This window comes from Cervus elaphus, chromosome 11, assembly GCF_910594005.1.
Source record: "Cervus elaphus chromosome 11, mCerEla1.1, whole genome shotgun sequence".
NCBI classification, from domain to species: Eukaryota; Metazoa; Chordata; class Mammalia; order Artiodactyla; family Cervidae; genus Cervus; species Cervus elaphus.
The window spans coordinates 58,169,018-58,241,106 of record NC_057825.1 but is presented as its reverse complement, the minus strand read 5'-3'; the positions used below and the strand labels follow the sequence as shown (position 1 = coordinate 58,241,106).

The 72,089-nt window shown below is 43.6% G+C and overlaps 1 protein-coding gene across 2 annotated transcripts; it reads right to left on the bottom strand.

The window, feature by feature from the left end:
• Positions 1 to 22,401: 22,401 nt before the first annotated feature.
• Positions 22,402 to 59,197, bottom strand: IL1B (interleukin 1 beta). 2 transcript variants are annotated; one of them, XM_043917861.1, is made up of 8 exons: positions 59,172 to 59,197; positions 31,471 to 31,573; positions 30,799 to 30,860; positions 29,990 to 30,038; positions 27,065 to 27,263; positions 26,117 to 26,278; positions 24,145 to 24,275; positions 22,402 to 23,198 (listed from the first exon to the last, which is right to left on the bottom strand). In XM_043917861.1, exons 3-8 carry the CDS (start codon positions 30,843 to 30,845, stop codon positions 22,986 to 22,988), a joined length of 801 nt encoding a protein of 266 aa, XP_043773796.1. In that variant the 5' UTR covers positions 30,846 to 30,860; positions 31,471 to 31,573; positions 59,172 to 59,197; the 3' UTR covers positions 22,402 to 22,985. The 2 variants fall into 2 exon arrangements, with proteins under 2 accessions (XP_043773796.1, XP_043773797.1); XM_043917862.1 differs by lacking the exon at positions 59,172 to 59,197 and adding an exon at positions 59,139 to 59,156.
• Positions 59,198 to 72,089: the final 12,892 nt, after the last annotated feature.

Below are 72,089 nucleotides of genomic sequence, written 5' to 3'. Positions count from 1 at the left end.
ATTTCTGTTGATGAAAAAAAAAATAGCTGTGGGTGAAATAATTTATTTTTCAGGCATGGGCCTCCACCCCTGCTTGGCCTGGAGGCCTGGTTCCCCTTTGTCTGGGATGGCAGAGGAAGAAGGCCCTGGTGTCATTATTGAGGAAAGGGAAATGGGTGGGTATCCAGGCCCGAGTTCCATTCACTTGTAACAGTAAGCAGAGCTGAGTGTCAGCTGTGTAGACATTCTACAGGTTGTATTTGAATCCCCATCTGCCACTTCCGAGGTATTGGCAAGGACTGTGAATGGTTCTGGGACATCCCTCCCCTCTTTGGGGCAGATAACCCAAAGCTCACTTTCTATGGATGGAGGGTGGGAGGTTAAATGTAAGTAATGCAGCTGTACTGCAGGCCAGAGAGTTACATGCCAGAGTCTCATATGTCATTCATCATTTGTGAATAGCTGTGGTATCAGGTTCAAGGTTAAAGCCTTCCTACCAGCTCTGGAGAACAAAATTTCCCTATTAGGCTGAGATACTTCTGAATAGAGAAGCATTTGGAGGGTTGAGGGACTAATATGTTATTTCCAGATGCTTTGCTTTAAAAATGTAGATTTCTTGGACTTCCCTCTTGGCACAGTGGATAAGAATCTGTCTGCCAATTCAGGGGACACAGGTTCTATCCCTGGCCCAGGAAGATTTCACATGCCTCAGAGTAACTAAGCCCATACATCGCAACCACTGAGCCTGCACTCTAGAGCCCACAAGCCATGACTATTGAAGCCCATGTGCTGCAACTACTGAAGCCAGAGGGCCCTGAGCCTGGGCTCTGCAACAAGAGAACCCACCGCAATGAGAAGCCCACACACTGCAAGGAAGAGTAGCCCTTGCTTGCAGCAGCTAGAGAAAGCCCATGCAAAGCAACGAGGGCCCAGCACAGCCAAAAATAATAAATAAATAAAAATTTTAAAAATGTATACTTCTTACTCAGGAGAGAGAGCATAGTGAGTCAGAGCAGAACCAGAAGTACAAGGGCAAAAGGAGGAGGGAAGAATTCAGGGTATCGAGTATAACGGTGTGTATTAGATTGGTACAAAAGTAATTCGGTTTCAGACCGTGAATTTTAAATTGTTATAACTAGGTTCAAACACATCTTTATTAATCAAAATAGGAACCATTACAATCAACCCCTTTTTGCCAATGAGAAATGAGTTTATTTATTCCTGTAGCATAAAAAATCCATGCTTTTGGATTCCACGAACTCATGGAAAGCATTTTCTGCCTCCTGCAGCTTGTGGAAGTGCTTTCCCTGCAAAAAGTTGTCAAGATGCTTGAAGAAGTGGTAGTCAGTTGGCAAGAGATCAGGTGAATATGGCAGATGAGGCAAAACTTCACAGCCCAATGTGTTCAACTTTTGAAGCATTCGTTGTGCCATGTGCAGTTGGGCATCATCATGGAGAAGAATTGGGGTCATATTGTTGATCAATGCTGGCTACAGACAGCAGTTTTTGGGGCATCTTATCAATTCACTGAGCGTACTTCTCAGGTGTAATGATTTTGCCAGGATTCAGAAGGCTGTAGTGGATCAGATGGGCAGCAGACCACCAAACAGTGACCATGACCTTTCTTTTTTTGGCTCAATTTTGGCTTTGAGAAAGTGCTTTGGAGCTTCTTCTTGGTCCAACCACTGAGCTGGTCATCACCAGTTGTTGTATAAAATCCACTTTTTGTCACATGTCCCAATCCAATTGAGAAATTGTTCTTTGTTGTGTAGAGTAAGAAAAGACAATGCTTCAAAATGATGATTTTTTTGATTTTTGGTCAGTTCATGAGGCACCCACTTGTTGAGCTTTTTCACCTTTCCAGTTTGCTTCAGATGCCCAATGACCATAGAATGGTCGACATTTTTCTTTGGCAACTTCATGTAGTTATAAGAAGCTCAGCTTCATTGATTGCTCTCAATTGGTCATTGTCAACTTCTGATGTCTGGTCACTAAGGTCCTCATCTTCAAGGCTCTCATCTCGTTTGAAAAACTTCTTGAACCACCACTGCACTGTATGTTAGCAGTTCCTGGACCAAATATGTTGTGTATGTTGCCAGCTATCTTTGCTGCTTTATGATCCATTTTGAACTTGAATAAAGAAGAATCCCTCAAATTTGCTTTTTGTCTAACATCATTTCTATAGTCTAAAACAAATATAAAATAAACAGAAAATAATAATTGTTAGAAAAAAAAGCAAGAAATGAGCATTAAAATGATGTATAACATAACCACATTTATTTAAGAATGTGTTCCAATCAGTTCAGTTCAGTTCAGTCACTCAGTCGTGTCTGACTCTTTGTGACCCCATGAATGACAGCATGCCAGGCCTCCCTGTCCATCACAAACTCCTGGAGTTTACTTAAACTCATGTCCATCGAGTCAGTGATGCCATCCATCCATCTCATCCTCTGTCGTCCCCTTCTCCTCCTGCCCCCAATCTCTCCCAGCATCAGGGTCTTTCCCAATGAGTCAACTCTTCGTATGAGGTGGCCAAAGTATTGCAGTAAAGAGCAAATTTCAACAATGCAAAACTGCAATTACTGTTGCACCAAACTGATAGTAGGGTAAAGGGGAGGTGGCTGAATAGAGGGAGAAATGCTTCCACATTTGTCCACCCCCATGCCCAACTGATAATAGTAATTTTGTACTTCATTGAAACAACAAAGACAGTAGGGCAGGAATTCTCTTATTGTCCACCTGAAACACTGAGTTCACCTGTCTCTGCTTCTATTACGGTGGAAGAAGTGTCCCTAGGGACAATGGTCATCTCGAACTATGGCTTCTACATCTCCCCTTGCACCCCAGCCCACGGTCTGTTCAGGACCCTTTTCTCAGCTCCATCATCCATTCCTCCTTCTTTGCCAGGTCTCTGCCTGGGTTCTGACCTTGTGAATAAGTCCTCTTTGACCCCACATCCCTCTTCAGCCACCACCTCACTTCTTTGTGTTTCTTCCTGGAGGGCTGCAATTCTGCCCTTTCTTCATTCTACTCCAGTGTGATTTCTGTGGCCACCACTCCCCTGTTGCCAAAGCCAATCATTGACCACCATCTTGTGGGTGGTTCTCTGTCCTCATCTGCCCCAACCTATCAGCAGCACTGGAAACAGGTGGCCACTCCCTGGTTTTTGAAGTGCTCCCTTGCTTTGGTTTGTGTGACACTTAATTTTCCTGGTTTCCCTCTTACTTTTCCTCTGCCCCTGGTTGCGCTCTTCATTCACCTTTGCTGGCTCTTCCTCTCCTATTTGTTAATATTGGCATGTCCTAGGCTCAGTTTTGTGTCTGTCTTCTTCTCGGGAGGTGTAATTTAGTCCCAGGCTTCGTTTACCCTCTGTTTGTCTGATCCTAAGTTTACATCTCCAGCCTGTGTTTATTTTCTCTGAGCTTCAGACTTGTACATCTATCCAACTCTTTGTCATCATCACTTGAGTATCTAATTGATATCTCAAACTAAACATGCCCGAATGAGAATCTTTGACTCATCACCTACTTTAAGCCTCTTCCTCTCTTGGTCTTCCTCAGTAAATAGCACCAAGATTTACCTAGTTAATCTTAAGAACTTCTTTTTACAAAAAACTTTTTATTGGAGCATAGTTTATTTATAAGGTTGCGTTAGTTTCTGCTGTTCAGCAAAGTGAATCAATTATACATACATGTGTATTCACACTTTTTTAAGATTCTATTTACAGGTCATTATAGAATAGAGTAGAATTCCCTGTGCTATAATTAGGCCCTTATTAGTTATCTATTTTATGTATATTAGTGAATATATGTCAATCCCAATCTGAAACTATTTTTTTTTAAAAGAAGCTATCTGATTTATTAATTTTCCTCATTCCCATATCCAATCCACTTGGATGACCATTACTTCTACCTCTGAATTGTATCCAAAATCATTTTTTTCTTTCTTTGTTTTCCTCTAGAGAAATTTGGATGCAACATATTCTGAGCCACCATGTTCCTTGGATGGTGCAGTAACTTCCTAATTGATCTCTCAGCTTCCACTTCTACTCCTGGCCAGTCCATTTTTCATACAATGGTTACAATAATGCTTAAAAAATGTAAATCTGGCAATGTTACATTTTACTTATCATCTTAAAAACAATGGTTTCCCAATAATTTATAATAGCTCCAAATTCCTCAGAATGATTTATAAAACCTGATGATGGTGGTCCTTATCAGTTTGATTTCATACCACTCTCAGTGATGTGCTGAAGCCACTTACATCTGCTTCTGAGATGACTCAGTGCATGGCTTTCCAACTTTGCATTTATTGATACCATGTTGGTAGCTTGAAGTTGCCCATGATGGAAATATTGACACCTTGGAAATTGGTAAATGACAAAACCCAAGAATTTTTGTTTTCTCTCAGACGGTCTCCTCTTTCTCATGATGCCTCAACCACACTGGCCTTCTAACTTTAACTTGAACTTATCCATCAGGTTGTTGCCTTAGGCTCTTTATGCTTATGAAAACTTATAGTTCTCTCTGTCTGGATTATTCTTCCTTTCCATGGTTGGCTTTTTCTTATCATTTAGAGCTTAGTTCAGAGTCATTTCCTGGGAGAGGTCTTCCTTGATGAGCTTCCTTGATGAACCTCCTTAATTCTACTGTGCCACTCTGTTTTATTGCTGACACAGCATTTACCTCTAACTGAAATAATTAATTTTAAAATTTATTTATTTATTTTATTTTTGGCTGCACTGGGTCTTCATTGCTCTGTGTGGGCTTCCTCTAATTGCAGCGAGTGTGGGTCACTCTTCTTTGTGGTGCATGGGCTTCTCATCGTGGTGGCTTCCCTTGTTGCAGAGCTCAGGCTCCAGGCACTGGGGCTTCAGTAGTTGCAGCTGGTGGGTTCTAGTGTGCAGGTAGTTGTGCAGGTTCTAGTTCTGTAGTTGTGGTGTGCAGGCTTAGTTGCCCCAAAGCATGTGGAATCTTCCTGGACCCGGGATCGAACCCGTGTCCCCTGCATTGGTAGGCAGATTCTTATCCACTGCACCACCAGGGAATGCCTAAATAATTTTTTTTTACATGGTTACTCTTGTCTCTTCACTTTAAAATGTTGCCTCCTGTTGCTTCCTAGTACCTAGAACAGGGTCTGGCACATGGTTGGCGCTCACTAAACATTACTGAATGAATATGTGAACTTCTTATTGTTCTTTATCCTCCTGGGCATCAATTTCCTCATCTAAAACAGGATCACTGAGGTGATGTCACAAGATGGTGATAGGAGACCCCATTCTCTGTCCCCCAACAAGGATCAACAATTAGACAGCTATCTATGAATGAAAACATCTTCAAGAGAGCTCTGGAATCCACTTACAAAATATCAGCAAGAAGGTGGAAGAGAAAAAGAGAGGAAGAGAAAATCTGAGAATAACTGCACAAAATGGGAAGGAAGAATAGTTCCATTTTGCCTACATCATCCCATCCCTCGAGTGAGTGTTGCTCAGCACCAAGGGGGAAATCCCCAGTTAGAGAGAGCCCCTGTTTCTGGGAAGGGGAAAGCAGGACCAGCCACTAGCTTCCCTTTTGGGGCACTACATGAAGGACTCACTTCATTTTCACCCCACCTGGTGACAAACTACACTTATGTCACATAAAATAGACTTTAAGTGAAGAGCTGTAATAGACACAAGGTAATTATTTAATAATAAAGGTGTTAATTCATCAAGAGGATAGAATAGTTGTAAATATGTATGTACTCGACATTGGAGCACCTAAACCATAGGCAGATACTAACATACATGAAGGGAATAATAGACAATAGTACAATAATACTAGGGGACTTTCAACAATGGATAGCTCATCTACACAGGAAAGCAGTAAAGACATGTTGAATATGAATTGTGCTTTAGACTAAAAGAACCTAACAGACATACATAGAACGTTCTATCTAACAGCAGCAGAAGAGATTCTTCAAGCACATATGGAACATTGTCAGCATAGATCATATTTCAGGTTACAAAATGTATCTTACACATTGTATGTGCTCAGTTGTGTCCAACTTTTGCGACCCCATGGACTCTAGCCCACCAGGCTCCTCTGTCCATGGAATTTTCCAGGCAAGAATACTGGAGTGGGTTGCCATTTCCTTCTCCAGGGGATCATATCTTAGCAGATTTTAGAAGATTGATATCATACCTAGTAATGACCACAGTGCTCTGAAACTAGAAATCAATAACGGAGGAAAAAGGAAAATTCACAAATCTGTGGAAATTAAGTGACACCCTGAGGAACAACGAGTCAATCAAGGATAAAATAGAAAGGAAAATAAACAAATCTTGAAACAAACAAAAAAATAAACACAATATATTAAAACTTACAGAATGAAGCAAAAGCAGTGCTAAAAGGGAAGTATATAGTGATAAATGCTACATTAAAAGAAAGGAAATATTGCAAATAAGTAACCGAACTTTATATCTCACGAAACTAGGAAAAGAATGAACTAAACCTGAATTTAGCAGAACAAAAGAGATAACAAATTTCACAGTAGTAATAAGTGACAGAAATTAGGAAAACGATAGGTGAGAGTGACAAAACTGATTTTTTTAAAAGACAAACACAATTGACAATCCTTTAGCTAGATGTACTAAAGGAAAAAAAAGGATTCAATAAACAAAATTATAATTAAAGAGAGTTTTCAACTGTGATTTCAAATCACAGAAATACAAAGGAGCATAAGAAATGACTATGAACAATTATAAGCCAATAAACTGGACAACCTAGAGAAATGGATAAATTCCTAGCAAGGTATAATCTACCAGTCTGAATTTATAAGATATAGAAAATCTGAACAGATCAATAATGAATAAGGACATTGAATTAGTAATCAAAAACTTTTCAACAAAGAAAATTCTAGGACCAGATAGCTAGTGAATTCTACCAAACATTTAAAGAAGAATTAATGCCAATTCTTCCCAAGATCCTTCCAAAAAATACTTAGAAGAGGAGGGAATAGTTTCAAACTCATTTTATGAGGTCAGCACTACCCTGATATCACAACAGGCTACTAAGAAAACTACATGCCAGTATTCCTGAAGAATATAGATGCAAAAATTCTCAAGAAAATTTAGCAAACCAAATTCAACAGCACATTAAAAGGATCATACACTATGATCAGGTGGGATTTATTTCTGCCATGCCAGAATGTTTCCACATTAATCAGTGAATGTGAAACACCACAGTAATAAATAAAAGACACAAATCATACAATCACCTCAACAGATGCAGAAAAAGCACTGGACAAAACCCCACATTCTTTAAAAATAGAACTTCTGGGGATTTCCATAGTGGTCCAGTGGTTAAGACTCCACAATTCCAGTGTAAGGGCCCTGGGTTCCCTCCCTGGTTGGGTAACTAAAATCCCACATGTGGCTCAGTGTGACCAAAAAGTTGTTGATTAGTTGCTCAGTCATTTCTGACTCTTTGCGACTCCATGGACTGCAGCACGCCAGCCTTCCCTGACCTTCACCATCTCCTGGAGCTTGCTCAAATTCATGTCCATTGAGTCAGTGATGCCATCTGACCATCTCATTCTCTGTCACCCCCTTCTTTTCCTGCCTTCAATCTTTCCCAACATCAGTGTCTTTTCCAATGAGTCAGCTCTTTGCGTCAGGTGGCCAAAGTATTGGAGCTTCAGCTTCAGCATCAGTCCTTCCAAGACTGGTTGGATCTCCTTGCAGTCCAAGGAATTCTCAAGAGTCTTCTCCAACACCTCAGTTCAAAAGCATCACTTCTTTGGTGCTCTGCCTTCTTTATGGTCCAACTCTTACATTCATATATGACTACTGGAAAAAAACATAGCTTTGACTGTATGGATCTTTGTTGGTAAAGTAATGTCTCTGCTTTTTCATATGCTGTCTAGGTTTGTCATAGCTTTTCTTCTGAGGGGCAAGTGTCTTTTAATTTCATTGCTGCAGTTACCATCTGCAGTGATTTTGGAGCCCAAGAAAATAAAGTCTGTCACTGTTTCCATTGTTTCCCCATCTATTTGCCTTGAAGTGATAGGACTGGATGCTATGATCTTTGTTTTCTGAATGTTGAGTTTAAAGCCAAAAAAGAAAAAAATAAAAAAGAACTATGGTGTGATCCTAATGTCCTTAGACTTCACCAGCCAGAGAGTCTCTGTTATGTGGGCTTATGCTTGGACTTGCTAATGTGTGACCGCTCCCTTCTTGCCTAGTCTCTTCCACTGTTTCAGGAATTTCCCAAAGTCATGGTGCAACCCAGGAACTTCAGAACAGGTCCACACACGTTTTTGCTTCCTCTCATTTGCACATGGCTTCCTTGAGCTCCAGTGTAGGAGAGGGTTTCCCAAAGTTGCTCTACAGTCTGTAAGTTGAGTTGGGAGGGGCCTTCAATACTTGTACTGGCCTTTGGCTTCTCCTAAGCAGCATGAAACACAAAAACTCTCAACAAGTAGCTCTCTGGCCCTAACTTCTCCCTCCTCTGAGGACACAAAACCAATCTGCCAGGTTGAGCGGAGTATAAATGTAACCTTGCTGATGTAACAAAACATCAGATTTGTCTAATCTTTCACCTTTTTAGAACAGATATTATACATGTAAAATATTCATTACCTAAAACATACACACTATACTATATATCACATATATTATGTGTGTATATATGTAATGAATATATATATATGCATATTACATATATATACACGTAAATTATGTATACAAATATCAATATGTATATAGCAAAGCTAGATACAAACTAGGGTAATAATATAACAGTTGAGTTCACTATTTTCCCTGGGCAGGATTAATTTGCTATCCTATGAGAAAAAATGGCTCAGCACTCATCCATATTCTGCAGATCAAGATCCAACTCAACACCATCTGGGCCTTGATCAATAGTAAACAGTAAGTTAAACAAAAGCACTTTTCCTCTAGCGGTTTTCCTGGTGGCTTAGTGGTTAAGAATCTACTTACAAGGCAGGAGAAGCAGGAGACCCAGGTTTAATCCTTGGGTAGGGAAGATCCCGTGGTGAAGGGAATGGCAATCCACTCCAGTATTCTTGCCTGGAAAATTCCATGAACGGAGGAGCCTGTTGGGCTACAATCTATAGAGTCGCAAAGAGTCAGACACAAGTGAAGCAACTTAGCGCGCACGCACTTTCCTCTAGAGAAGGTAGTCAGCAAACTGACCCATGAGCTTAATCTGGCCTTTTGTTTGTTTTTGTAATAAAAATGCATTGGGATGTATTTGTCACAGGTTTTATGCCAAAGCAATGGTGTTGAGCATTTGTGATAGAGACTTTATGACCCTCAGGCATAAAAGATTTACTATCTGTACTCTTCCAGAAAAAAAAAAAAATTTAGAACACCTGGTGCCTTTTAGGCATGCTAGTTAGATGCTGAAAAGGTGCAAATACTTGGATAAATTTTCTCAACATAATGTTTGCCTCTTATGCCTGCCTTAAATGGGCAGTTCTGCCTTAGTAAGTCCAGTTGTTTAGACTTTAGTGATGTCAGTCAGTAAAGGGAAGGGGTCTAGGATATGCAGTAGAGATTTTAACAGAGAATTTGGAAGAGAAAGGGTGGAGGCAGCTGTGAAGGAAATGGATGGAAGAGATAGGGACATTCTAAGAAATGGTACTCAGGGACTTCTTGGTAGTCCAGTGGTTGAGACTTGGCCTTCCAATGCAGGGGGTGTGGGTTCGATCCCTGGTGGATGAGCTAAGATCCCACAAGATCTGCAGTCAACATAAAAAAACATAAAACAGAAGCAATATTGTAATAAATTAGTAAAGACTTTAAGAATGGCCCACATCAAAAACAATCTTGAGGGAAAAAAAAAGAAGAAGTGATGCTTGCGCTATGGACACTTTTCATGGGGTTTGTGGAAATAAGCCAATAATCTGAATTACTTGAAAATTACTTTTTGTTGCCAAAATGTGTGTGTGTGTGTGTGTGGTGGGTGGATGTTTTCCCATACTGGAATTCAGCCCTGAGACTAGGCAGCAGAGCTGTCCATCGTTTGAGATTCAAAGGGGCCAGTGAGAATGAAGCATTCAAGGACTGTTAACAAGTTGGGAAGAAAGAAGAAGCACAGCATCCTGAAGACCACTTGGGGACTGGCTTTTCTTTGTGGGGTGACTTCCGGTGATGTCAATTAACTCTTTTTTTAAGGTTTGAGAGTTGCTTGTGTGGGGACTTCCCTGGTGGTCCAGTGGCTAAGACTCTGAATGCAGGGGACCTGGGTTGGATCCCTAGTCAGGGCATCAGATCCCACATGCCACAACTAAGACCCAGGGCAGCCAAATAAATAATTTGAAAAAAAAGTTATGTGTGTGCTTAGAAAAAGCATTTATTTGAGCCTAAATTTGTTGTGAACTATAACCATTATACATTTAAAAACCAAGATTTTTCTTTTTTTTTTTCCCATTTATTTTTATTAGTTGGAGGCTAATTACTTTACAATATTGTAGTGGTTTTTGTCATACATTGACATGAATCAGCCATGGATTTACATGTATTCCCCATCCCGATCCCCCCTCCCACCTCCCTCTCCACCCGATCCCTCTGGGTCTTCCCAGTGCACTAGCCTCGAGCACTTGTCTCATGCATCCAACCTGGGCTGGTGATGTGTTTCACACTTGATAATATACATGTTTCGATGCTGTTCTCTCTAAACATCCCACCCTCGCCTTCTCCCACAGAGTCCAAAAAGTCTGTTCTGTACATCTATGTCTTTTTGTCTGTTTTGCATATTGGGTTATTGTTACCATCTTTCTAAATTCCATATATATGTGTTAGTATACTGTATTGGTCTTTATCTTTCTGGCTTACTTCACTCTGTATAATGGGCTCCAGTTTCATCCATCTCATTTGAACTGATTCAATTGAATTCTTTTTAATGGCTGAGTAATATTCCATGGTGTATGTGTACCACAGCTTCCTTATCCATTCATCTGCTGATGGGCATCTAGGTTGCTTCCATGTCCTGGCTATTATAAACAGTGCTGCGATGAACATTGGGGTGCACGTGTCTCTTTCAGATCTGGTTTCCTTGGTGTGTATGCCCAGAAGTGGGATTGCTGGGTCATATGGCAGTTCTATTTCCAGTTTTTAAAGAAATCTCCACACTGTTCTCCACAGCGGCTGTACTAGTTTGCATTCCCACCAACAGTGTAAGAGGGTTCCCTTTTCTCCACACCCTCTCCAGCATTTATTGCTTGTAGATTTTTGGATAGCAGCCATCCTGACTGGCATGTAATGGTACCTCATTGTGGTTTTGATTTGCATTTCTCTGAAATGAGTGATGTTGAGCATCTTTTCATATGTTTGTTAGCCATCTGTATGTCTTCTTTGGAGAAATGTCTGTTTAGTTCTTTGGTCCATTTTTTGATTGGGTCATTTATTTTTCTGGAATTGAGCTGCAGGAGTTGCTTGTATATTTTTGAGATCGATCCTTTGTCTGTTGCTTCGTTTGCTATTATTTTCTCCTAATCTGAGGGCTGTCTTTTCACCTTGCTTATAGTTTCCTTTGTAGTGCAAAAGCTTTTAAGTTTCATTAGGTCCCATTTGTTTATTTTTGCTTTTATTTCCAATATTCTGGGAGGTGGGTCATAGAGGATCCTGCTGTGATTTATGTTGGAGAGTGTTTTTTCTGTGCTCTCCTCTAGGAGTTTTATAGTTTCTGGTCTTACATTTAGATCTTTAATCCATTTGGAGTTTATTTTTGTGTATGGTGTTAGAAGGTGTTCTAGTTTCATTCTTTTACAAGTGGTTGACCAGTTTTCCCAGCACCACTTGTTAAAAAGATTTTTCTTAATAAGTTCAAATTACAAACCTCACTATTCTAAGGCTAAGTTTTTGATAGAGCAGTGAGAAAATCACTCTCACTTTTTAAATTAATGGACAGTTATTTCACTGCTTAAAATATTAAATCTCACTGAATCTTTAGCTTTTATTTTAGCATAGTAAATTGTGTTTTCCTTAAATATTTTAAGCTATAAATTTAATATACCTACAAATTTAGTAAGTGATTCTTTCAAACACTTCAGAAACCTGCCAGGGGGAGACTTAGAAATCTAGTGAGTAAAGTATTTCTAAACACCTAAGCAATATCTATAACTCCAAAAAAAGAAAAAGAAAAAAGAAAAATTCAGACTAAAAATCAAACACTTTTTACAAACATAATCAAATTTTCTATCCTTCAAATTAAAATCAGAAGCCTAATATCAATTACACTTTTCAAATTGGAATGGCAAAGTTAATATTTCAAATTCTTTAATGTTTCAATATTTTAATGGTTTCAGGCACATTAAATAACAAAGACAGTTGACCAGGAGAATCTTAAAACTTATTTCTAAACTTAATGCCAAGGTGACAAAACAATGGATCTTATTTATATCATCAGTTCTACACTTTTTCTTTTCTCCTTTAAGTACTTTCCGAGTGTTGTCAAGCCACTTAACAGAGGGGCACAGATCATAGATTAACTGTCTTAGATGGTGTGTAGGTCAAAGATTCTGACCCTGGGGTTCCTGGGTGAGAGATTTAGGAATTTGATTTGGACCATCGATTGAAAATCTGAGCCAGTTAGTGACCTCTTCTTGGATAACTCTTGACGCAAACCATAAAGTAACACAGTCAACCCTTAGTGTTGGAGTCAGGCTGCTGAGTCAGTGGCAAGCCTTCGGATCAGACTTTTTAGCTGTGAATTGATTTCACAACTAAGCCCCAAGGACGTCTTTCAAAGGGCACCCTTACGCAATTTTTATCTTAACCGCTTTTCATCTTTTCCCCACCTCGTGTGTATAGACAGAATCTTGCCTCTTGCCTGGATTGTAGTTAATATCTCTCATTGCTTTATCAGTTGCAACTTTCTTTACTATCTGAGTTTTTCCCCCAGTGTTAGTTGATGACTGCGATTCTGTACACATTGTATTGATTAATGGGTACTTTAATACACATACACATAACATTTCAGCATTCTCATGCATTTATTGCCTATGATAGTCACTGTTGACAGTTGTCATGTAATAATGAATAAAGGGGAGATGACTTTCAGGGCCTTCTAGAAGCTGGTATGTCCTTAAAGGGGGTAAAAGTGTGAAAATGTTAGTCGCTCAGTCGTGTCTGACTCTTTGCGATCCCGTGGAACATAGTCCGCCAGGCTCCTCTGTCCATGGGATTTTTCAGGCAAGAATACTAGAGTAGGTAGCCATTTCCTCCTCCAGGGGATCTTCCTGACCCAGGGATCAAACCTGGGCCTCCTGCATCGTGGGCAGATTCTTTATCATCTGAGCCGTCAGGGAAGCCCGAAGGGGTTGACGGTAAAGCACAATAGTGTTTGGGGCTTGGCAGAGGAGACTCCACGAGAACATACATACATAGTCAGGGCAGCTCAGTCTGCTGGATCTGAGAGTCAGAGTGAGGCAGTGAAACAGTCCTGCTTAGGGAACCAGGAGAGGAGAACCCAGACTGTGCAGGACTAACGACCACAAGGGCCTTGACAGCTGGCATCACTGAGCACTCTGAGCTCTCATTCAGAAGTCAGGAAAGAGCTGCTTCGTATTTCTATCCTAGGAACGACTGACCTACCTGCCGCTGTACCCATGTATATCCCTGCAGACCCGTGCCAAGCATCACCTCCCCTGTGAGCTACTGAAGGTTTTGGCTCCTGTGATTCCCCTTTCTCTCTCCCCTCTACTGACTGACTCATATAGACCTCCCTGTGTGTTATAACAGCTCTTACCTTAAACATAAAAATCCTCTTTTGACCCCACAGCCCCCTCCAGCCACCTCGGCATTTGTCTGGCCTTCTCACTCCCACTTTTATTTCACAGTAGAACTACTGAGAGGGGCCTTGCCTACTCACTGGCTTCACTTGCTCGCTTTCTATTGAATGTGCTCAGTCACTCAGTTCTGGCCAGCTCTTCGCGACCCACCCCATGGACCGTAGCCTGCCAGGCTCCTCTGTCCATGGAATTTTCCAGGCAAGAATACTGGAGTGGGTTGCCATGTCCTCAGCTTTGTCTTTCTTTTTTCTAAAATAAAAGAAAAAATTATTTACTCATTTATTTATGGTTGCACTGGGTCTTCATTGCTGCATGCAGGTTTTCTCTAGTTGTGGTGAGTGGGGGCTACTCTTCATTGTGGTGTGCAGGTTCTCATTGCTGTGGCTTCTCTTGTTGCAGAGCACAGACTCTAGGACACACAGACTTAGTAGTTGTGGTACCTGAGGTCTAGAGCACAGGCTCAGTAGTTGTGGTACATGGGCTTAGCTGCTCCTTGGCATGTGGTATCTTCCCAGAGCAGGGATTGAACCTGAGTCCCCTGCATTGGCAGGGGGATTCTTGACCACTGAGCCACCAGAGGTCTTATTCTCATTTTTGTTATGGCCACACACCACCTCTTTCTCACTGAATCCAGTGGCCAGGTCCTCACGTACTCAACCTCTCAGCATTCTTGGATTAGGCGGACCCCTCCTTTAACCATTTTTCTCCTGTCACCCTCTTCCTTTTCCTGATTTTTCTCTTCCCTCAGTCTTTCCTCCTCCTCAACGAGAAGCCTTCAAACCAAGCTTTTGAGCTGTGAGTTGATATCACATCTAAGCCCCATGGACATCTTTCAAATGGCATCCTTACACAGTTTTTATCTTAACCGCTTTCATCTTTCCCTCACCCAATGTAGATAGATAGAATCTTGCCTCCTGTTTGGATTGTAGTTAATATCTCTCTTTGAAAGCCCCATTGCTCCCTTTCCATCTCTCTACATAGTGCCTCTGGCTCAGTCTTTGGTCACTCTCTCTTTTATAGCTACACACTCTTGGTAGGTATTCTGATGAGACCCCCCAGCATTCCATGCCTTTACATGCCAGTTATTTCTGAATCTGAATCTCAAGGGGTATTCTCATTTTATATTCTCATAGAAGTCTAATATGAAATGAAGTTTTCACTCCTCAAATGAAACTTGGACAAAACAAGGCTTCTGGACCACCCCTCCCCTCGACATACCACTTGTTCCTTCCCAAGTCTTCCCCATTTCCGTTAGATACCCCCATTTGCCCAGTTAACCAGCTTTCAGATCTGTGAGTTCCCCTTGATTACGCTCTTTCTCTCATCTCCCACATTTACTACATCTGCCAGTTCTGTAGTCACTACACCAGAACACATCCCTTCCTACCTTCTCTGCTTTTACCCTAGCCCAAGGTAACATTATCTCCTCGTAGTTCATTGCCACAGCCTTCCAACTTGTCTTTCTGCTTCCACTCTTAACATCCTCTCCTTCTGTCCCCAGGGTCCATTCTTCACATGACAGCAAAAGTGATAAAGCCTCTATGAGGTCATCCCTTCCGGGAGTAGGATGCTTTGTGTAACACGCTAAGTCCAAACTCCTTACGCAGAGACCTGGCCCTGGCCTGCCTTCCCATCCTCCTCTCCAGCTTTCTCTCTTTTTTTATTTCTATAATTTTATTTATTTATGTATTTTTGATGGTGCTGGGTCTTCATTGCCTCGAGGGCTTTTCTCTAGTTGTGGTGATCCGAAGCTACTCTCTAGTTGTGGTGTGTGGGCTTCTTGTGGAGCATGGGCTTTAGGTCACATGGGCTTCAGTAGTTGTGGCATGTGGGCTCAATAGTTGCAGTTCCTGGGCTCTGGAGCACAGGCTCAGTAGGGCACTAGGGGCTTGATGGCTCTGAGGCATGTAGGATCTTCCTGGACCAGGGATTGAATCAGTGTCTCCTGCATTGACAGGCAGATTCTTTACTACTGAGACACCAGGGACATTCTCCAACTCTCTCTCTCTCTCTCTGCTTCAGTCACACGACCTTCTTACTTTGATGGGGTTCAAAGCAGGCCACCTCCAAGTATGTCACTTAAGTGTATTGATTCTTTTGAAATAAAGTTACTTTGGAAACAGTGTAAGAAGAAGGCTCTGACCCTCCTCTGTCCCCATGAATGCCAGAAATACATCTCTCATGGAAAGAAACCCTACCTACACCAGAAGGATGGGAGACATAAGGAATATGAGATAAGGAATTCAAGGCCAAGAAAGTTGTGCAAACAAATAAGCTTCGTTACTTCAGTAGTCTTCTGCCCCAAGCAAAACCTCCTCTGTTTTGTCAAATTTTCTCAAATTTTCTTTGTCTGAAAGGTATAAAAGTTGCCTGCTTTGGTCACTTCTTTGAGCTATATATCTTTGAGTTTCTTGGATGTGTGAAATTAAATTTGATTTTTTCTTTCTCTTTTTGGTGTTTTTTGTCAATTTCATTACTAGACCAGCTCAAAAGACCCTAGCATGGTAGAGGAAAGTTTTTTCTTCCTCTACACCTAATTCATGCCAAACTGATTTACAGCTCCCATTGGTTCTCTCCCCTTGGCATGCTGTCCCCCCAAATCTTTGCAAGATTGGCATCCTCTTACATCTCTGCTCAAGCCACCTCCCATAAAATGGTACCTCTCATTGCACCCACCCTTTATTTTCTATCCTAAGAAAGATTGCACCCACCCTTTATTCTCTATCCTAAGAAAGCTTTGCTATTTTCCTATCACTGGCATAGATGCTAGAGCCAATGACCCAACCTCCCCTCCACCCCCATCATTACAGAGGAAGAAAAGAAGCCAGAGGTCAGAGTGGCCCCAGGCCCCCACTTCAGCCTTCTCCTTATCACTGTGCAGCAGAACTTGATTAAGTGTTGTCACTGCCATCACCTGACACCCTGACATCAGCTGCAGTCACTTTTGGCATCATTCAACCAGTCCAGAAACACAGCACCAGGGCAACAGCCCCATGAGTGGTGGGAAGGATGCTGGAGTGACCTTCACTTCCCATGTTACTTCTGTATGATCCCTGGCAGATGAAAGGCTTCATACATTTTGTCTCTGAGGGCTGGTGGGATGGGGGCACAGGGGCTGCAGGTGAGGGGCTAGAGAGAAAGAGAAGCATTGGCCCTTTCAAACAGCCTGTGGGGAAACTCAAGACTTGGAGTTTGAGTTTAACAGACTCAAATAACAATCATAACTCACACCTTGGTTTCCAGAGAGTCCTTCCTGCCTCAGCCCACCTGGGCCCCTCTGTCTCTAGCTGTCTCCCCAGTTGCCAGAAGGGAAATTGTTCTCAGAAGCAGTGATGTCCTGAGGCCCAGGCCCCTGGCACCTTCCTTGTACCTCCCAGTCTTACTTTTTCTTGTTCACATCCTGCATTTCATGGTTTTATGACCTGCTCTCAGAGAGGGATGTGAATTTTCACGATTACTTGTGTAAGCAAACAGTCATGCTTCTACAAATAAGAAGAGCGGTACTTCTGGACTTCCCACAGACGTCACTTGGCTTGCTTCCACACTGCCCATTTAGGAGCCAGGATGTGGGTGGGATGTGATAGGAATTGGGAGGAGGCTCTGACTGTGGTCCCACACCCCTGGGCGGGCATCTCATCAGTTCTCTAGGTCATCCTCACTCTGGCGTCCAGTTCAACCAGATGGTTTTGAGTACTTCAGCAATGTTGTACCAGGAAGTGGGGGATGGGTGGGGAGGAGGTCTATCCGAAGGCATACAGTCTTACCCTTGTCCCTCTGACCGGGATTCTGGCACAGTCACCCACCCCCAGCCTGTCTTTCAGACCGGACACGCTCCCATCCACCATTGTATCATTTATCTTCCCCCACCAGCTTGCTGTAGGCCAAGCTTACAGGATGAGCCACGCCCTAACCCTATATTGGCTTGACACGGAATCCAGTTCATCAAATCAAAATCCCCAAGCACTGGCCCTCTACTCTTCAACTACCTGAATAGGATCTCCTTGAACGATAGTTGGAGCTATGGTGGTGGAGAGTGCAACCTGCTGGAGGGGCAGACAAATTGAATTCCTAGTTCATTGGAGAGACTTCCTACTTCCGGTTATATTTCTGGTTGCGTTCATGGTGGATGGGAGGGTGTCAGCTCTCCTCACTCAAACCTTCTGACCCTTTCCCTTTCCTTTCCAACAGACTATTTTTACTTGTTTTTCTCTTTCTGACTTACTTCACTCTATGACACGCTCTATCTGGGTCCATCCAGGTTTCCAATTTAGTTCCTTTCATGGCTGAGTAATATTCCATTTGTATACATGTACCATGTCTTCTTTATCCATTCATCTGTTGATGGACACTTGGGTTGCTTCCGTGTCCTTGCTGTTGTAAATAATGCAGCTATGCATACTGGGGTGCCTTTATCTTTTACACATACATGTAGAATCTAGAAAAAGGGTATAGATGATCTTATTTGCAAAGCAAAAACAGGGACACATATGTAGAGAACAAAGGTATGGACATCAAGGGGGATTGGGAGGTTGGAATTCACATTAATACCCTATAGATACTATGTATAAGATAAATAACTAATGAGAACATACTGTATAGCACAGGGAGCTCTACTCGGTGATCTGGGTGGCTTGAATGGGAAGAAAGTCCAAAAGGAAGGGGCTATTGCTGTATAGTAGAAACTGTCACAACATTGCAATGCAACTATACTCCAAAAAAAATTAATTAAGAATAGCAACCAAAAAAGAAGCCATGGAATGATACATGCAAAAAATAGGCCATTTTTCTTTTCCAGGATAAGGCTCCTCAGTGCAGAGGAGGAGAGCTGGTTTTGGGAAATAACTTGGCCACAAACCAGGAATAGAACAGCCTTTGGAGGCTCTATTTTAGTCTTTGTCTCAGGTACAGGAATTGAAACACAATTAAAATACAATATCTTAATGAAAAATATTAAAATGTAAGTACATATGTATATATATTTGTATAATTCATGAATCTATTCCTCTGGTAAAAAATTCAAACATTATGAATAAAGTTGAAGTTCCTCTTGATGACCCCCTCCCAACCCCATCCCACTATTTTCAGTCTGGTCTGTACTCTCCAGGGCTCTCTGCCTTCCATACTCTTAGAATCGCATGGTTATGCATTTTACTTTTTTTTCCCCAAAAAGATATTTATTTATTTGTTTGGCTGTGCTGGGTCTTAGCTGTGGCACCCGGGATTTTGGATCTCTGATCTTCATTGTGGCATGCAGGATCTTTTTTTTTTAGCTTCCGCATGCAGGATCTTTAGTTGCGGCGTGTTGAATTTAGGTTCCCTGACCAGGGATCAAACCCCGATCCCCTGCATTGGGAGCACAGAGTCTTAGCCACTGGGCCACCAGGGAAGTCCAGATTATACATTTTGGATGAGCAGTGTTTATTTTTTCTTTTATGTGAATGATCTCATTCTGTGCTTAGAGTTCTGCAGTCTGACTTTTGCACACAATGATTCACCTGGATCTCTCTCGTTTCAGTGCTCTCTTTTTCTTTTTAATTTGCTGTGTTTTATTTAAGATTTTTTCTAACAAAGGATGTTTAGCTTGTTTCCAGTTTACTTTTTCCTAAACAATTCTAAAATAAAAGTCCTTAAACTTGCTTCTTTAGGGGAGACACCCAGTAGGGGAACAGTAAGTCATGTTAAAAATAAATTAGGCACTGTCAGGACTTCCCTGGTGGTCCACTGGCTGAGACTCCATGCTCCCAAGGTAGGAGATTTGGGTTGATCCCCAGTCAGGGAACTAGAGTCTGCGTGCCACAACTAAAGATCCTGCGTGCCACAATGAAGTTCGAAGATCCTGCACACTGCAACTAAGACCTGGCACAGACAAATATGATAATAAATATTAAAAAAATAAACTAGACACTATCAATTTTCTCTCCAAAATGGCTTTACCAATTTACTCTCACATAGATGATTTGCAGGGCTTCCCTAATGGCTCAAGCACTAAAAATATCTGCCTGCAATGCAGGAGACACAGGAGACTCGGGTTCGATCCCTGGGTTGGGAAGACCCCTGGAAGAAGCCATGGCAACCCATTGCAGCATTCTTGCCTGGAGAATCCCATGGACAGAGGAGCTTGGTGTGCTATAGTCCATGGGGTCGCAAAGAGTCAGACAACAACTGAAGCGACTTGAGCACCTAGACACAGATGAGTGAGATGCCTTCACAGTTTGTCAGTTTTCTTGCTGGTATGTCCTCTCTTTGGGGCCTGAGAGTGGAGTTGAACCAAGGGAAGGGAACAATACCACTGCTGGGGCTCCCACGGGGCACCTCTGCTTTCTCCCCCAAAACAGCCGCCTGCCTCCCAGGAGTCCTAGTCCATGTTGCAGATGGGTACCACTTGGATGCCTGCTCCTAACAGCCGTCCCATCCTTTGCACCGCAGTTAGGAAACAGACTGAACTGGGAGAGAGGCTTTGCTGGGTTGCAGGGTCTAGTTCCATCCACATCTTGTGCCCTGGCTTGGAGAACTGTGAAGAAGGAGGAGAGGGTGTTGGGAGCAAGCCACTGAGGACCCGAACATTGTTTTTCCCCAACTAAGTCATATGCCATTCCCCCCTTTTTTGTTTTGATAGAAGGCTTTAAAAACTTAGTACTATTTTATTTGAGTAGCTAATATATTCACATGATTCAAAAATCAAGCAATATAAAAAGTATTGAGAGAAATGTCCTGCTCCCACCCTTATCCTCTTGTATCTTATTCCCCAGCCCCTCATGACTACTTTTTAAATTTGTTATGTATCTTCCAGAGTTCTTGAAATCAGATAAAAGACATTGGAAGGGACTGCCTTATTTCTTTTTAAACTTTTTATTTTGTATTGGGGTATAACTGATTAATAGTGTTGTGATAGTTTCAGGTGGACAGCAAAGAGACTCAGCCATACATATACATGTATCCATTCTCCCCCAAACGCCCCTCTCATCCAGGCTGTCACAGAACATTGAGCAGAGTTCCATGTGCTATACATTAGAGGATTGCCTTATATAGTTTTTTCTGCCTTTTGTTACATGAAAGCTGTATTCTTAGTTGCTCAATCACGTCTGACTCTTGCGACCCCATAGACTGTAGCCTGCCAGGCTCCTCTGTCCATGGGATTCTCCAGGCAAGAATAATGGAGTGGGTTGCCATTTCCTTCTCCAGGGGATCTTCCTGACCCAGGAATCGAACTCAGGTCTCCTGCATTGCAGGCAGACTCTCTAATGATTGAGCTCTTAGGAAAGCCTACATAAAAGCTAGCACACTATAAACACTGCCTCTTGTTCTTTTTTAGTTTTCACAATATCTTGGAGAGGATTCCCATAATTCATTCTACAAATGTCTCATAATTCATTCTATGAATGTCTCACAGTTCATTTAAGCCAGTCTTCTTTGATAGAAACTTGAGTTGTTTCTCATCTTTTGCTGTTACAAGTGATGCACAATGAATCATTTTGATCATTATTGCACATGACTGTATGTCCACTTGTAGGATAAACCCCCCAAAGTGAAATTGCTGGGCCATAGGGGGATGCGTATTTGTAATGTTCATAGTTACTATCAAATTTTCCTCTGTAGGAGCTGAACCCATTTATTCTCCTCATACATGCATTGTAATGTTCAGGAGTGAGTGTTTCCCCAGTCTTCCCAACAGGGTGTGATGTTAAACTTTTGGTATTTGCTAATTTGATAGAAGAGTTTAATCTCAAAATGCTGTTAATTCAACTTTATTCTAAGTAATATGGAGCATCTTTTACTCTGTCCAAGATCAAATGGTATTTCCTTTTCAGAGGACAACCTATTAATATGTTGTTTTATTAAATTTCTGCCTATTGTTTTGGTTGATTTACATGATTGCTTTTTCTCTACTGTTTTGTGGGAACTCTATATATTAAACAAATTATCTCTTTGTCTGAGATTACAATTCCTTTTCTCCCCTGGGTTGTTTTTGTGTTTTGACTGGTGACTTCTGCAATACTGAAAGTTTCCTCTTGGCCTCCTTCATTCTTTCATCCTCCATGCCTGTGTTCATACTGGTCCATCTATCTAGGCTACGCTCTCCTTTTCTTTGTGTGGGGAACTCTTGCTCATCCTTTTAGGCCTGATTCAAACATCGCACAACTTGACCCTCGGTCTCCAGAGCAAGTCTTGTCACCCCTCTTAGCTGCTCCTTTCATACTTTGCCATGTCTCTACTTGTTATGCTTATTTTTAAAAATCCACCTTCCCTATCTAACTAGGAACGCCTTACCTTTCTGGTTTCTGTACTCCCAGCCCCTAGGACATAACACTGGCTTAAGATGTGTTTGTTGAATAAATGAATAGAGAAACACTTGGCAGCTGTTACCACCAATCCTTACTCCCTATAATACTCTAGCTGATCCTGTTTTTCAGAGGAAACTTGTGTACCATATATACTTTTGTTGAATAACAGAAGTGAAAGGGAAGGGCGTTCAAGCTGATCTTGGCTGGACAGTGATGTTCCTAAGCGCTTTGCATTCAGGGATGAGGAGGTTTCTAATTCCCCCAGGAGAATGCTCATGACTTCATTCATCTTTACTCTTCTACACCAGATCCCAGACAAGTCAATGACCACGTGGAAAAAACATTTGTTTACAGTAAAATTTATTTCAGAATCATTGAACAATCTGATCATTCTTCCCTCTTCATAAATAATTCTATTTAAATAACCTGAGCTGGTATGCTTTCAGATTTGGTGAAAGGACTTGGCAGAAGGATGGCACACTAGCCCAAAGGAAATTGGTTCCATAGTTATTGAAGGCTAGGGTTTTTCACAGATGCGGCTGCTTCTTGGCCCCCTGGAACTAAATTAAATAGACTAACCCATCAATAAATAAATAAATAAATAGTTAAGTGGTTGCTCATCAGAAGCTGGGTGGAGAGGACAGAGGATTTCTTTGAAACTAGTGTGCCATGGTTTCTGCCAGGCTGGCTTTGAGTGAGTAGAAGTGAGAGAGGGGTGGCTCAGTGGATGGGGTCTGAAGATGGTCACTGGGAGGAAGGGATTGTTCCTCCTGGTTGGTGGGGAGATCTCTAAGCACTAATACAGGGCAGGCAGTTGGTCATGGATCAGACAATAGTGAAGTTCAGGCTGCAGCTGTGGTCTTCCCTTCCCTTCTGCCAGTCCTCGGGGTTATTCAGCCCACGTGGACTCCCCGGGTATGGCTTTCTTTAGGGAGAGAGGGTTTCCATTCTGAAGTCAGTTATATCCTGGCCGCCTCTAAAATGTCCCAGGAAGACGGGCTTTTCTTCAGTTTGAGAAGTGCTGATGTACCAGTTAGGGTACAGGACAGACTCAAACTCAACTGTATCCTTGATTTCTGTCTTGTAGAAGACAAATCGTTTTTCCATATTCCTCTTGGGGTAGACTTTGGGGTCTACTTCCTGCAGCAAAACAGAAATAAACATCTTTAAGAAGGAAAGGGCAAAGACACTCTACTCTGGTCTGGACAAAGTTGGTCTCTGGGTTGTTTAAAAATGGATTAGCAGGGTTCAGGTCTGGGAGCCAGGCTCCTGAGTTGTCTTTGGGACCCTGGCCTTCTGTGTGGTGACAGAAGTCACACTTATCCTTCTCTGAAACTTAGCATCAAATGCTAGGGTGTATAATATAGGTGGAAATGTTTTCAAAAGTGAAAATTAGGTAAAAGCTTCTAGGTGTAGTTAGTTTCCAGGGAATTATCCTGTGTTTTTCCTCATGGCTCTGGCTAGAATGACTTCAAGTTGGACATGAACTTTTTGCTGGGAAAACTGGTAAGAGGAGGAGGTGTGATTTGGGGAGTGTAGTGGAGATGGCAGTGACTGGTCCCTTGAACTGATTAAGTCCTCAAAGTGTCATCTATCAAATGATGGTTGTTGTTTAGTCACTCAGGAGTGTCCTACTCTTATGTGATCCCGTGGACTGTAACCCACCAGGCTCCTCTGTCCATAGCATTTCCAGGAAAGAATACTGGAGTGAGTTGCTATTTCCTACTCCAGGGGTTCTTCCTGACCCAGAGGTCTAATTGGCATCTCTCGTGTTGGCAGGCAGATTCTTTACCTCTGAGCCATCAGGGAAGCCCCATCAAATGGAGGAACTCTAACAATGTACTATCTGTTGGGTGGCAAGACAGAAGAAAATCTGCAGAATAATTTATTTTTTTGTAATGGGAGTGAAAGCTACATGCATTTAACATTTACATTAAATTGATTTCCATTTATGCAAAATTATCCTGTAGATCTACTCCCAGAGGTTCCGAGGAAGGGGGAAAGTTAGTTGACTTTGAAGTAAGTAATGGCTAGGGATGCCCCAGAAGAGCCTGAGAAGGGCCTTCAGCCCCTGGTACTCACTCACCTCCAGCTGCAGGGTGGGCGTATCACCTTTCTTCACACAAGACAGGTATAGATTCTTGTCCCTGATACCCAAGGCCACAGGAATCTTGTTGTCTCTTTCCTCTGCTTGCACGAAGCTCATGCAGAACACCACTGGGGAGAGGAGAGGGGTCTTGTGGTCAGGGACATGGCACTGCAGGGTCAGCCCAACCCCTGGACCCCAAGCCCGAGACTCGTACAGTATAGCATCCTCTGTGGGAACCTACACCGAGGTTCCTATGGCAACCCACTGAGGTCCCTACCGCCTAACAGATAGGGTAATCCCACAGATCATAGCAGCTTCAGTTTCTCGAAACAGCTTTTTCCCTCAAACGGTCTGGGGGCTTCTCAGAGATTCATCATAGTGGCAGTGAAAAGTCAGGGGGTCTAATTTTTAGAAATAGGAGAAAGCTCTCATGTCCCTGACTGGAAATGTGCCCAAGCACAAGAACAGAACAGTATGATCAACATGAAAATTGAGAAAAGAGATGAAGCTGGGCTCCTGAAAGACACTGGGCATGGATCTGTTTCAGGACTATAAAGAGACAAGTGGGAAGGACCTGGGAAAGGAAAAGATTAGCTGGGAAAAGTGGTTCCAAAGAAAAGACATGCAGTTTTAATCTCCCTTAGTTACAGCTGTCTCACTTAGAGGCCCCAAGGTCATGCTCACAATGCTGTTCTAAAGAAACAAGGTTGTCTTGGCTTGGTTGAAATCAGGATGCTTTCTCTCAGGGATGCCTCTCTTCAAGGTCAGCACCCTTTGAAGAGAACAGTCTGGCTGTTCCTTTCAGCTGCCCCCTTGATTGTACCCCTCCGTACAGGGTTCAGCCACAGTGGCAAAGTGCCAGACAGATTCCCGCAACCCACGGCCATCCCTGGACTTAAAACAATTGCCAGTGACATGGGCTTCCCTGGTGGCTCAATGGTAAAGAATCTGTCTGCCAATGCAGGAGACACGGGTTCAATCCCTGGTCCAGGAAGATCCCACATGCCACAGAGCAACTAAGCCCGTGAGTCACAGCTACTGACACTGTACTCTGGAGCCCATGAACCACCTCCTGAAGCCCCCTCACCCTAGAGCCCATGCTCCACAACAAGAGAAGCCACTGCAATGTGAATCCCCTGCACCACAGCTAGAGAGTAGCCCCAGCTCACCACAAGTAGAGAAAAGCCCCCACAGCAACAAAGACCCACACAGCCAAAAATAAAGAAAAATTTAAAAAGAAAAATAAAAAAGTTGCTGGTGATAGTGGAGAGATATAAGTTCCTGCTTATCAGTTAGGTTTCCCTCTAAGGAACCATCTGGTTTTGGATGGGAAGGATGTTAGGGGTGAGGGGGCAGGGTTGGGAATGAGGAGGGACAAATTATCTCCTCACCATTCTAGTTTCAACCCCAACAACCGGAAGAAAGAACCCACAGGCAGTTAGGTCATGTCCATCAAATGACCTCTTTCTAACAGAAGCATTGCCATTAAATGACTTGGCTGGGCAGTGGTCCTGGGCTCGCTGGAGCAGTCTAATTTCTCAGAGTCACCTCTGTTGCTGAAAAATGAACGTACTGAGGGACTCAATGTGGTCTCATCACTAGAATCCAAACAAAACGTTTGCATGTCCTTCATTGTTGTTGTTGTTATTTGGTTGCTAAATCATATCCGACTCTTTGCAACCCCCTTGACTATAGCCCTCTAGGTCATGGAATTTCCCAGGTAATAATACTGGGGTGGGTTTCCATTTCCTTCTCCAGGGGATCTTCCTGATCCAGGGATTGACCCTATGTCTCCTGCATTGACAGGCAGATTCTTTACCATTAAGCCACCTGGGAAGCCCCAGAATGTCCTTTATTATATGTTATTTCACTGCCATGGATCATTTTCCTTAATGGTCTGCTCTGTTGAAAATGTAGAGAATTAGCAAGCAACGAGGAGGCCAAGAAAAGAGACAAAGTCCCCAGGTACCTTCTCGGCTCATTTCCTGTGAGAGGAGGTGGAGAGCCTTCAGCACACATGGGCTAGCCAGCACCAGGGATTTTTGCTCTCTGTCCTGGAGTTTGCAGTTTACTGACTGCACAGCTGCGTCACACAGAAACTCGTCGGAGGACGTTTCGAAGATGACAGGCTCTGAAATGTGGAGCACAGACGTTTTTTAGGGAGATGCCCAGGTGATGATGGGAGGCAGAATTTGTTTCCTTGGAGGACATCTGAGCATGCCTAGCTGACGCTCGATTACAACATCAGTGGAGAGGAAGTTGGGGTGGGTCAGAACACTGGGCCTGGCACCCTAAGAGGTAGGTTCAAACTTCAGCTCTATTACTTGCTGTGGATGAGCCATGGAGTCACTTATGTAAAATGGTGGTGGCAATCGATGTGGCCCAACAAGGACATTCTGAGATTCGCAGGATATAATGTAAATGAAAGCATCCAGAATGATTGGCTGCTTTGCAAATATGAGTAGTTAATCAAGGTCCTATTTTAAGAATAGTGTCAACAACTAAAAAGGAGACTAAAACCATCACCAAGTTGAATTTTATACAGTAGTGTACTGAAATGTAACATTTGGGTACCATTTTATGCAGGTCTGTAAATTCTGGAAAAGCTTCCATAATTTTAGGATGCATAGCATGATTAGCCAGTTACATCATTATTTCATTAAGGAAGAATTCCTTAAAAAAATCTTTTAAGTGAACAAATCAGTCTGATGGAAGACAAAACAAACAAACAAAAAGACTAGTTTCAACTGAAGAGATGATTAACTGGGTTTCTAGGTGTCTCTGTTTTCCTCTCATTACTGGGCCCTCTACTTTTAAAGGGTTTCTGCCTCAGGGGGGTTAGTTGACTGTTAGGTTATGGCCTCTGAGAAGGAAATGACCAGCGATCTCATGTCTGCCCTCAGCTCTCACTAGGTACCTTCTTCGAAGATGAATGAAAGGACGTTCCTCAGGTCATCATCATGGAAGACATGTGCGTAGGCACTGTTCCTCAGCTTCTCCATGGCCACGATGACCGACACCACCTGCCTGAAGCTTTTGTTGTATAGCTGGTGAGAAATCTGCAGCTGGATGTTTCCAACTTCCACGGAGCCGAGGTCCAGGTGTTGGATGCAGCTCTGTGAAGAGACCAAAGAAGTCAGTGTTGGAAGGTGGTTGGGCCAGACAACTCCCGTTTTGACACGAGAGAGGAGGAAGGAGGAGATTCATGCGTGCTCAGCCACTCAGCCATGTCCGGCACTCAGAGACCCCATGGACTGTAGCCAGGCTCCTCTGTCCATGGGATTCTCCAGGCAAGAATTACTAAAGTGGATTGCCATTTTCTCCTCCAGGGAGTCTTCTGGACCCAGGGATCAAACCCGCCTGCGTCTCCTGCATTGGTGGGCAGATTCTTTACCACTGAGCCACCTGGGAAGCCCAAGGAAGAGAAAACAGAGCTTCTAAAGATAAACTTTCATCTCTCCACAGCCCAGAGAGGTTAAGTGGCTTATCCAAAAACCTAGCGGCCAGTGAGAGGCAGACCCTAAACCATAATGTAAGCTTTCTAATGCAGTATACAACATTCTTCTAGAATAAATCCATTCTTACCTTATCTTTTCTTACACATTCTCCACCTAACCATAAACTTATACCTTCTTACACTATTTATCTTTTTGGAAGCCTAGTGCACCAACGTTATGTATTTCATTTTTCATGGCCATGATGATCAGATTTTCAATATGCCTCTTGCCCAATCAACAATGTTCTATACAATCTTTTTCTCAAATGCTTTCTCATAAGCATCCTGCAAAACAGTGGTTACTATTATGAAATAGTTTCTCAGTTCAGAGAAACTGTTTAACTAACTGCATTAAGCCTTAACTGAAGTTGCTTGCAAGGCATTATAATGGTTTAAAAGTTTGAAGGACAGGGAGGGGGGATCGGGATGGGGAATACATGTAAACCCATGGCTGATTCATGTCAATGTATGACAAAAACCACTACAATATTGTAAAGTAATTAGCCTCCAACTAATAAAAATAAATGAAAAAAAAAAAGGAAAAATTTTATTTATTTATTTTTTTTTAATTCATCTATATTTGTTACAACTTTTTAAAGCAGAATGTGACTTGAGCACTGCATTTCCACTCACAAAACTTGCTCCAAGTTACTTTTCCAGCGGCTTTACAACATGCCTGAGCAGGCTTATAAGTTTGCTACTCTAAACAATATTTTTCTTTGGAAAACAAGCCCTATGTACGGACAGCGAATCCAATCAAGTTGGTTCAGCTTGACACACTAACTTCTAGAGGCCTGGCACATGCAGTCATAACTACAGGGGATGGAAGTTTTAAAAAGTATATCCCAGAAGATGAAAACTTGCTTTAACAAGTGTTTCTTTTAAACATCACGGTATATACTTCAGAACACTTCAGTGACAAAAAATTTTGGTCTACTAAAGAATCCGCTTGATAGCTAAACACTTCAGACCACAAAGTTAACACAGGTTACACACACACCTTACAACAAACGTAACTACTTCCATCTGTTAAAATAAGCCAACATGAAACTAGGAAAAAACTAGCTCTGCTTTAGTGCTAAAAGTATCACAGTATCACACTTAGTATAAAGAAATCTTATCCTCCCCTTATGTAGTTACCATGCCATACGATTTTTAAACGTTAACAAAAATAAAGAAATACTTGAAAACATATTAGAGGGAATGGACACAGAGTGCTAAAAAAAAGTTTGAAGGACAGTTCAAGAGACCTGTAACAACACAGAGGAAAGTTGAGTGGGAGGGACATTCTGCCCAGAGCAGAGGCCCCATGAGAGAGAGCCAGAATGCTGCAAGAGACTGTGGGAGGCAGGGCTCAACAGAGAAACTGGGCTCCATCTAGGACTGGAGAAAACCAGTTATGCTGGTTTTAAAACCTTTAAAGAAAGGAACTTTTAGCAAGACAGGAATGCTAGATAAGGCTGGAGGAGGTTGTTACAAACTAAAAACATCAGAGAGAAAGAACAGCTGCCTGCTAATTGGTTCAACTGCACTAGCTAGGCTGATGGCTGGAATATCTGAGAGAGTTATTAGATTACAGAAGTTATCACACTTGCAGAAGAGGAGGGACAGCTGGAGGGTCAACAGTGCTCTCTGGGTCACAAAGTGTCAGACACTACTGAGTGAGTGAGCACACACCCACAAAGAAACGCTCCTCTGCTAGATAAACTTAGCTCCTGCAGGTAATATCTCAGAGCCAAGGGCTGCAGGATACTAGGGTCTTGGACATCATCCTGCTTATGACCCTTATTTTTCAGACGAGGATCAAAGGGGTAAAACGACTTGCTTAAGATTCAATGGCAAGTGAATAATTTTCTTGTACTTCCCAAACTCAACTTTTTGTTTACATCATGATTTGTCCTTAAGCTCCACTTCAGGGAGCAAAAAACAACCCCACCCTTAAAGGAGGCAGACATGCTCATTCTCAAGGTCATCTTCTCTGGGTCAGGTTCAGTTCAAGTGATTAATGTAGCTTCATCACTTTTAGAGCTGAACACCTCTCCTAAAAGAAGAATTAAATTTGCTTGGAAGCCTGAACTGTCTTCCTAACACAAGACAGCAAGTACTATCTCTACTAAAATTCCCCTTCTAAAAGCCTCTGCAAGCATGACCAGGATCACCAAGCCTCAGTGAAACACTGGTGGCGTGGGAGTTGCAGAGTGGCCAGCTTCCGTTTGTCTCACTGGAAGAGGAGAAAGTCATTCTATCACAAAATTCCATAGGCACAAGCCGGCCCAGAACACGTCCCTTGAGTCTTTCCCGTGTCAGAGCCCCTCAACATGCTGGGATCAAAGCCCATGGACTCACCTTCATCTGTTTGGGGCCATCAGCCTCAAATAACAGCTCATTCTCGTCACTGTAATAAAACAGAGAGGTTGCTCAATTATATCTCCTGGACAAGATTAGCTTGTCTTCCCAGTTGATAATCTTCATCATCAATGCATGTGTGCTAAGTTGCTTCAGTTGTGTCTGACTCTTTGTGATCCTGTGGACTGTAGACCACCAGGCTCCTCTGTCCATGGGATTCTCCAGGCAAGAATACTGGAGTATTGCCACGCCCTCGTCCAGGGCATCTTCTGGATCCAGGGATCAAACCCATGTCTGCTGTGTCTCCTGCATTGCAGGCAGATTCTTTACCCACTGAGCCACATGGGAAGCTGGGCAATAGGAAACTGCAAACAACGTGTTCCTGAGGGCTGCCTGAAGCAGGCAGTTGCCATGGTAATATACATGGGACAGCACAGGAGGAGGGCGGGTACCCATTGCTCTCTGAGCTCTCTGTTGTATCCTGAGACCTAACTTCCAGCCCGGTGAAAATCTGAGCTTTCCTTCTCAGTTAAGCCAAATCTGCCAAGGGATCCCCTGGATTGTTCACTTGGAATCTTTCTTTCCTGTTTCCATACACAGGAAGCCCCTGAAGCAGCATCTGGGTGGCCTAGGGGTGCCATGGCTGGACTTGCAGTGGGACATCAGTCCTTAAACCAGGTTGACTTGGAACCCTGCTTGCCATTGTAAGAGGCAGTTTGGGAGATGAATCTGGTCTCTAACCGCATGTAAAAATCCACTCCTGAGAGGAAAGCCCTGCTCACACAAGTGGTATCAATTTTCCCACTTACCTGTAGTAAGCCATCATTTCGTTGATGGGTTCAGGTACAGTTGCCATGGCTGCTTCAGAAACCTGTGCAAAGAGGAGAAAAATGAGTGACAATTTGCCATGCCAGTTCCCATGAGGACTGCCTTCTTTACATGTGAATTGCCCTCAGCATCTTGTACCTGGCAGGCAGGCAAAGAAGCCATTTTCGAATGAATGAGTGAATGCATGAAAATCATCCTTTGGGTTTAGAGTAAGTGAAAGTCACTCAGCTGTGTCTGACTCTTCGCAATTCTCCAGGCCAGAATACTGGAATAGGTAGCCTTTCCCTTCTCCAGGGGATCTTCCCAACCCAGGGGTCGAGCCCAGGTCTCCTGTATTGCAGGTAGATTCTTTACCAGCTGAGCCACAGGGGTCCAGAGTAAAGCATTTGCTAAACCAAACCCAAACCAGGAGCGGATCTCTTAGGTGATTTGGGGCAGAGGTAGGGTCCCGAGCTCTCAGATGCCAGCTGCTAGATAAGTGGTATTAATTCCCCTATTATTTTGCAAGTTATGGCATTATAACACAACTGGCAGTTTTGCAGAAAGCCCAGCTGTCAGGCAGAGAGGGAAGAGAAGAGAGAGGGAGGAAGACAGAAAAAAGAGAGAGAGAGACTCCTTTAAGACCTAGTCAGAAGGAAGAATTAAAGTGGTACCTGGGCAATGAAGGTTGGCTGGAGAGAATAGAATCCCCGAGTGGCTTGCTGTGCCTCCAAGCAGGTATACTGTCTGCTGGTTTCTCCTACACTGCTTTATGGCCTTCAAAAGCAGAAGTGGAGAGCTGAGAGATTTCCCCTTTGGTTAACTGATTTCACAACCAAGTTTAAAAAAAAAAGAAAAAAAAAGAGAATTGATGGTAAATTCTGGGAGAGAAATAATTCTCCAGTTCTTGGGAGAGAAAGTGGTAGCAAACCGTGACACATTCTTGCAAATGTGTCATTATGCAAATATATGTTGGTTTTTCTGATGATGTCAAACAAAAATAGTGGGTTTTCTTAGATTAGAAGGATGTTTTAATTTTGGATCTCTGGGGACAAAGTGGAGGACACACAGAGGCACACACACGAAAATGCTCCCTCACTCACTCCTTTTACTTAAGTTTAGGAAACTTCTCACTTGGAGATGGATAACTGAGCAGAGGGAAGTGACAGTAACCCTGCGAATTCCGAACCCATCATGCTGTTTTCTACCTTGGAGGCTCTGGGTCAATTACTGAAGCCTCTGGGGAGACATCTGATCTTGCTAGGACGAGGCAGGGAAAACACCGTTGTGCAGGGGTGCAGGCTTCAGATGGAGCTGGGGGAACCTTGGAGACAAGCTCATCCAACCCATTCTGACCAGGTGCTGGTATCCTAACCGATTGCATATGGAATCGACATCAATATTTGATGGACAGTGAAACAAGCCTGGATTGAGAACCTGTTTGAAAGACTGTGAATAAATTTCATAATCACATTCCCTTTTTAAAATGCAGAGATGTTGGGGTCTTTTCTGGAGGTCCAGTGATTAAGACTCTGCACTTCCACTGCAGCGGGGTTAGGTTCGATCCTTGATTGGGGAACTAAGATCCCGCATGCCTCATGGTGGAGCTGCATAAAAACTGCAGAGATGGTTTTTGCCTAACAGAATTTTTTTTTTCTGTTAAGTCTGAAAAGCAAAAAATTTCAAAATAAGAATATTCAGCTGAGACTATATCTGTTGGTAGCTCCAAGAGTTGTTAGACATTAGACCTTTTTTCCCTCTAGCTTTATTACAATGCAGTTTACATTAATATTGTATAAGTTTAAGGTGTTCAACAGGGGCTTCCCCGATGGCTCAGAGGAAAAGAATGTGCCTGCAATTCAGGAGATGCAGGAGATGTAGTTTCGATCCCTGGATTGGGAAGATCCCCTGGAGAAGGAAATGGTAACTCACTCCAGTATTCTTGCCTGGAAAATTTCATGGACAGAAGAGTCTGGTGAGGTATAGACCACAGGGTTGCAAAGAGTCAGACATGACTGAGCGACTAAGTACAGCACAAGGTATACAAGTTGATGATTTTATATCATATGTGTGTATATATATGTATATATATATATATACATATAGCAAAAAGTTTAATCATTCATAAACGTATACATATATACAAATATACATATGTACTATATGTGTGTACATATATATACATATATAATACACATAGTGTTGAGAACATTTATGATTTACTTTCTTAGCAAATTTCAGCTATATTATACAGTGCAGTGCAGTGTTAATTGCTCAGTCGTGTAACCCTATGGTCTGTAGCCCACCAGGCTCCTCTGTCCATGGGATTTCCCAGGCAAGAATACCGGAGTGGGTTGCCATTCCTTTCTGCATTCCTTTCTGGGTAGGGATCTTCCCTACCTCCAGGGATGGAACCCAGGTGATCCCACATTGCAGGTGGATTCTTTACCACCTGAACCACCAGGGAAGTCCACAAGATATGTAATACAGTACAGTTCATAATGATCGCTATACTGTACTTTAGATTCCCAGAACTTAGCTATCTTAAAACTGAAAGCATCATACATACTCTTTGACCAACATCTCTCATTTATCTCATCTAGCCCTTGGCAACTGCTATTCTTTTCTCTGTTCCTATGAGCTTTGCTTTTATTTCTTTTTTAAGATTCCATGTATAGGTGGGATCTATAGCTTTTGTATTTCTCTGACGTATTTCACTTCGCATAATGCCCCTCAAGTTCATCTGTGTTGTCACAAAGGTAGGATTTTCTTCTTTTATTTTTTATGGCTAAATAATAATCTTTTATATACATGTTATATATCTCTAAATTGAGATATATATCTTTGTAACAATAGTCTGAAATCAGAAAGTGTGATATCTTCAGCTTTGTTGTTTTTAAGATTGTTTTGGCTATTCAATGTCTTTGGTGATTCCATACAAATTTTTGAGTTGTTTTCTATTTCTGTGAAATATGCTGTTGGAATTTTGATAGGAATTGTGGTGAATTTATAGATGGCTTTAGGTAGTATGGACAACCTAGAGGGGTGTGATGGGGATGGAGGTGGGAGGGACATTCAAGAGGAAGGGGACATATGTATACCTATGGCTGATTCATGTTGATGTATAGCAGAAACCATCAAAATACTGTAAAGTAATTATCCTCTAATTAAAAATAAAATGCATTTAAAAAATATTAGTTATCCTAGTCCAAAACATGGGATATCTTTCCCTTTACTCATGTCTTTGATTTCTTTCATCAGTGTGTTATAATTTTCAGTGTACCTGTCTTTTCGCCTTCTTAGAAATTTATTTCTAAGTATTTTGTTGCTTCTTATGCTTTTTAAATGGCACTGTTTTCTTTATTTCTCTTTTAGGTATTTTGTTATAAGGGTACAGAAATGCACCAGACTTTGTTTAACTCAGACACCAGAAGCATGCCTGCCTGGGTACTGCCCCAGGGTAGCCCTGGAAGAATGAATGAATAAATAATCAGGTCAAAACTGGTGTGTGGAGTCTAGGAACGATGCCTTCTCTACCCTCTTTGTCACCTATATTATAGCACATTTAAAAAATAATTTTATTATGTATTTATTTTTGGTTGTGTTGGATCTTCATTGCTGTACATGGGCTTTCTCTACCTTTGGCGGGCAGGGCCTATTCTCTAGATTTGGTGCACAGGCTTCTCTTGTTGCAGAGCTCAGGCTCTAGGGAATTCAGGCTTAAGTAGTTGAAGCACACTGGCTCAGTAGTTGCAGTTCCCAGGCTCTAGAGCACAGGTTCAATAGTTGTGGCTCACGGATTCAGTTGCTCCATGTCATTTGGATCTTCCCGGATCAGGGATTGAACCTGTGTCTTCTTCAGTGGCAGGCAAAATTACCACCGAGCCACCAGGGAAACCCCATAGCACTTATAGCACTGAATGGGAACCTGGCTCACTTACCAGGTTCCCTTAGGAGCTTGTGAACTTTTAGAGCCAGGACAAGCACACTGTGTGATGTGCAAGTTCTGGCAGTAAAACTTTGCTGCAACAATGCCCGAGACATGGGTTTGATCCCCTGGAGAAGGAAATGGCAACCCATTCCAGTATTCTTCCCTGGAAAATCCCATGGACAGAGGAGTCTGGAGGGGTACAGTCCTTGGGGTCACAAAAGAGTGAGACATGACTTAGTGACTAAACAACAATCACAATAAATCTTGATATCAGGAAGGTAGATGCAAGAAGCCCATCTTCGGGATGTTGTATGTTCCACATGGAATCTACCTGCTGCAACCTGTTCAGTACATCCATTTGTTGTGGGTTTGGGGATCTGTAGTCATCTCCTAAGTCTAAGCCCTCATAAAACTGGAGGTCTGGTTCTGCAGACTCTGTTTTGCCATCACAGGATCCACTCTGGAAATGAACCCTTGATCCTCAAGTCTCATTGAAAGAACTACCACCTTCCTCAGACTCTTTGTGCTGGGGACCTGGTGGTCTGGTAGCTCTGTGGGTTCTCCTGACAGAGAATCAGAATTGGTGATGTGATTAGAAGCCAAGTGAAGGAAGATGAAAGCCCGCAGCAGTAAGAGAAGTAGGCAAGGGACTCAAGCACCATTTCTGAATGAATCCGTTCTGTTTCTGGGACTTGAGATAGAGGTCAGGAATGAAACTACTTCTCCATCTTCTTCATCCACCAGTATCCAGAGTGCATGAGCCCTCATTCTTTCTGCTCAAGGGAAATTTTGGAGCCATGGGGCAATGCCCCTTGATGTAGTAATCGCTACAGTTCTGCCCTGTCTCATCCCGGCCCTGTGGCCTGGACACAAAATCTGGCAGCATTCTGTCCATCTCAGGAAGTGAAACTTCTTATTGTGTCAAGCACACAGATTGCACAATGCCTGTATTAAAAACTGTCTTTCCAAGGGGACGACTCAGGCCCCAGGACTTCCTTCCGGTCCCCAATAAGCAGAAAACGTCTCATTACAGATGTAGTTGCACAGAGGGAGGGCCTGGAAGAGTGATGACGATGGGGATGGAGATGCAGACAACCCGGGAATGGACCAAGCAGAAGTGGGAGATTGGCAATCCTGGATGTCATAGGGAGCTTCAGCTTTTGGGGGATTCTTCAGCTGTTGAGTCACCCAAGCTCTTCTCAGCTCAAAGTTGCCTACTACTCTGCTGAGTCATTCCTTTGAGACAGGACCCTGGCCTTACTCAGAGCAGCGTGTGCCTTGGTACCATCCTATGCCTCATCTTGGGCATCTAGCGTTTCTTATTAAGGTTGGTCTCACCCAAATGGTCTTCACTCAGTTTGAACAAGAAGACAGGAAAAATAATCATGGGTTAGTTCTTATATCGTCTTGATACATGTAGTGATGTCTGCTCTATGTTGGAGGCCATGACCAACCTTGCCATCTTCCCCAAGTCCCTTCTCATCCTCAGCATTGACTTCCTAACATTTTTCCTAAGAGTCTGTCATTTTCCTTCCATTATTTCTGTAGGTCTTTCTGTTATCCGAAAGTGTAAACAATGTCCTATATAGCCACACCTGTCACCTTGGATACATGACTCCTTTTCCTTCTGCACTGGGTATTATTTGGGATTGGGAAGTCTGATTTTTAGGTTTGAGACCTCTGTTCTTTTCAGAGCAACATCTTAGTTGGGTCTGCTTCCTGCCCCCTTGAACCCAAGTACTCAGAGAGGGGACAGACTCCAGGAATGCTCCATCTTTTCTCCACATCTAGAACAAGGAGGGCTTAGCTATTTAAGCAGGAGGCTCAATTCAGTGAGGTATATGGTCTCCAGTGGACTCTTCCTATAGGATGAGATCTTTTTTCACCTCTGAGAACCCAGTGAAAACTTGCCCTTCCTTTAGATCTAGCAGAAAAACCATGGGTAGGTGAGATGGATACCAAGAACTTTGTGTTCTATATCTCTTTGCACACATAATGGGTATAGGAGAGCTGGCCATAAACATAAGACTCTGATACAACTTATCCCAAGGGTCTGGAAACATTCTGTAGAAAGAGCCAGGTAGCAAGTATTTTAGGCTTTGTTCACAACTCAACTCCACCATTGTGAGAAAGCAGCCATGGGTAATATGTAAACAGATGGGCTTAACTGGGTATGGCCTATAGACTGAAGGATGCGTGTCCCTGTCATATACCATTGTATTACACCATTTTTATTGTATGCAGATTTAGAGATGATACTTTAAAAAAAGCTGTCCTTTCTCATACAACTCAAGGTCCAAAAAACCAAACAACTGGATTAAAATGTGGGCAGAAGAACTAAACAGATATTTTTCCAAAGAGGGAATACAGATAGCCAACAGGCAACACACCTAGTCATCAGAGAAATGTAAATCAAAGCCACAGTGAGATATCACCTCACATAGGTCAGAATGGTATCACCACTGAGAAAACAAATAACAAATGTTGGCAATGATAGGGAGAAACGGGGACACTTTTACCACATTATTGGTGGGAATGTAAATTGGTTTAGCCACTACGGAAAACAGTGTGGTTTCTTAAAAAACTAAAAATAAAACTGCCATATGACCCAGCAATTACATTCTTGGACATATATCTGAAAAGAACAAAACACTAATTTGAAAAGATACACAGCCTCAGTAATTCGAAATGAACACAGCCTCAGTGTTCATTAGCTGCATTATTTACAGTTGCCAAGATGTGGAAGCAACCTAAGGGTCCATCAGCAGATGAATGGATACTGAAGATATGGTGCGTGTACACAATGGAATATTGCTCAGTCGTAAAAAGAACGAAATTTTGCCATTTGCAACAACATGCATGGATTTGGAGGGTATTATGCTCTTAGTACGTGAACTGTGAACTTCCAGATGTTCAAGTTGGATTTAGAAAAGGCAGAGGAACCAGAGATCAAATTGCCAACATCTGCTGGATCATTGAAAAAGCAAGAGAGTTCCAGAAAAACATCTACTTCTGCTTTATTGACTATGCCAAAGCCTTTGACTGTGTGGATCACAACAAACTGTGGAAAATTCTGAAAGAGATGGGAATACCAGACTACCTGACCTGCCTCTTGAGAAACCTGTATGCAGGTCAGGAAGCAACAGTTAGAACTGGACATGGAACAACAGACTGGTTCCAAATAGGAAAAGGAGTACGTCAAGGCTGTATATTGTCACCCTGCTTATTTAACTTATATGCAGAGTACATCATGAAAAACGCTGGGCTGGATGAAGCACTAGCTGGAATCAAGATTGCAGAAATACCAATTGGATATTGGGAGAAATATCAGTAACCTCAGACATGTAGATGACACCATTATGGCAGAAAGTGAAGAAAAACTAAAGAGCCTCTTGATGAAAGTGAAAGAGGAGAGTGAAAAAGTTGGCTTAAAGTTCAACATTCAGAAAACTAAGATCATGGCATCCGGTCCCATCACTTCATGGCAAATTAGATGGGGAAACAGTGGCTGACTATTTTTTTGGGCTCCAAAATCACTGCAGATGGTGATTGCAGCCATGAGATTAAAAGACGCTTACTCCTTGGAAGGAAAGTTATGACCAACCTAGATAGCATATTAAAAAGCAGAGACATTACTTTGCCAACAAAGGTTGGTCTAGTCAAGACTATGGTTTTTCTAGTAGTCATGTATGGATGTGAGAGTTGGACTATAAAGAAAGCTGAGCACTGAAGAATTGGTGCTTTTGAACTGTGGTGTTGGAGAAGACTCTTGAGGGTCCCTTGGACTGCAAGGAGATCCAACCAGTCCATCCTAAAGGAGATCAGTCCTGGGTGTTCATTGGAAGGACTGATGTTGAAGCTAAGACTCCAATAATTTGGCCACCTCATGCGAAGAGTTGACTCACTGGAAAAGACCCTGATGCTGGGAAACATTGAGGGCAGGTGGAGAAGGGGACGACAGAGGATGAGATGGTTGCATGGCATCACCTACTCAATGGACATGAGTTTGAATAAACTCCGGGAGTTGGTGATGGACGGGGAGGCCTGGCATGCTGCAGTCCATGGGGTCACAGAGTCGGACACGACTGAGCAACTGAAATGAACTGAACTGAATGCTTAGTGAAATAAGTCAGATAGAGAAAGGCAAATACTGTTTACAATCAATTAAATGTGGAATCTGGGACTTCCTGGGTGGCCGAGTAATTAAGATTCCACACTTCCACAGCAGAGGGCATGGGTTTGATCCCTGGCCAATAAACTAAGATCACGCATGATGCATGGTGTGGCCAAAAAAAAAAAAAAAAAAGCAAACTAGTGAATGTAGCAAAAAAGAAGTGGACTCTCAGATATAGAGAACAAAATAATGGTTACCAGTGAGGAGAGACGAAGGCGGAGGGGACAGTATAAGGGTGGGGAAGTAAGAGGTACAGACTATTAGATATAAAATATGCTACAAAGATATATTGTACAATACAGGGAATATAGCCAATATTTTATAAATAACCATAAATGGAGTTATTATTTTCATTTAGTTACTCAGTCATGTCTGACTCTTTTGCCATCCCATGAACTATAGACCGCCAGGCTCCTCTGTGCATGGGATTCTCCAGGCAAGAATACTGGAGTGGGTTGCCATTTCCTCCTCCAGGGGATCTTGCTGACCCAGGGATCAAACCCGAGTCTCCCACATCACAGGTGGCTTCTTTACCGCTGAGCCACCAGAGAAGCTCATAAAAGGAGTACAACCTACAAAAATTGTGACAGTCTATTGTACACATGTAACATATAATATTGTATAGCAACTATAACTCAAAAATAAAAAGTCAATGCAAAAAAAAGGGGGAAAAAAAGCTTTCTTTTATTGGGCACCTACAGAGGATGAGGTGGTTGGATGGCATCACCAACTCGATGGACATAAGTTTGAGTAAGCTCCGGGAGCTGGTGATGGACAGGGAAGCTTGGCGTGCTGCAGTCCATGGGGTTGCAAAGAGTTGGACACAACTGAGCGACTGAACTGAACTGAACTGAAGTACCAGGCACCTTTATCTCATTATCTTATTTAGTCTTCACTATTTACCTTTGAACTTTAAGGTAAACAGTACCGATCCATTTCACCTGTGGGGAAACTAAGGCTAACAGAAGTAATTTATCTAAGACCAAACAACTAGCAAGTGTTGAAATCATGACTCAGATATGGGTTTGCTGAACCCAAACCAGATCCTTTTTTTTTTTTTTTTAAATCTCTTAATTTATTGTCGTGAACACTTCTTGCCCCATTCCTGTGATGTCCATGGTGTCCATCTTTCCGCTCCTTTCTCAATAATTCAGTTATATTCCAAAGGATGTCGCCCTGGCAGATTGCGTGTTTGCCCCTAAGTGTTTCTACACTGGCCTAGTAGGGTTAGGGTGGACTCTTCCCTCCTTTTCCCACCTGTGACAAGTTGTGTGAGTTTGAGTCTTTCTCCTTCTCTCAGGGCACCACAGGGACTTTCCAGCTGGGTTCTCAGTTCTCTCTCTTCCCTTTTCTGAGTATCTTCCTTATTCCTCTTCACTTTCTTACCTGCTCTGGCCGCTGTGTTGCCTGATCTCCTCTGTTCTATCCTTTTTCCTTAAGACTTTGCTATAGCACTGTCAAAACAATCCTTTTAGGGTTTCTACCCCCAGAATCTTACACCTTTAAAAAAAAAATGATGCTAAAAAATACATCTCTCCTAAAATCTGTGATAAAATGCATCTCTCCTAAACTCTCTGTTGTGTATTCTACCCGCTGGTTGTTACATAATCAAAGGCAATTTGGCCACTTCCTTCTATGGCTTACTTAATTTCACTTCTTGACTCATTTTCTCCGAATTGGCTAGAACTGAGTTTTCTATTTTCTGGGAGAGGAAGTTCTCAGCAAGGTCACTCAGGATTTATTGGGTGTACTGGTTAAGTCTAGTAACCCAAACTCTGGGTGATTATCTCCCCTAATTACTGAACGAGGATGTCTGATTGTGTAAAGGTGTTATAACAATTCTGCTCAAATTTCAATACAGTGGATAGATATTACAGAATTCACCAACCTCAGACTTGGAGTTTCTTTCTTGCCCTAATATTAGAAGGCTAGAAAATCAATACCTCCCTTTAAAGCATCAGTGGAACCGTCACATAGAACCCGTTTTTCAAATTAGGTTTTTATAGAGTGATGTTTGACATGATAGTTCTGGAAATGATCAAAGTTAATTGATGATGTGCACAGGCAGAAAGTTATATGCTAGAACTAGTCCCAATATCCTTGGGACTTCCCTGGCAGTCCAGTGGTTAAGAATCTGCCTTCCAATGCAGGGTATGTGGGTATGATCCCTGGTCCGGGAGCTAAGATTCCATGTGCCTCGCAGTTAGTGAGCCTGCACACCACAACTGGAGAACCCACATGTGACAACTAAGAACCAATACAGCCAAACATAAATGAATAAATTAAAAAAAACTCCAATACCTTTCTTGGGCTTTTTGTTAATACATGTGTGTGTTAAGTCGCTTCAGTCGTGTCTGACTCTTTGCAACCCTGTGGACTGTAGCCTGCCAGGCTCCTCTGTCCATGGAATTCTCCAGACAAGAATACTGGAGTGGGTTGCCATTCCCTTCTCTAGGGGATCTTCCTGACACAGGGATTGAACCTGTGTCTCTTACATCTCCTTCCTTGGCAGATGGGTTCTTTACCGCTAGCACCAACTAGGAAGCCCTTTGTTAATATATATGCTCATTTTAAGATTTTCAAGTAATTCAAAAATATTTAGAATTAAAAGAGGAAGCTCTCTACTCCCCTTCCCCACTTCCTCTCTCACTGGAAAAGGCATTCAATCAGAAAGTATCCCAGTTCCTAGAAAGGGTCTTTCTTGAGTGCTTCCTAAATGCCTGGGGTCTGTAGATTTCTCTTCATCCCCATACCTCACTACCGTTCAAGTCTTCCTTCTCACCTAGGTTATTTCAATCATGTCCTAATTGGTTCACTTGCTGCCATGGAAATTCCATCCATCCATTCCCCACATACCAGCCACAGAGATCACAAAACAATTCTGGGACCCAAGCCCTTGTATCAGTCCTGTCATTGGCTTCCCATCCCCTTTGTGGATGAGCCCTCCTAAGCAGGGCAGACAAGTCCCATCATGGAGTCTTCCGCTTTCCTCTCTGAGCCCACGCTTCAGCCCTCCCAAACTATTTGCAGTCCCTTGAATGTGGTGACCTTTCTGGGCTTTGGTACGACCTGTTCTTTCTGGCCTGAAACCTGCTTCTCCTATTTGGGGTTTGGCCAAACCCTAGTCCTTAAGGCTCATGCTTTGCCTCCTCCATGACAAGTCTCTTACCAAGTTGGGTGGTGGGTACCCTTCTTACCTATGATGTGCCTCTAACACCCTCTGCAGGCCTCCTTCATTGTGTTTTATTTGCTTGTCTCCATTACTATTTTTTCTTTTTATTATTGGAGTATAATTGCTTTTGGAGCTTCCCTGGTGACTCAGATGGTAAAGAATCTGCCTGCAATGCAGGTTTGATCCCTGGGTTGGGAAGATCTCCTGGAGAAGGGAAAGGCAACCCACTCTAGTATTCTTGCCTGGAGAATCCCATGGACAGAAGAGCCTGGGGGGTTACAGTCCATGAGGTTGCAAAAAGTTGGGCACAACTGAGTGACTAACACATGCATAATTGCTTTACTGTGTTCTTTAGTTTCTGTTGTACAATGAAGTGAGTCAGCTATATGTCTACATATCCCCTCCCTCTTGGACCTATCTGACCCTGTCCCCCTCACCCCATCCCTCTAGGTCATCACAGAGCACTGAGCTAAGCTCCCTGTGCTATAGAGCGGCTTCCCACTAGCTATCTATTTTACACATGGTAGTGTATATATATCAATCCTACTCTCCTAGTTCATCCCATCCTCTGTTTTTCCCCCATGTCCATATGTCTGTTCTCTACATCTGTATCTCTATTTCTGCTTTACAAATAAGGTCATCTATACCATTTTTTCCTATGGGCTTCCCAGGTGACGCTAGGGTAAAGAACCTGCTTGTCAATGCAGGAGACATAAGAGACATGGGTTCGATCCCTGGATCGGGGAGATCCCCTGAAGGACGGCATGGCAACCAACTACAGTTTTCTTGCCTGGAGAATCCCATGGACAGAAGAGCCTGGCGGGTTATGGTTCATAGGTTTGCAAAGAATTGGACACAGCTGAAGCAACTTAGCATGCACATACCATTTTTTGTAGATTCTACATATATGTGCTAACATACTGTATTTTTTTCTTTCTGACTTCACCGTATATGACAAACTCTAAGGTCATCCACATCTATACAAATGACTCAGTTTCCTTCCTTTTTATGGCCAAGTAATATTCCATTGTACATATGTACCACATCTTTTCTATCCATTCATCTATTGACGGACATTTCAGTTCAGTTCAGTTGCTCAGTCATGTCCAACTCTTTGCGACCCCATGGACTGCAGCACATCAGGCTCCCCTGTCCATCACCAACTCCTGGAATTTGCTCAAACTCATGTCCATTGAGTCGGTGATGCCATCCATTTAGTTCCTTACTATAAATGTACCTGTTGCAGGCTTGGGATTATTACAGCTTTGACCTCTGTGCCTGGCACGTAATCGTGCTCCATAAATGTTGGTTGACCAAATGTATGAAAGTCAGGAGTGATCACACCATGCCACTCTCATTGCTTCCATCTTATGCTAGCTTCCTCTAATGGGGAAGAGTTTCCTTAGAAAAGAATCTCCTTGCATGAAAAGCAGAGATTCATCAGAAGTACAATGTCCATCCCAGAATGAACTCTTCAGCAACAAATAGGCCCCTCCAGACTCTTAGAGCGGGAGAGTGGTTCTGGGCCCAGTCAGGGGTGTTACCCTCTGGGAGAAGCTCAGCTCCTGCCATGAAGGCACAGTGTACACCTTACTGCTTGGTCTTGTGTCAGAGCAGGGCCCACCTGCTTCTCTGGGGAACTCTGACCCTTTTATGAAGTTAGTTTTGGGACAGGCAGGTAATGGGAGCTCCCCCCATAACCACAAACAGGTGATCTGGGTCTCACCAGAAATACCCTGGAGGCAAATTTCTGGAAAGATGCTCCAATTTCTCCAACAGGGCAATTTTGAAGTGTTTCTTGAGGGCTTTTCAAATTCCTCTGAAAATGCAGGAATTCTAGGAAGATGAAGTCAGAGCTGATGACAGGTTGGGGTGAGAAAGTTTAGGTCAGGTCAGGTAAGGTAATGTCCATCATTCATTCAACACACCAGGTACCAGTTTGATGTGTGTTTGTGTGTGTATGTGTGTATGCACAGAGGAAGGGTAACACAACTAAACGAGACATGATGGCTGTCCTCAGGGAGTTTTTGCAAACGTCCATAATTTAAGATGGAATATGGCAGTGCTGGGACAGATATAAAACATCATGAAGCTGTCGTCTCCTTTTCCTCTCCACACTCAGGGACACAGCCAGGCCACAGGAGGGAGAGAAACATGTTCCAGCTCTCTGTGGGCTGCATATGCTCCAGACTGCATGCTGGGCTGCTTTTGGGGGACTTGTGGACTTTGGTGGGAAGGGTCATTTAGTGCAGGGCAGGGCTGAGGACCCGAGAATGCCAGGAAAGGAGTGGGGTGAGCATCCCCTCACTCTGGACAAGAGACTGTGAGGAAGAGCAGCGCTGGCCTTGGCTATATGGTGTCTGGAGAAACTACAAAAGTCTTCAGGTCCTACTCTATAGCACAGGGCATTCTGCTCAATGTTATGTGGCAGCCTGGATGGAAGGGGAGTCTGGGGGACAATGGATATATGTATATGTATGTCTGAATCCCTTTGCTGTCCACCTGAAATTAACACAACATTGTTAATTGGCTGTACCCCAATGCAAAATTTGTTGTTGTGGTTCAGTCACTCAGTTGTGTCCTACTCTTTATGATCCCATGGACTGCAGCATGCCAGGCTTCTCTGACCTTCACTGTCTCCCAGAGTTGTTCAAACTCATATCCACTGAGTCAACGATGCCATCTAACCATGTCATCCTTTGTCACACCCTTCTCCTCCTGCCCTCAATCTTTCGAGCATCAGGGTCTTTTCCAATGAGTCAGCTCATCGCATCAGGTAGCCAAAGCATTGGAGCTTCAGCTGCAGCATCAGTCCTTCCAATGAATATTCAGGGTAGATTTCCTTTAGGATGGACTGGTTTTGGATCTGCTGTTTACTGACAATCGAAACTGGTTGTATTCTCATTGTGTCCCCAGGCCAGGGTATGTGATGAACAATTGTTGTTCAATTGGGGATTGATCAGACCATCCTTCGCAAGTTCTGGATGGCTGATTCTCTCTGGATTCTGTTTAGGTCTTACTCCTCCTTCTCCAAAGGATGCAGGCCCTGGAAAGTTAGTGTCATTCAATTCAGTGCCTCTGGGTGGGCGGCTCATGTCCCTCGGTCCTGCCAGGGAGATTGTACTACTTTAGCTGATGGGGCAAGTTTCCCTGCCTCTCTCAGTTCCTCATGGGAGTTCCTTCTAAAATTGCTTGCTCAGTCCAGAGAGTGACCTTACCCAATAGGGTCCTACTTCACAGGGGCTTAAGGCACTGTGATGTCCTGATCAGACGTCTCCTCCTGAGCTCCCCAGGGCAGCCGATGGCCGAGGGACCAGCCTGGCCCAGGGTCCAGCCCAGATCCAGCAAAGCACAGACTCCCATGCAGGTACCCAACTTCCGGCTCGAGGTCCTCCCACCCATGCTGTATGTTCAGATGGAGAGAGCATGAGGTGCTCCACTGTGCCCCCGGGAAACCCCAGGACTCTGAAATCTCAGTGTCAGCCAAGGCCATGTTCTTCACACAGTTCCTGCCACTTGAAATCAGTCCCCTGCTTGTTGTCTTTTTTTTAAATTTAATTAATTTATTTTTGGCTGCGCTGGATCTTCATTGCTGCCCGAGGGCTTTCTCTCATTGCAGAGGTGGGTGGACTTCTTGCAGGCTCTAGGGCATGTGGGCTCAGTAGCTGTGGCACATGGGCTCAATCGCTCTGAGGCATGTGGGATCTTCCAGGATCAGGGATCAAACCTGTGTCTCCTGCATAAGCAGGTGCCTTCTTTACCTTGAGACCACCAGGGAAGCCCTGCCTATTGTCTTTTCTATAAATGACGTTGTTGACAAGCGGACTAGCCTGGTGTGAGTGGAGATGGAGGGAAAAGGGAATACATTCTCAATGTTTCCTCTGAATCCACAGCGGTCAGGTTGGCTGAGCACATGTGGTTTTGTCAGACCACTTAGCTCTTATGTTGTCTTGTAAATACCCAGCTCTCAGGAGTTGGCTGGTTTCTGTGAATTCCAGCAAGTTCTTTAACTCTTTCTTTCCAGAGGGTGATTTCCTAGGAGACATTATTTTAAAGTATCAAGAGTATGACTGGATTCACCTCAGGCTCCTGTTGTCACAGGACAGGGAGATTTCCTCTGACTTCTTTTAAGTTCTAAGTCATGAGAAAGCAAGCCTACAAACAAGCAAACAAACTCGTCACATGGATACCCAGAACTGAACCTTTTAACTTAATCTCCCCAGGTGACAGCGTCCTTCTTGGTTACTAGGGAACCGCTTTGGGTGTGATGGTTTGGGGACATAGCTGACCCTCCCCACCAGTCTGTAAGTTCCTAGGGGGCCATGACAAAATTGTCCACCTCGCCTTCTCCTGTGACACCTTGCTTAGGGCAGGCACTCAGTGAACCGGCTGAGTTAACACTGAATAAAGGATTCCAGGAGGCACTCAATCAGTGAGCTGAAAAGACCAAGGAGGGCATCAGATACAGTGTTGCCCTCCTTGTCCTGCCTGCAGATGTCATTCCCTTCATAATGAGAAGTTGTCCCTTCCTTGTGAGAGTGACCTCATTTCCACCGCTGCCACTGAATCTCTGACTGTAGCGATAATCCAACAGGGACTGTTGGTTGTGAGTGAGCGCTGTGCTGTGCTTAGTCGCTCCGGTCGTGTCTGACTCTTTGCGATCCTGTACCCCACCAGGCTCCCCTGTCCATGGGATTCTCCAGGCAAGAATACTGGAGTGGGTTGCCATGCCCTCCTCCAGGGGATCTTCCTGACCCTGGGATCGAACTCACATCTCTTAAGTCTCCTGCTTTGGCAGGCGGGTTCTTTATCACTAGCACCACCTGGGAAGCCATGTGAGTGAGTATGTATGCTTTAAGACTGGAAAATGCTAACTGGCAACAGTGACTCCTAAAGAGCTCACTTGACCTGGGGCTGCAGTGAACTTGGGGAATCCTGTTCCCCGGTGCGCATCACTGCTCCTTTGTCTCATGAGTTCCCTGAGACTTCTGACTGAATGGAACCCCAAGTGGGCTTACGGCACAGGGGTTTCCTGAGGTTTCCCACATCCCTCATAATTTATCCTCCTCCCTTCCCAAAGGTTATCATTACCTTCCATGTAGTATTTTCAGTACTGCTGGGAATACAAAGATGGATTAAAGATGGTTTAATCAAGGAACACGGGCTTCCCTGGTGGCTCAGCGGTGAAGAATCTGCTTCCAATGCAGGGAACCTAGGTTCGATCTCTAGGTTGGGAAGACTCCCCTGGAAAAGGTCGCAAAGAGTTGGACACAGCTGAGTGACTAATATTTCCACTTACTATCACCTTGAATATAAGGAATTAATACTCCAGGCAGAAGAAGCCTTACTCTGGCCACCGCCAAGGTTGGATGCCTCTTGGAAAGGCTCCATTTCAGCAATCATGCATGCAGGCGTCCTGTTCTCTGCCTGCAGCATTCCTGCTTTCTCACTCCCCCACTCTCAAAGCACCAGTTATTCACACTTATCAGAACCTCTAGCCCACAGACATCCCCCCTCTCTATCTGCCCCCTCTGCTTTTGCTTCCTTATCCATCCAGTTTAATTTCTAGGCTCCATCTTTGCAACCATTTCCTTGACAGTCTTCTCAGCAGACTTCCTCTTTTTCCTTCCTAGCGTACGTGTGCATGTTCAGTAGCACAGTCACGTCTGACTCTTGATGACCCCATGGACTGTAGCCTGCCAGCTTCCTCTGTCCGTGGGATTATCTGGCAAGAATACTGGAGTGGGTTGCCATTTCCCCCTCCATTTCTTCCCTAGTACTCACTAGACAAAACCTCCGACCTGGTTGTGTTAACGGTCTGCCTCTCTGTCGGGACTGCTGGGGACTGTTGGAGAAAACCACTTGGCCTTACATATGGCTGTGACCTGGATGCATGGGCTCCACCACCACCTACTGCTCTCTCATTTTGCTCAGTCATCCTAGGAAGCTTTCCTTGGCGTTTGTTCACAGCAGCAATATCCTGATTCCATCACTCACATGCTCAGTCCTTAAAAATAAATCTCATCATCTGAAAGTCTGCTCAGCATCTCCCACCATACTGTCAACTGCATCCCACCCACCCCTACTATGCTCTTATTCCTGGATTGGTACAGGCTCTTTCTTTTCCCCAGGTCCTGAACATCCTGACTCATTGTTATTTATTTATTTTTGGCTGCACTGGGTCTTCATCGCTGTGTGTGAGCCTTTATCTAGTTGCAGATAGCAGAAGCAACTCTCTAGTTGCCGTGTATGGGCTTCTCATTGCAGTGACTTCTCTTCTTGCGGAGCACAAGTCCTAGGTGCATGGACTTTGCAGCTTGTTGACTCTAGGGTGTGGAGATTTCAGTAGTTGTGGTACACTGGTTTAGTTCTTCTGTGGCATGTGGAATTTTCCCGGACCAGGGATTGAACCCGTGTCACCTGCATTGGCAAGCAGATTCTTATCCACTGAGCCATCAGGGAAGTCCCTGACTCATTATTATATAATAAAAAATTTTATCTGAACTTTGTCCCAGATTTCTGGCAGGGTGCTTCTGAAACCCTTGGAATTTCCTCAGTGACAGGTAATGATCTGACTCATGGCAGGGCATCTAGAGAGTTTCATGCTGGTGCCTGGTCATCAGAAGGACCAATTTGATGATTAGAGGGCTGGGGCTGGGAGACACATGATATCAATCCTTTCTTCTGGCCTCCTGGGATGAGAGGGGGGTTGGGGATTGAGTTCAATCACATAGCCAATGATTTAATCCATCATACTTGTGTAATAAAATCCCCCCAAACTCTGGACACTGAAGCTTGGAGAAGCTTTCTGGATGGGACAAACAATGATGTACCAGGCAGGTGAGGCAGTCCGACCCACAGGGAGAAGGCAAGAAAGCTCTGTGGTTCCTCCCAGACCTTCCTCTAGATGTCTTGTCATTTGGCCTATCTTCCTATATAATAAAATTATAATACTTTACACTACAATTGTTGTTATTGTTCAGTCGCTTTGTCATGTCTGACTCTTTGCAACACCGTGGGCTGGCTGCAGCATGTCAGGCTTCTCTGTCCTTCACTATCTCCCAGAGTTTGCTCAAACTCATGTCCATTGAGCTGATGATGCCATCCAACCATCTCATCCTCTGTTGCCCGCTTCTCCTCCCTCCCTCAATCTTTCCCAGCATCAGGGTCTTTCCCAAGTATCTGGGAAGTACTTTTCCAAAGTACTGGAGCTTCATCTTCAACATCAGTCCTTCCAAGGAACGTTCAGGGTTGATTTCCTTTAGGATTGACTGGTTTGATCTATTTTCTGCCCAAGGGCCTCTCATATAGTAACAATAATAGTACTTTCCTGAGTCCTGTGAATCTTTCTCATGATTTATCCAACCTGAGGGGGTCATGGGAACTTCTCAGGTTACAGCCACTTAGTTGAAAGGGTGGGTGGCCTGGGGACCCCTGAAGCACAGCTGGCATTGAAAGTAAGGGATGGTGCCTTTTAACTTGTGGGGTCTGTACTGACTCTGGGTGATTATTACTAGAGCTGAAATGAAGTACACCCATTTGGGATTCAAATGGGATACCCATCTTCTCAAAGACCTTGTATTGATCTTGCTCATCTTCAACCATTTGCTCTCTGCAGCTCCATCTCACCAGACCCACTCATGTCTTGCTTTTCTAAAACAAAACAAGGGAAGACAACATCTTTCCTCTACTCTCTGCCTATTGCTTTGCTTTTCTTGAAAGAGTGCCTTCTCTTGCTTCTCCTCCCACTCTTCAACCCTCAATGGTTTGCTGCCTCCCAGATGGAAACTTCTCTCATGAAGGTCATCCCTGGCCCACAGATGATGGACCATTTTCAGCCCCCTCCCCTTTAAAAAATTATTTATTTAATTTTTTGGTTGCGCTGAGTCTTTGTTACTCCATGGGCTTTCTCTAGTTGCAGCAAGTGGGGACCTGTCTTTGTTGTGGTGCGTGAGCTTCTCACTGTGGTAGCTTCTCTTGTTGCAGAGTATGGGTGCATAGGCTTTGGTAGTTGTGGCTCTCCAGCTTAGTTGCTCCACAGCATGTTGAGTCTTCCCAGACCAGGGATCGAACCCATGTATGCTTCACTAGCAGGCAGATTCTTATCCATTGAACCACCAGGGAAGTCTTCCCCTCCCCTTTCAAATTTGACTTCTCAGCAGTATTTCACATTATTGACTATTTTCTTATCTTCTTCAACTATAAACCCCTCCTACCCTAGCTTCTGCAATACCACATTGATTTTCCTTTGTCCTATTTTTGAGTTTATTTTTTTTATTAGTGAATTTATTTATTTGGCTGAGTGGGTTCTTAGTTGTGGCACGTGGGATTTTCGTTGTGTTATCAGGATCTTTCCTTGTGGCCTACAGTGGGCTTAATTGCCCTTTGGCATGTGGGATCTTAATTCCCTGACCAGGGATCGAACCTTCTTCCTCTGCATAGCAAGACAGATTCTTAACCACAGGACCACCAGGGAAGTCCTGTGCCCTTCTCTTGTATTTCCAGCCTACAGAAGTCTCATCATCCACATGGGTTCCTAGAGCACTACCTTGATTCCTTCTCCTCATTCACTAAGCTAGCTCCTCTTCTGATCAACCACTTGTTTGGCTTCTTCTACCTCCAAGATACCTTTGGTCTCTGTGCATATATACCCTCTGAGTCTGCTGCTCCCTAGTCCAGATGACAACCCCCAACTCACCTCTTCATTGGTCTCCCTGCTGTTCCTCAAGTGACTCTCCAACTTATTCTCCACCTACAGCTGGAATGATATTTTCAGAACAGATGCAGTCACATAGAGCCAGAGCTTTATGTGGGGCTTCCCTGATGGCTCGGATGGTAAAGAGTCTGCCTGCAAGGCAGGAGACTGGGTTCAATCCCTGGGTTGGGAAGATCCCCTGGAGAAGGAGATGGCAACATACTCCAGTATTCTTGCCTGGAGAATTCCACGGACAGAAGAGCCTGGTGGGCTATAGTCCACTGAGTCAGAGAGAGTTGGACACAACTGAGTGAAAATATTTTTTGATTTGGTCTATGTAAGGTACTAGTGGCTTTTTGGTTGAATGAATGAATGTCATGTCCTAGCTTAAACCCCAAAAGCTTATTTTATGTATTTATTTATTTTAATTGAAGGATGATTGCTTTGCAATATTGACTTTGTTTCTGCCATATATCAACATGAATCAGCCATAGGTATACATATGTTCCCTCCAACTCCTACCCCATCCCGCCCCTCTAGGTTGTCCCAGAACACTAGTCTGAGTTCCCTGAGTCACACAGCCAATTCCCACTGGCTATCTACTTTGCATAGGGTAGTGTGCATGCTTCCATGCTATTCTCCATCTGTTCCCGCCTCTCCTTCCACTCACCTCCCTGCCTGTGTCCATAAGTCTGCTCTTTATGTCTGTGTCTCCATTGCTGCCCTGCAAATAGGTTCATCAGTACCATCTTTCTAGATTCCATATATATGCATTAATATATGATACTTGTTTTTCTCTTTCTGACCTTCTTCACTCTGTATAATAGGCTCTAGGTTCAACCACCTCATTAGAACGGACTCAAATGTGTTCCTTTACACAGCTGAATAATATTCCATTGCATTTATATACCTCAGCTTTTTATCCTTCAACTGTTGATGGACATCTAGACTGCTTCCATGTCCTAGCTATTGATGTAGTGCTGCAAGGAACAACCTAATAGTTTCTCATAAACCTTAGAGTCCAAGCTCCTGGACACAGTTTCTAGCCCTTCTGACCTAGCCCTTATACACGCCTCTCTTTAACTTCAGTTGTTATCATGCTCACCCTCCCTCTATGTGGGACACTCTGCCTTTGTTTTCCCTGTTATTCGTCTTCTACATTTCAACTTTCATGGGCCTTTTCCTGTCTCACCTGCTATTGGGTCCTAGTCACTTCCTGCTCCACCTATTATATACCAATTACATTTTTATTGTGGTTGTTTACAGTATCTATTTGCACACCCTTATCCGTGTCTCAGTATCCCCATCACTCCATATTCTTGGCAACATTTGATGTAGCCAGACTTTAAAAAAATGGATAACTTGCTAGAAAATGATATCTTATTATAACTTAATTCCCATTTTTCAAATTTTTAATGAGGTTGAGCATCTATTTAAATATTTTCTAGCCAGGTGTGTTCTTCTATGAAATGCTTATAATTTTCCCTGATGATTTTTATTTTTAAAATTCATTTGTAGGAGTTCTATTTATATCATCTGAATACCAATTTTTTTTTTTTTACTCCACTGAGTGGCAGGCGGGATCTTAATTCCTTCTGTCTATGTCTATGTGCTTAGTTGCTCAATCGTGTCCAACTCTTTGCGACCCCATGGACTGCAGCATGCCAGGTTTATGGGGATTCTCCAGGCGAGAATAGTGGAGTGGGTTGCCATGCCCTCCTCCAGGGGAATCTTCCCAATCCAGGCATTGAAGCCAGGTCTCCCGCATTGCAGGCGGATTCTTTACCATCTGAGTCACGAGGGAAGCCCAGAATACTGGAGTGGGTAGCCTATCCCTTCTCCAGGGGATCTTCCCAACCCAGGAATCAAACCAGGGTCTCCTGCATTGAAGGTGAATTCTTTACCAGCTGAGTTACCAGGGAAGCCCTAACCAGGGATCAAATCATGCCCCCTGCAATGGAAGTGCAGTCTTAACCTCCGGACCACCAGGGAAGTCCCTAAATATCAATCTTTTGTGAAATGTGTATGTTGCAAATATTATATTCCAGTTTGTAGCTTGCCATTTCACTTTTAATGAAAAAAGTTTAACTTTTAAAATGAGATCAAGTCGATCCATTTTCTAGTTATGGTCTATACCTTTGGTGTCTTGTTTAAGAAATATCTTCCTGCCCAAAGCCACAAAAATATCCTCCTGTGTTTTGTCCTAAAAGTTTTCAAGTTTTGCTTTTCACATGTGTGCCTTTATTCCATTTAATTTACTGCCTCCTCTGCTGGAGAGGGGCTTCCCTGATAGCTCAGTTGGTAAAGAATCTGCCTGCAATGGAGGAGACCCCTGTTCAATTCCTGGGTTGGGAAGATCTGCTAGAGAAGGGATAGGCTACCCACTCCAGTATTCTTGGGCATCCATTGTGGCTCAGCTGATAAAGAATCCACCTGCAATGTCGGAGGTCTGGGTTCGATCCCTGGGTAAGGAAAATCCCCTGGAGGAGGAAACGGCTATCCACTACAGTATTCTGGCCTGGAGAATTCCATGGACAGTATAGTCCATGGGGTCTCAAAGAGTCAGACATGTCTGAGCGACTTTCACTTTCACTTTCTGCTAGGGAGAAGCTGTAGGAGGATGTAAAACATCAGTATTGTTTCTTGGTGATCCCCAGAGCCCCAAGTAGTCACTGGTACCCAATAATGGACCTGTGACTAAAGAAATAAATAGTTGAGTGACTGAAGGTAGAAACAAAGTAGCATGGGTGTTCAAAGGGAGCAAGAGATACCTTTGAAGAGAGGAAGGTGAAAAAGTAGGATAGTGGTTCTCAATCCTGGGTCCTCAATGGAATTCCCCAGAGAGCATTAAAATGTACTGTGGAGAGACTTCCCTGGTGGTCCAGTGGCTAAGACTCCATGCTCCCAATTCAGGGGCCCTGGGTTCAATCCCTGGTCAGGGAACTAGGATCCCACTTGCTGCAACTAAAACCTGGCACAGTCAAATAAATTCATTAAATAAATAAAAATAATTTAAAAAATAAATAAAGGGGAAGGGGAGGGAAGACAGCTGGTGAGAAGGACCACTAGAATGGGTAGAGAGTGTGAGGAAGAGAGTAGTGGGGAATCTGCCCCGGGAGAAAGGTGAATGAACAGATGTCAAGGGGATGGTTTCTCAGGGATCCCCATGGACACAGAGCTCCTCCCAATCTCCAACTCAGCCATCAGTAAGCAAGGGTTCCAGGTTCTCTCTTTCTCTTCCTTGTTCCAGGAGCAGAACAGTGACTGATATATACAGGAGGAGAATGGAGGCAGCCTGGTGGGGAGTGAGGGGTGCAGAATGCAAAGATGGAGGAAGAGGATGAGGCTTCTGTCCCCAGAGGAGGAAGACTGGGGCTACAGAGAGGCCAGAGGGTGATGCCAGACTCCACCTTAGGTCAGGAAGGAAGTATTTCTATGAAGAATGATGTGGAGTGTTGTGGTAGAAGCAGCCAGCTATAGTCAGCTTCCTGAAGTGTCAAGCCTTTTAGATGGCTTTTAAAAGCCATTTAACGGTGTTTTCCCCTTCATGGATCACAGCCTTGTTGTGGCAAAGGGGCTATGGTTTTTCCAGTAGTCATGTATGGATGTGAGAGTTGGATCATAAAAAAGGCTGAGCACCAAAGAATTGATGATTTTGAATTGTGGTGCTGGAGAAGACTCTTGAGAGTCCCTTGGACTGCAAGGAGATCAAACCAGTCAATCCTAAAGGAATCAACCCTGAATATTCATTGGAAGGACTGTTACTGAAGCTGAAGCACCAATACTTTGGCCACCTGATGCAAAGAGCTGACTCACTGGAAAATTACCCTGATGTTAGGAAAGACTGAAGGCAAAAGGAGAAAGGGGAGGCAGAGGAAGTGATGGTCAGATAGCATCACTGACTCAATGAACATGAATTTGAGCAAACTCCGGGAGACAGTGGTGGACAGAGAAGCCTGGCATGCTACAGTCCATGGGGTTGCAAAGAATCAGAAATGACTTAGCAACTGAACAATAACAACAACAAATAGAGTTTTATTTGGTGTTCAAGTTCACAGGCAACTAATATAGTAACAATGGGAAGCTATTTGCGAAGGCTCAAGGGAGTGGCCTGGAAGTTCTGTGTTGTTATAGCAGGTGACTTAGGGTGAGTTCAGACTTGGATCTTTGCATACCTGGCACAGTCACCTGGCTATCCTAGAGCATCTTCACCTTAACATGCCTTGCAACGAACCTTGATATTTCTGCTCAACCCATCCCTACACCCATCTCCCAGCTCTCACCAAATGGTACTCCAACCACCCAATTGCTTAAGTAAAAGTCTTAGTACTCATCCTGAATTTCTCCCTATCCCTGTTCTGTCACCCCATTCAATCCATCAGAGCTTCTGGCAGGCTCTGTCTCTGACATAAATCCTGCCTGTGTGTTGCCAGTTCATTCCAACTACCTTTCAAGGGACTCCTGTCAAGACAGGCAGGCCTGTAAATGCAACCAGGAGACTTAAAATGTAACCGATACAACTGGGTGGAATTACACTTACCGGTTATTCTTCCTTGAACAACAAACATTTGCTATTTATATAGGGAAACAAGCCATCTTTTTTCTCATGCCAACTAACAGACGTTATTAGTTGACAAAATCTGCTGATACCACCAGTACTGTTTTTGAATGCTCAACTTGAATTATTCTCACTGTCATATATGGGAGTTATTCTTGGGGAAAGGTAATTGAGTTTTCCAAAGCAAACAGAAATTTGGGGTGTGCCTCTGGAGCATGACTCATGGAATCAGATTCTCAGAGGGAGCTCCGCGTGCCTCCAGGTGACTGTAAAGGAGCTTTGATGGCTGCCATGGGGGTTTGGTTGACCTTTGCTGGAGTTATCAAGGTTGAAGTTTGGCTTGCTTGCCTAAGTGTTCCTTATCTGATTACTAAGAATCAGATTCATAGGGGTTGATTAATAAGCTAGAACGCCAATGTATCACATTTATGGTGAAGGCCATATCTATAGTAACTGTATGTAGTCAAGTTCATATCAGGATGAAAGTTCTGACAAATATATAACACAGGTGAGGGGCTACCCTGGTGGCTCAGTGCTAAAGAATCCACCTGCTAATCCAGGAAACAAGAGTGTGATCACCGATCCAGGAAGATCCCACATGCCGCGGAGCGACTAACCCCGTGCCCCGGAACTATTGAGCCTGTGCTCTAGAGCCCAGGAACCACAATACTGAGCTCACGTGCTGCAGCTACTGAACCTGAGACCCTAGAGCCTGTGCTCGGCCGCAAGAGAAGCCGCTGCAATGAAAGTCTGCTCAGAGCACCTGGAGAGTAGCCCTGGCTCGCTGCAACTGGAGAAAAGCCCCTGTAGCCAAGAAGACCCAGCACAGCCAAAAAATCTAACTAATAAATAATTTAAAAAATAGCATGTGAGAACCATTGGACTGCAATTTAGATTCTCCTGGAAAACTGTGGTTGCCATTAACTTACCTTTCTGCAGACTGTGATTCTCAAGCCCCTAATATTAAAAGACATGTTCCCATCTGCTGCTTTACTGCCAGTTTTCTTTTTGAAACCTTAATCAGTAAGTCAAGTGGGCCTTAGGAAGCATCACCATGAGCAAAGCTAGTGGAGGTGATGGAGTTCCAGTTGAGCTCTTTCAAATCCTAAAATATGATGCTGTGAAAGTGCTGCACTCAATATGCCAGCAAATCTGGAAAACTCAGCAGTGGCCACAGGACTGGAGAAGGTCAGTTTTCATTCCAATACCAAAGAAAGGCTATGCCAAAGAATGCTCAATCTACTGCACAATTGCGCTCATCTCACAGAGTGGTAAAGTCATGCTCAAAATTCTCCAAGCCAGGCTTCAACAAAACATGAACCATGAACTTCCAGATTTTCAAGCTGGCTTTAGAAAAGGCAGAGGAACCAGAGATCAAATTGCCAACATCCACTGGATCATTGAAAAAGCAAGAGAGTTCTAGAAAAACATCTATTTCTGCTTTATTGACTATGCCAAAGCCTTTGACTGTGTGGATCACAATAAACTGGAATATTCTTCAAGAGATAGGAATACCAGACCACCTGACCTGCCTCTTGAGAAATCTGTATGCAGGTCAGGAAGCAACAGTTAGAACTGGACATGGAACAACAGACTGGTTCCAAATAGGAAAAGGAGTATGTCAAGGCTGTATATTGTCTTATTTAACGTATTATTTAATACGTTATTAAATGTATTATTATTTAACGTATATGCAGAGTACATCATGAGAAACACTGGGCTGGATGAAGCACAAGCTGGAATCAAGATTGCTGGAGAAATATCAATAACCTCAGATATGCAGATGACACCACCCTTATGGCAGAAAGTGAAGAACTAAAGAGCCTCTTGATGAAAGTGAAAGAGGAGAGTGGAAAAGTTGGCTTAAAGCTCAACCTTCAGAAAACTAAGATCATGGCATCCAGTCCCATCACTTCATGGCAAATTAGATGGGGAAGCAGTGGAAACAGTGGCAGACTTTATTTTTTTTGGGCTCCAAAATCACTGCAGATGATGACTTCAGGCATTAAATTAAAAGACACTTGCTCCTTGGAAGAAAAGCTATGACCAACCTAGACAGCATATTAAAAAGTAGAGACATTACTTTGCCAACAAAGGTCCGTCTAGTCAAAGCTATGGCTTTTCCAGTAGTCATGTATGGATGTGAGAGTTGGACTATAAAGAAAGCTGAGCGTCGAAGAAATGATGTGTTTGAACTGTGGTGTTGGAGAAGACTCTTGAGAGTCCCTTGGACTGCAAGAAGATTCAGCTAGTCCATCCTAAAGGAAATCAGTCCTGAGTGTTATTTGGAAGGAGTGATGTTGAAACTGAAACTCCAATACTTTGGCTGTTGACTCATTGGAAAAGACCCTGATGCTGGGAAAGCTTGAAGGCAGGAGGAGAACGGGACGATGAGATGAGATAGATGGATGGCATCACCGACTCAGTGGAGATGAGTTTGAGTAAACTCCAGGAGTTGGTGATGGAGAGGGAAGCCTGGCATGCTGCAGTTCATGGGGTTGCAAAGTGTCGGACACGACCAAGTGACTGAACTGAACTGAATCAGTTCCTATTGTTCCCTGACCTCCATTCCTGAAAGGCTCACAGCTTTCTGTTGAATGAAAAAGCAGATTTCTGTTTTGGGCAACATGGCTGAGTATAGACTTTGCAGGGTCTTTCTGGCTCAAAACAAATGTTGTAGATAAAACAGACTTAAACACGCAATTTTTTTTTTTTATTTCCAGTAAGGAAAGAAAATCTCTAAATTCCTCCTTCTGTGTCTCTCACCCCCCGCCTCCACTCCATGCCCTCTAAAGTGAACTTGAGCCAGAGGGGTGGTAAACAGCAGCAGGTAAACATATTGCAAATTCAGTCTTCCTCCCAGAGAGGAAAACACTTACTTTAGCATTGTGGTCAGTGGCACCTCTGAATTAGAGTTCAAGGTCAGTGGGAAGGTTGGGGCTGACCCCAAGGTCACAATCTAGGACCTTCAAAGCATGCTAAACTGGGCTCCAGGTTATTAACATTTTCCTGGTCTTCCAGCAGTTTGAGTTAAATCCCTGGACAGGGGTGATATTAAAAATGTTTGACAACTTACACAGCATAGACACCAGCTAATCAGAACAGGAACCATCCAGAAAAGATCATGACTACAATAATGATGTCAGTTGTTTTGTTTGTTTAATTGCTAGGTCATGTCTGACTCTTCTGTGACCCCACGGACTGTAGCCCACCAGGCCCCACTGTCCATGGGATTTCCCAGGCAAGATATTTGAGTGGGTTGTCATTTCCTTCTCCAGGTGATCTTCCTGACCCAGAGATTGAACCTGAGTCTCCTGCATTGGCAGGTGGATTCTTTACCACTTGGCCACCTGGGAAGAATTTGTTTCCCAATGCAGGAGATGTGAGTTTGATCCCTGTGATAGGAAGATCTCCTGGAGAAGGAAATGGCAACCCACTCCAGTATTCTTGCCGCAATAATCCTATGGACAGAGGAGCCTGGCAGGCTACAGTCCACGGAGTCGCAAAGAGTCCTGTCAGACAGGACTGAGTGACGGAGCAGCCATGCCCAGTCTCCCAGCAGAGGGAAACACAATCCTCTCTGCAGGCAGGACTCCAATCTGCCATCGATTAAAGTCCCCACAAGCTAACATCCACCATCAATGAGCTCACAATCAACGGTCACCGAACACAGCTCCACAAACAGTGAGTGACATGAATCAGAGTCAATAGAAACTACACACAACAGCTGGGACCTCCCAGACCTCAGCTCTTGGAATGCCTGAATATAGAATACAGCTGCTACCAGAGTGAACATTTTAATCAGTACTTACTACGCAGCAGGCCCTGTTAAAAGCACTGCATACCTTGTGCCAGGTGCGGTGACTCAGCTCCACACTCACCTTCTCATTTGCACTGGATTAAAAGGTGGGTAGAAGGTGGGAGCTATTTTGGTCTTGGCAGTGCCTCTGGCAGCCACTGCCAAATGGGCAGTAGCAATGGTAGTGCCAGCTCTTGTGGCTTGGACTGAGGCAGGGACTTACATGCACACTGTCCCCCTGGAGGGCCAGTGGTCAGCAAATGAGCAGTGCTGTATAGCTCCTGCTGTCTAGATCGTGCATGCTGCTAAGTCACTTCAGTCATGCCCAACTCTTTGCCATCCCATGGACTGTATCCCACCAGGCTCCTCTTTTCATGGGATTCTCCAGGCAAGAATACTGGAGTGGGTTGCCATGCCCTTCTCCAGGGTTATCTTCCCCAACCAGGGATCGAACCGGCATCTCTTATGTCTCTGGCTTTGGCAGGAGGGTTCTTTACCGTGAGTGCCACCGGGAAAGCTCACTACACTTAAGAATAAGCTCATTTCTACATTGGGCTCCCTCTGTGGCTACTGAGAGATAGTAACTCAGCAGGGCTTATTGCTTAATAGTGAATATCTGAGAGACACGTGAATATGATCCTAGGAAAGTCTTTTGTGTCTTTGAAAGGTCCACGAGGCTTAAATTTTCCTGAAGTCCTAGCAAGTGTTTTTATAATCACACCCATGTTTTCAAGACAGATTCTGTGTGTGGAAGACACATTTTAATTATAGCATTGTTTGCTCTCTGGAGAGGCTGGGAATGAGAAATAGTTTTATTGCTGAACTTTGCAAGTCTGGGCTCTTAAAATTTTTTTTTTCAATTGGAGGATAATGGCTTAACAATACTGTGTTGGTTTCTGCTGTACAATAACATGAATTAGCCATGAGCATACATATGTCCCCTTCCTCTTGAGCCTCTTTCTTATCCCTACCTCCCCCCATTCCATCCCTGTATGTTGTCACAGAGCACCAGGCTGAACTCCCTGTGTTATCCAGCAACTTCCCACTAGTTATCTATTTTACACATGGTAATGCATATATTTCAATGCTTCTCTCTCAATTTGTCTTACCCTCTCCTTACCCCAATGTGGTACCTGGAGGTTTGAATTTTTTTTTTTTTTTGGTTATTTACTTATTCCCCACAGCACACTGAATGCTTAATAAATGGTTATGGACTTTGAGTTTCATTTAAATGGGTATGTTCCTTGTCTAATTGGCTCCTGGACAATTGAATAGTTCCTCTCTAGCATCACCAGGAGAAGGGGAGCCACTTTGGGCTGCACTGTGCCAGGTGGAAATGCATGAATTCACCCTGGCTCCTGACAAAGAGCATGGGAAGATGCTAAACTGAAACCTTCCATTTTTAGAACAATGTAGTGATGTGGCACTCATCACTCTCAGGTGGTATTTTATCCTGTAGTTACCACTGGTGTTTTATGACAGAGCTTACCCAGGTATGGATTTTATTTCCCATGCAGGGAACTGAGGACAGGAATGAGGTTGAAGCAGACTCTAGATAGTGAAACCAACATTCATATAATTTCTATTATGTGATTTTTGTAGAATTTTGTTTTGCATTCCTTTAGGTGGTGCAGTGGTAAAGAATCTATTTGCCAATGCAGGAGACACAGGTTCCATCCCTGGGTTGGGAAGATTCTCTGGAGTAGGAAATGGCAACCCACTCCAGTATCATTGCCTGAAGAATTCCATGGACAGAGGAGCCTGGCAGGCTACAGTCCATGGGGTCTCAAAAGAGTCAGACACAACTGAGCGATGGAGCATTAATGTTCCATCTTAATGGAGCTTAAGCATTGAGCAACACTTATCTAACTTGATAGTTGTAGGCTGACTGAATGTTTGAGATGTCCTCAAAAATTATGGCTTTGGTCTTAGAAAAGCTATTTGAAACTATTATTTCTAGTGATATTTAAACAGCATGGACACTGAGTCTGGAGACTTCCCTTAGACTATGAAATATCCTAGATGGTAAAATCACATCATCTTTGAGTAGAAAAATGCTTATCCTTTCGTCCTGCACAGTGGGATAGGTACCTAGCTTGTCTCCACAATGAAATCAGATGAGTAAAGCGTACTTTACTAAGAAAAGAGTTGAAGCAAAGAAATCTCTGCTGCATTTACTCTGTAGGAAATCATCTATTCATCAGACTTCCAACTGACCTCAACTCTTAAGAAATAACTACAACAAGCATAAACATTGAGTTACATTTTTAAAGAAATTTTCCCACGATTTAGGGGACTGTTGACTGGATAAACTGACAGATCTATAATTCTGGGAGAGTAGACTGTTGCCCTGACTGGTTTGACTTATTTCAAAGCTACACTTAATTTTTTTTGTGTGTGTGAAATAGTCTGGATTCTTAAAAAAAAAAAAAAAGTTGGATTACATAATATTGAGAAATACTGAGCCATTTGCCTGGAAGAAGTGGATGTGAGAGAAAATTTGAACTAATTTAGAGATGGATACTATTGATATCTACCTTCTGAGACTTTTAGGCTGACCCACTGAAGAGGCATTACTTAACAGCACCAGGCAACTATGGGGATGATCAGCTTAGAGTGTTTGGTGGTATTGTGTTTGTGAGACAGAAGGGGAAGAGGGCAGTAAGGATTCCAAAGTAAGGGCCAAGTTATGCCTGAGCTATTTGATCCATAACATAAGGGAGATTGAAGCAAAGAATCTCAAGCAAGAGGGGTGTGCATTTATTGATCTTCCTTTAAGAAGGACACAATGATAAGCATTGGGAAAATGAGGATGAGTAAGAATTGGTCTCTGATCTCAAGAGGCTCACAGGTTTGCTGGAGGACAGACAAAAATATTTGATAAGTATGGCAGAGTGTTAGAGATGCTCTGATAGAGGTCAGTGCGGGAGACCAGGAAGAGAAGGGCCAGTTGATTGAGTCTAGGAATCTGGGAGAATATATTCATGGGCAGATGCTACTCACATGTCTTATAGGAGAAGTAGCCCTCAGAGGGGATGGAGGGTATCAGACTTAATGTCTTCAGGTAGGCTCTTTGAAGGCAAGTGATGAGAGATGAGACTAGCAAAGTAGGCAAGGACCACATTAGGAAGGACCTTGTGTACTAGGCAAAGGAGATCTCGGTGATACAACAGAATTTGCATTTTAGCAAGTTTATATTTTCACTGTACAGCTGGAGTTGGGCCAGGCTCAAATCCGGGAGACAGTCTAGGAGGAAATGATGAGGTCTTGAGATAAGCGAATGGTGGTGGGAAGAGAGTAGAAGGGATAGAGCTGAGACATTTTCAAGGTAGAATTGGAAGGAACTTAATGATTTTAGATATGAACGGGGATTGAAGAAGCAAAGTTGAAGCTAACTCTCAGACTTTTAGATTGACCTGCTGGAAGAGGCATTACTTAACACCACCAAGCAACCAGTGGGACGATCAGCTTAGTATGTTTGCTTGCTCTAGGGGGAGGGATAAAAAAGGAGTCATTGCAGTAGAGCTTGGATAAATGAATTTGTTATGTTTTTGGTATTTATAGGTAAATCTCCCTAGACAACAGTTTGGCTGGTGATGCACAGTTAATGGAAGAAGTCATTCTATTTCCCTGAAGTCCATGGGGTCTCAAGTAGCCAGACATGACTCAGCAACTGAACTATGATTCTATTTCCCAGACCTCAGAGAGAGTACATGGTGACCCTGCAGAAGCTGGGTGAGGAGCTTGGGGAATAAATGTTCTCACTTCTCACCCTTCTGCCTTCTGACTTCCTCTCCATTCCTCTGGTAGGCTGAACCGAACTGAAAGCTAGACACCCAGAGAGCCCAGTGAATGCAGTCCATGTGAGTCAGACTCCAAGGGAACAAGTAGGGTGGAAGAGAGTGATAGAAGATCTGGGAGTTCAAAATGAATATATGTAGGACAGGAAACACCTGAGGGCAGGTAGTATAAGAATTGTCAGTACGGGAGAAAAGAAGAAGGCCAGAAGAAAAAGCAGGTGAAGGACTTCTTTGGCGGTCCAGTGGTAAAGACTTCACCTTCCAATGCAGGGGGTGCTGGTTCAATCCCTGGTCAGGGAACTAGATCCCAAATGCCTTGTGGTCAAAAAATCAAAAACAGAAGCAATATTGTAACAAATTCAATAAAGATTTAATAACTGGTCCACATTTTAAAAATCTTGAAAAAAAAAGTAAAACTGGTATTTAAAAATAAAAGAGAAAGAAAAACCAGGTGACTCAGAGGATAAAAGAAAAAGGAAATGGAAATGGTCAGTGGTGCCTAGGGCTTCCCAGGTAGCACTAGTGGTAAAGAATCCTCCTGCTAATAAAAGAGATGAAAGAGACCTGGCTTCCATTCCTGGCTGGGGAAGATCCCCTGGAGGAGGAAATGGCAACCCACTCCAGTATTCTTGCCTGGGAAATCCCATGGACAGAGGAGCCTGGTGGGCTACAGTCCATGGGGTCGGAAAGAAATGGACATGGCTAAGCACAGCACCCAGGAATGTGGCCTAAGATGTGGGTAAATCCACTGGATTTAGGAAGATTTCACAAAAGTAGCTTCAGTGGAGTGGTGGAACCAGGAGTCAATCAGATGAAGTGGATTAAAAAATAAAAAGGCTTTTCAAAATGAAGTTCTTCTGAGTCTTCTGAGAAGGCCAAACCTTCCTAATTCCTTCATTTCTTCATACAACAATGTTTTAGGTTCTTTCAACTTTCGAGTCATTCTTTGTGTTCATATTTATTTGTTTTCTTGTTTGTTGAATATCTCTCCTATCAAGCTGTAAGTTCCATAGGGCAACATCATATCTGTTTTATGCTCCAATATACATCCAGTATCTAATACAATGCCTCACAATTAGAAGGTTCTCAACAAATATTTGCTGAATTAATAAGTGAACAAAGTAGTGAAGAAACTTAAAAAAAAAAAATAAAAAGGCTTTTCATTTCTAGCCATATAGATGACTAATTGTGTAGCATGATTTCTCCCAGTAAAAGAATCTGAAACATAAAGATTAAGTTAGCTCTCATTAGCATATTTTTAAAAGCATGACTCAGCTGATAAGAGAAATAATATGAGACTGGATGCAGTAAGAAAATTATTTCACAAGTGAGGTTAACCACATTTATGCATGCTAAGCCACTTTAGCAATGTCCAACTCTTTGTGACCCTATGAACCATAGCCCGCCAGGCTCTTCTGTCCATAAGATTCTCCAGACAAGAATTCTGGAGTGGGTTGCCATGCCCTCTTCCAGGGTATGCACAGGAGATACCAAAGAGAAGTTGGTTAGTTACAGAGGCACAACAATTAGAATGATGGGGAACTCTTCAACAGTTAAAGTGAAAGCTGAAAAACAGTGCAATAATGGTTTTACAGTATTGTAAGCAAATGCTATCAACTGAGAATTGTGGGTCCCATAAAAACATCTTTCAAGAACAAGAACCATGCAAAAATGTCAGTGGTGAGAAGTTTCATACCAAGAGGCCTTTATTAAACTAACTTCCAAAGGCTGTACTAGGGGGAGGGGAAAATGACCCCACTAGGAAAGTCTGGGATGTAAGAAGAAATGGTGGGCTAAGAACATAGTTAGTGTTTGAATAAAGCTAAACAAACGTTTGAGCTTCCCAAGTGGGACACTGGTAAAGAAACTGTCAATGAAGGAGATGTAAGAGACACCAGTTTGATCCCTGGGTTGGGAAGATCCCCTGGAGTAGGAAATGGGGTAGGAGCCTGGTGGCCTACAGTCCATGGGGTTGCAGAGAATTGGACTCAACTGAGCACACACACACACACACACACACACACTCACAAACAAGCATCAGCTGTTCAAAATAATAAAACTAATTTGTGAGGGAACTATAGTAGGTTTGGGGAGGGGAGAGATAGAAGTTAAAGCACTCTGAGGTTCTTTTTAGTTTGAGAGAAGGGAATAAATATTGACAAATTTATTTTTGTCAAGACAGATTTTGACAAAGTAGATTTTCTTTAATTAGATATGATGTTAAAAACTCTTAGAGGTAAGCACTTTTATAACAGAGATAAAATATATAATTTCTTTAGACTAGTGAACAAAACATTAATGAAAAAATGACACAAAGCTCAAACCATCTAAGAAAAGAGAAAAAGATGACATGAGAATTCATAGCACATGCCATATTTTTACAAAACAGAAGTAGAGTCACAGATGTAGAAAGCAAACATACGTTTACCAGGGGACAAGGTGGGGAGGGATAAATTGGGAAATAGGGATTGACATATATTTCGGCATATATTTACTACATATATTTACTACTATATACGCAGGCTTCCCTGATATTTCAGTTGGTAAAGAAGCTACCTGCAATGCAGGAGACTCCGGTTCAATTCCTGGGTCTGGAAGATACCCTGGAGAAGGGATAGGCTACCCTCTCCAGTATTCTTGGGCTTCCCTTGTGGCTCAGCTGGTAAAGAATCCGCCTGTAATGCGGGAGACCTGGGTTCAATTCCTGGGTTGGGAGGATTCCCTGGAGGAGGGAAAGGCTACCGACTCCAGTATTCTGGCCTGGAGAATTCCATGGACTGTACACCCCATGGGGTCACAAAGAGTCAGACATGACTGAGCAACTTTCACTTCACTTCACTTCACTACTACTATATACAAAATAGCCTAAATAGCACAGGGGACTCTACTCAGCACTCTGTAATAACCTGTATGGGAAAAGAATCTAGAAAGTGGATGTATGTATCTGTGTAACTGATTCACTGTGTTGTATCAGAAACTAACACAACATTGTGTATCACCTATAGTCCAATAAAATTTAAAAAAATAAGAAAAAATAAAAAAGGAGAAACTTCTCTGAAAGAAACAAAGCAAAACAAAACCTCTCTTAGCCTGGAGAGAAATTCTGGGAAAAAAATGGCACTTCCAAATAATTCCAGATTCATATAAAAGGATGACACTAGCAGTGAGCTGGAGGTGACTCATACTGGGTCTGAGTTTCCAAGCCTGTCTAATCCTGACAGATCCGAAGCACTGAGTGGGCTGGAGGAGGGCCTCTTGCTTCTCACGAAAGTCCTGGAAAAATGGCTCTGGCTAACTGGGTTTCATTCTGAGGACCAGCCTGGGGGCTGCAAGTGAGAGAGAGTGATGGGTGATGCCCCCAGCCCCTGGCAATGGCTTCACACACTCAAGCCTGTGAAGATTGGGTTTTAGGTTTTTATTTTTTAAGTTTTTTTAAATTTTTGTCTGTGCTGAGTCTTTGTTGCTGCACGGGCCTTTCTCTAATTTCGGTGAGTCAGGGCAGCACTGCGCCGGCTTCTCATCGCAGTGGCTTCTCTTATTGCGGAGCACAAGCTCTAGAGTGCTGGGGCCTCGGTAGCTGTGGCTCCTGGACTCTAGAGCCCAAGCTCAATAGTTGTGGTGCATGGGTGTAGTTGCTCCACAGCATGCGGGATCATCCCGGACCAGGGGTTGAACCCACGTCTCCTGCATTGGCCCGAGGATTCCTTACCAGGGAAGCCCCGCGGGGGAGCTTTTAAAAAGCTTCTTAGAATTTTACTTTCCTTGAACGTCTCTTCTTTGGAAGAGGTGGCTCAACAAGGGAACAGTTTAGCAGGTTAAAAGATCTCCTGGGTGGAGGTGAGGGTGAAAAAAAGTGAGCACTTACAGTTTTTCTCTGAGACAAGCTGGAAATATATTCTTAGAGAAAACACCCATTTCTTGAGCCTTGAGCTCTCCAGGAAAGCTTGGACTGGTAGAGTAGCCACTCCCACAGGAGTCTAAGAATTTCTATATCACCCATCCCCTTTAATTCCCTCACCAATCTTGGGTGATATTAGGGAACTCTGGCAGGTAAACTTCCAAGTATTTGATAGTAATGGGGTGGATGGTATGGGTGGCATGGGATGTGTGAAGCCATGATGTGGAAAGGCAGTTGGTTCTAGACCGGAGAACTGAATGGATTGTTTCAAAATTGTTCTGATGCGATTAAACTCAGGAGCAAAGAATTGGTGCTGTTGATGGACAGGACTGTGTGTGCGTGTGTGTGTGCATGCTCAGTCATAATCGACTCTGGGAACCCATGGACTGTAGCCCTCCAGTCTCCGCTAACCATGCCATTTTCCAGGCAAGAATTCTGGAGGGGGTAGCCATTTCCTACTCCAGGGGATCTTCCCAACCCAGGGATCAAATCTGTGTCTCTCAAGTCTCCTGCCTTAGTGGCGGGTGGATTCTTTACCACTGTACCACCTGGGAAGCTACTCTATCTAATTGGTATGTCAGTTTGTCCCACCCTCTCTTCCCCTGCCGGGTCATGTGAACTAATACATGATATTTGTTGTTCTCTTTCTGACTTACTTCCCTCTGTATAATAGGCTCTGGGTTCATTCACCTCACTAGAACGGACTCAAATGCGTTTCTTTTTATGGCTGAATAGCATTTCATTGTCTATATGTGCCACGACTTCTTTATCCATTTATCTGTTGATGGACAGACATCTAAGTTGCTTCCATGTCCTAACTAAATAGTGTTGAATGTAAATAGTGCTGCAGTGAACACTGGGATACACATGTCTTTTTCAAATTTGGTTTCCTCAGAGTATATACCCAGTAGTGGGGTTGCTGGGTCATATGGTAGTTTTATTCCTAGTTTTTAAAGGAATCTCCATACTGTTCTCCATAGGGGCTGTTATCAATTTACATTCCCAATGACAGTGCAAGAGGGTTCTCTTTTCTCCACTTTCTCCAGCATTTGTTGCTATTAGTTTTTAAAAAGCTTACAAGCATAGGATAAGAAATCAAACAGCGTGAAAGCTTTCGTTGTGAAAAGTGACACTGTCTCTGCTCTGAGTCATATATTGCAGCCCAGAGATTACTGCCATCAAGAGTGATTTTTCTATTTTGATGGTTTTATTCATTGGAAGGACTGATGCTGAAGCTCCGATACTTTGGCCATCTGATGTGAAGAGCTGACTCATTGGAAAAGACCCTGATGCTGGGAAAGATTGAGGGCAGGAGAAAAAGGGGACACACAGGAGGAGATGGCTGGATGGCATCATCAACTCAATGGACATGAGTTTGAGCAAGCTCTGGAAGATGTTGAAAGAGAAGACTGGTGTGCTGTAGTCCATGGGGTTGCAAAGAGTTAGACATGACTTAGTGACTGAACAACAACAGGGATTTATAGCTTTAAAAAGTAGATACTAGGGTAGATCTCAGGAAAATTATCGTGGATGAAGGCACAGCTGCCTCACAAAGACAGACACATGCACAGCGGGGACACTTCCCATGGGGCTCACTAGCTGCTGTCTCTTGCTTCTGTGCCCATGTTGGGCTCAGGATACCCTGCAGTTGGGGTCAGCTGGGGGGAGAAGGCTAGCATGTAGTTCTCCAGAGACCACTTATCATCCTAGATCACCTGGAAAGCCTATTGAAGAAACCAGATTCCCGGAGGTTCTCAGGAGGGCCATTTGGTGTTTTGGCAATTTGGAAAGTCTGTTGAAGAAACCAGATTCCCTGAGGCTCACAGGGGGGCCATTTGGGGTTTTCTAACCCTAGGGCTTCCCAAGTGGTTCAGTGCTAAAGAATCCACTTGCCAAGCAGGAGACACAGGTTTGATCCCTGGGTCAGTAAGATCCCCTGGAGGAGGAAATGGCAACCAGTCTAGTATTGTTCTGGGAAATCCCAGGGACGGAGGAGCCTGATGGGCTATAGTCCATGGCGTTTCAAAAGATATGGACAAGACTTAGTGACCAAACAACTACAACAGCCTCGAGATTAAGGAGGAAGAGTTTGCCTTTGGCCACATGCCCCTTCACTCAGCAGATGCAAGGCACCCAGGAGCTGCTGGGTTGGATCCTGGGCAGGAGAGCAAGGCAGGGACAAAAGCCAGGAAGTTGATGGGTTGTAGGAAATCTCATGGTGGGTGCTGCGCAGCGGAAGTTAAAGTTAGGAGTCCTTGTGGCAACTGTGGGTGCAGAGGTGGGAGAAATGAAGCCTCTGGGGCTGTTGGTGTCCTGACTGTGCTACTTTGCTTTCTCAAAGCTCATCTTGGGCTCTTACTGCAAATGGCTGACAGCTGCAGCTTCAGCCAGCAGCAGCAGCAGCAGACAGGCAGGTTGGCTGAAGGAGAGGCATGCAGACAGCTGTTCAATTCAATTAGTATTTTTGGACTCCCAGCCAGGGAGTTCTCGATGACAGATCAAATGAAAGAGGAAATGAGGTCACCAGTGACTCAGTGCCCACAGATGCTGGGGGTCTTAGGGTGAGATCCCATCCATTGCCTGGGTCTTCTTTGTAGCTGGATCTGAGCATGACTGGTGAGGAGTGAGCTGGTCCAAGAGGCTGTGCAGAGTTCATCACGCAATCTTGCAGGAATGTAAGCACGCAAGCTCTTAAGTATGCAAGCGCGTACCGACAGGTATGCTGTCGCTTTCCACTTTCACACCAGGACCACGTCTGGGCTCCCTTGGCTCTGCCACATGAGAAAACAGGCTGTCCCTGGGGAGCCCCTACATCCTGTGTCTGGGCCACATATGTCAACAGATGTCTGCTCTTCTAAGACTGGGCCTCTGGGCCAGTTGGCAGTCTTTTACCTCCATGTGACACACTCTACCTAATGAGGGGCTCCCCGTTGTCTCCATTCTCTTTGCCTCTAGCAAGTGGAGGTACAGAGCCTTTGCAAGGTGCAGTGACTGTTGGAGAAAGTGAACAAGAACAACCAAAAGTTATCTAAATGGCATTTCCCATGGGACAAGGGAGGGGTCTGTCTGTCATCTGACTCCTATCCCCATTTGCTGACCTTGTTCCCAAGACTGGACATGCCATGGAGGAAGGGAGGCTGAATACAAGATTCAAGAAGGAGAACTTCCAACCTTTTGTAGAACACAGGGAGCTCAGTACTCTGTAATGGCCTATATGGGAAAACAATCTAAAAAGGGGTGCATATATGTATACGTAGGCTTACCAGGTGGTGCTAGTGGTAAAGAACCCACCAGCCAATGTAGGAGACATAAGAGATTCCGGTTCGATCCCTGGGTTGGGAAGATCCCCTGGAGGACACCAAGGAAACCCACTCCAGTATTCTTGCCTGGAGGATCCCTAGGACAGAGGAGCCTGGCAGGCTATAGTCCACAGGGTTGCAAAGAGTAGGACACGACTGAAGAGACAGTAGCACGCACGCACATATGTATATGTATGGGAATTCCGAGGTGGCTCTGTAGTAAAGAATCCTCCTGCAAATGCAGGAGACATGGGTTCGATCCCTGGGTCAGGAAGACTCCCTGGAGTAGGAAATGGCAACCCACTCCAGTATTCTTGCCTGGAAAATCCCATGGACAAAGGAGCCTGGTGGGCTACAGTCTGTGGGGTTGCAAAAGAGTCGGAAATGACTTAAGCAACTGAGCACATATGTGTATGTTTAACTGATTCTCTTTGCTGTACCCTGAAAGTAACACAACATTATAAATTAAATATACTCTAATAAAAATTAAAAAAAAAAAAGAAGTAACCATTTCCAAGCTGCCCCAAATACCCAGCCTGACCAGAGAAATACTGGCCTTGACTCAGCCCATGTGTTATATCCTTGTTGTGTTGACTCATCTCTGTTTAATACTATAAAGCCCCCCTTTCCTGTGACAGGAAGAGCCTGGGGCTAGTTACTTTCAGTCTATGCAAATTGGGCAGGAGGGATGACGGGTTTGTGTGCCTATGGTCTGGGAGGGCAAACAGAGGCCAACACAGAGATGGGACTTGATCCCCAGCTGTGCCTAAGGGAGAGGCCCAGCCTCTTGCAAAGGAGTGATTCTCCTGCTTCTTGTCTGTTCCAGAAATGTGAGCCAGAGGACTTCCCAGGTGGTCCAGTGGTTAGGACTCTGCACTTCACTGCAGGGAGCCTGGGTTTAATCCTTGGTTGGGGAAGATACCACAAGTCAAGTGGCCAAAAAAAAAAAAAAAATGTGAGCTAGATCCTCAAGTTGTTATTCAGTCACTGAGTTGTGTCCAACTCTTCAAAACCACATGGACTGCAGCCTCAAAACTTGGACTTATTTCCACAGCTGAGGGCAAAGCTCCTCAGCTCTGGGAAGAGAAGGCTTCTCCTCCTGGTATCATAGCTTTCCCTTTGCTTCTGCCCGCCCCCCTCCCTGCATGGGAGTGGTTGGGAAAGCTAGGAAGGGGAGTGGAGGTGTACTGCCCAGCCACAGGATATGTGTGTCCTCTTAAGGGAGAGACAGGATGTGCATATGCCTACTTGGACATGGAGAATTGACAAACAGGCAGCTTAACGCATGCCAGTGAGTTTTCCAAGTCAGAACCGCCAGAAGGATGGAAGTAGGGATCCAAGTAGAGGCCTGGTAGGGACCATGGATGTTGGGGCATCCATGGAGGGGCTGCACTGGCTAAAGGAAAATTTAAGGAAAATCTCTGGTCTTTGTCAAAGCTATAGTTTTTCCAGTAGTCATGTATGGATGTGAGAGCTGGACCATAAGGAAGCCTGAGTGCTATGATGCTTGAGAAGACTCTTGAGAGTCCCTTGGACTGCACGAGATCAAAGCAGTCAATGCTAAAGGAAATCAACCCTGAATATTTGCTGAAAAGACTGATGCTTAAGTTCCAATACTTTGGCCACCTGATGCGAAGAGCCGACTCATTGGAAAAGACCCTGGTTCTAGGAAAGATTGAGGGGAGGAGAAGAAGGAGATGACAGAGGATGAGATAGTTGGAATGGCAACACTGACTCAGTGGACATGAGTTTGGGCAGACTCTGGGAGATAGTGAAGGACAGGAAAGCCTGGTGTGCTGCAGTCCATGGGGTTGAAAAGAGTAGGACACGACTGATTGACTGAACAACTATCAGTCTTTGTATTCAAAACAAAGCAATTAACTGAATCTCTCATTTGGTTACTGGAGAAAGGGTCAGGGAAGGCTCCCTGGCTGCCTGAGTCTGAGGTTCTTGGAGCTCCAATGGTT

What these genes read in the sequence shown, in the direction of transcription:
- IL1B (XM_043917861.1), bottom strand. Translation starts at nt 30,845, where the DNA reads ATGGCAACTGTACCTGAACCCATCAACGAAATGATGGCTTACTACAG. An exon ending in TTCATTCATCTTCGAAGAAG is followed by an intron (nt 26,279 to 27,064) that starts GTACCTAGTGAG and finishes TCCACATTTCAG; the next exon opens with AGCCTGTCATCTTCGAAACG. An exon ending in CGCCCACCCTGCAGCTGGAG is followed by an intron (nt 23,199 to 24,144) that starts GTGAGTGAGTAC and finishes GTTTTGCTGCAG; the next exon opens with GAAGTAGACCCCAAAGTCTA.